The sequence below is a fragment of the Bactrocera tryoni genome, chromosome 1 (assembly GCF_016617805.1).
Source record: "Bactrocera tryoni isolate S06 chromosome 1, CSIRO_BtryS06_freeze2, whole genome shotgun sequence".
Lineage (NCBI taxonomy): Eukaryota > Metazoa > Arthropoda > Insecta > Diptera > Tephritidae > Bactrocera > Bactrocera tryoni.
Genome location: NC_052499.1, coordinates 32,170,428 through 32,235,744, shown reverse-complemented (window position 1 = coordinate 32,235,744; position 65,317 = coordinate 32,170,428). Strand labels below are relative to the sequence as shown.

At 35.9% G+C, this 65,317-nt stretch overlaps 4 protein-coding genes, 1 non-coding gene and 1 pseudogene across 13 annotated transcripts; 5 read left to right on the top strand and 1 right to left on the bottom strand.

Moving 5' to 3' along the window:
* Positions 1-16,830: 16,830 nt before the first annotated feature.
* Positions 16,831-23,220, top strand: LOC120766645 (SAFB-like transcription modulator). Its single transcript, XM_040092265.1, has 2 exons — positions 16,831-17,289; positions 22,360-23,220. Exons 1-2 carry the CDS (start codon positions 16,831-16,833, stop codon positions 23,218-23,220), a joined length of 1,320 nt encoding a protein of 439 aa, XP_039948199.1.
* Positions 23,221-30,290: 7,070 nt separating this feature from the next.
* On the top strand, positions 30,291-30,391 carry LOC120767112 (annotated as a pseudogene).
* Positions 30,392-31,425: 1,034 nt separating this feature from the next.
* Positions 31,426-31,633, top strand: LOC120767111. The gene has a single exon (XR_005704659.1). It is a non-coding gene; the product is annotated as a small nucleolar RNA U3 (small nucleolar RNA).
* Positions 31,634-34,214: 2,581 nt separating this feature from the next.
* LOC120774116 (actin-related protein 1) lies at positions 34,215-37,049 on the top strand. Its single transcript, XM_040103481.1, has 7 exons — positions 34,215-34,358; positions 35,194-35,258; positions 35,317-35,491; positions 35,582-35,733; positions 35,788-36,097; positions 36,157-36,393; positions 36,547-37,049. The coding sequence occupies exons 1-7, from the start codon at positions 34,317-34,319 to the stop codon at positions 36,688-36,690; spliced, it is 1,125 nt and encodes a 374-aa protein (XP_039959415.1). The 5' UTR covers positions 34,215-34,316; the 3' UTR covers positions 36,691-37,049.
* LOC120774160 lies at positions 34,370-35,200 on the bottom strand. Its single transcript, XM_040103577.1, has one exon. The coding sequence runs from the start codon at positions 35,071-35,073 to the stop codon at positions 34,663-34,665; it is 411 nt and encodes a 136-aa protein (XP_039959511.1). The 5' UTR covers positions 35,074-35,200; the 3' UTR covers positions 34,370-34,662.
* An 84-nt stretch (positions 37,050-37,133) lies between the features above and the next one.
* Positions 37,134-49,458, top strand: LOC120774122 (ninjurin-2). Of its 9 annotated transcripts, none has more exons than XR_005705223.1 (5): positions 37,134-37,657; positions 38,762-38,971; positions 42,921-43,097; positions 45,734-46,538; positions 46,609-47,107. XR_005705223.1 is itself a non-coding variant. In XM_040103527.1 (5 exons), the coding sequence occupies exons 2-4, from the start codon at positions 38,849-38,851 to the stop codon at positions 45,932-45,934; spliced, it is 501 nt and encodes a 166-aa protein (XP_039959461.1). In that variant the 5' UTR covers positions 37,134-37,657; positions 38,762-38,848; the 3' UTR covers positions 45,935-45,948; positions 49,277-49,458. The 9 variants fall into 9 exon arrangements, 8 of the variants coding, with proteins under 8 accessions (XP_039959461.1, XP_039959429.1, XP_039959471.1 ...); XM_040103527.1 differs by lacking the exon at positions 46,609-47,107 and adding an exon at positions 49,277-49,458 and having other exon boundaries at positions 45,734-45,948; XM_040103495.1 differs by lacking the exon at positions 46,609-47,107 and adding an exon at positions 43,912-44,152 and having other exon boundaries at positions 45,734-45,786.
* The last annotated feature ends 15,859 nt before the right edge of the window (positions 49,459-65,317 follow it).

Here is a 65,317-nt window from a genome sequence, read left to right as displayed (position 1 = left end):
ATTTGCACAGCTTTGGCTTTTAAAATATTGCTGTTAATATTTACGTGCTTTTCACGCTGGGAGACAAACCACTTATATAAAGCCTTTTCCATCCTATGATATTCGCCTTTCTTTAACGATTGTCGTCTCAATGTGCCAGCATGTGTACCTTTAACACTTCTTATCACTTTCCGAAAATTTTTTAAAATTGTGCAAACACTCGATTTTGGAATACAATATTTCAAAGAGATTTCCTTCAGGGTTTTCCCCTTTTTATTGTCGTCAATTATTTTTAATTTGTCACCCAAGCAAAGCCGTTTTCGAATTGAAGGCATTTTTAAATAATTTATGCGATGTCCTCACTTTACCACTTTGAACTCACAACTGATATTTCGGACAACAAAGCGTGCATAAAAAAATAAATAGAATTCTTTAAAAAATAGCTCAATAATAACAAGAACTAACGGGTATTTAACTGCCTGCATTGTTTTTTGTTGTAATACAACCAAAACCAAATACAAACGCCATACATTCGTAATATCGAGTTCATCCAATGTCCAGCTTTCGTTATATAGAGTCATCAATGTATTGAAAAACAGCGTTCGTTATATTGAACATACGTTATATCGGCGTTCGTTATACTGGAGCACTACTGTACCTCAACAATAATACAATTGCTAATTATTTGGAATAGAAGAAATGAACTGCAACCAAATACGCAGTGAAATAGATTATAACTGGCTCAGTAATCAGTCGTTGAGTATGTATTATACCACGTGCATTCCAAAAGACTGATGTCATAACTTTTCCAGCCGACTTTTTCGTTTTTCCACGCTTGAGAACCGGTTCATCATGTGCAGTTCACTAGAATGACTGTCGATGGGACACCGGTGGGAAATGATGGAGCTATGTCTCTATCACTGACGAAAAATTTCGGCTTTATTCCGATAAGAGAGCACCTAAACACTTCTCAGGATCAGTTATTCGTTGTTTTTGTTAGATTATGAACTTGCGAGGCACCTACTTTTCTTATTTCGCCTGTTTCCGGCTTAGCAAATATCTTTTCAGCGGTGGATTTCCCTGAGCCCAAATTCAACAGTATTTTCCCCAAAAAAGCAATGCTTTATTTACACACGAAATGCTTTATGATCCATTTTTTTTGTAAACTAACACAACATATACATGGATGGTAGTAGTAGTATTATCTATGTATCAGCCACAGTGAAGCGTGGACGGATCCTCTAGTCTTTAATAAAATCAACATTTAGTTAACTATTAAAGTACAGAGACAACGAATGACTAGTCAATAAATAATAGATACTTAATTATGCTAATTAAAAATACAAAACTTAATCATCTTGCGTCCATGGACTTTTGACCCATTCCTTTATATCATTTATTACTGGTAAGTCAGGCACTTCATTTTCGTTCTGAATTTGGATGTCAGGAACATCTTTCGTATCAACATCGTCTTCTTCCATCCATAAAGTCTTCTTCCATCCCTAAAGCATCGTCATCATTCATTAAACAGAGAATCTCTCGGGCACGTCTAGCCGCAATTCTTTGAGGACGAATTTTCGCGATAGGTAACAGCTCCTGTTTTTATGTGATTGTTTGTGTTGATTGGAGGCTTTATATGAAGAAAAATATAGGCCACATATGCTACACGATCTTTTGAATAAGTATGACTCGACACTAGGGCAATAACTGTCATATGGAACTTGGTTCAGATGGGATGATGCTTGCATTATTTCCCATTTAATAAATGCAGGATTTACTTACAACTAACTTTATGTTGTTGTTGCTACTGGTGCTGTTGTTACTGTTGCTGTTAGTTCTTACCTTTGCTGCTACCGCTGTTGCTTTTGTTGCCTTTGCTGCTGCTGTTGTTTTGGAAACTAGTTGCAAAGAACGTATGTATATTTATAGAGAAGGTTCACGATGTCGAGAATTTCGGGATATTTCAAATTTTGGGTTATTTATTGTTTTGGATGAGCGTGTTTCACCACTTAACATCAGGGGACACGATATATCGGGTGATTTTTAGAGCTTGATAACTTTTTTTTCGGTAAAAAAACGCATAAAATTTGCAAAATCTCATCGGTTCTTTATTTGAAACGTTAGATTGGTTCATGACATTTACTTTTTTGAAGATAATTTCATTTAAATGTTGACCGCGGCTGCGTCTTAGGTGGTCCATTCGGAAGAAGTCCAATTTTGAGCAGCTTTTTCGAGCATTTCGGCCGGAATAGCCCGAATTTCTTCGGAAATGTTGTCTTCCAAAGCTGGAATAGTTGCTGGCTTATTTCTGTAGACTTTAGACTTGACGTAGCCCCACAAAAATAGTCTAAAGGCGTTAAATCGCATGATCTTGGTGGCCAACTTACGGGTCCATTTCTTGAGATGAATTGTTCTCCGAAGTTTTCCCTCAAAATGGCCATAGAATCGCGAGCTGTGTGGCATGTAGCGCCATCTTGTTGAAACCACATGTCAACCAAGATGCTAACAAACTTTTGTTGCCAAAAATGGAAGAACTGAACTTGGTTGACATGTGGTTTCAACAAGATGGCGCTACATGCCACACAGCTCGCGATTCTACCTGGCCATTTTGAGGGAAAACTTCGGAAACAATTCATCTCGAAATGGACCCGTAAGTTGGCCACCAAGATCATGCGATTGCTGCATGTCTACAAGAATCTACGAAAACAAACTGCAACTTTCCGGCTTGTGGGGGCGTTAACGTTTCCGGCAGCTAAATTCGGCCTATTCCGGCCGAAATGCTCGAAAAAGTTCAGCCCAGAATTGGACTTTCGAAATGGACCACCTAAGTACGCAGCCGCGGTCAACATTTATGAAATTATCTTCAAAAAGTAACATTCATGAACAATCTAACGTTTCAAATAAAGTAACCGATGCGATTTTGCTAAGCTACTGCGTTTTTTTTAAAAAGATTATCAAACTCTTAAAATCACCCGATATAATAGAGTAATTTTTCTATTATTACCCAAATAATTAATATAAGTTTAAGGTAATTAGTTTTAAATTTAATTTAACATTAAAAGTTTTCATATCTTCCTAAAAGATCTAGCGGTCGCACATGTGCTCATATATAATTATGTGTGCATGTAAACAAATATGACAGAACGTACGCATAATGTTTGTCAATTTGCCTACATGGAACATATGTATATACATATGTAAATATGTACACTCAATGCTTCAGAAAATCCGAGCAGTGCCGGAAAAATAAGCGAACGATCGCCGATTCTCAGCGCTTCCCTTGCCGCTCTAACAGCTTCCCCAACAAGCCAGCGTAAATATGTACATATGTTTGTGTGTGAGCTTGCATACATATCGACGCAGATTTTTGCAAGCCACGGAAAAATATTTTTTACATTCCTTGACAAATACAGTCAATCCCGGTTATGTGCCACAATTAAATATACAGATTTTTGTGGTTTGTTAAAAATAAAAATATAATATGGCACATAGGCGAGTGCGGATACTGAAGCGAGTGGTACTTAAAACAATAATTTCGATGTATTTCAAAAAACCAACCGAGAGATGCAGCAAGATATAGGCAGTTAAGAGGGATGATTTTCATTTAAGCGGAGTACTACTTAACCGGGAATAACTGCACACATAAATCAGAGGAATATTGAATATTTTCTTTGATACATTTCTTGACTTGAAAATCGTCAAATAAACTATGTTGTCGATTTTATTCTAATATATTTGAATACTTATATTTGCGGCGTTGCCACTTTTTCCGTCTCATACAAATATCAGAAATTGATAAATATTATATATGATTTTTAGCTTTTGCCATCGTCGCGAAAAGACGCTTGTAGGCAAAGGCATGCTCGGGGAGATGTAATGGTGTTTGTTTTTATGAATGAAGCAAGTTTGCCTGTTGAAAGTGCGCTTGCGTTCATGAATGAAAATATTGTTAGGTTTTTTCTACAAATTTGAGCATCGATGTGACGCTGCTGATGCCATTTGAAACCATTGTTGTTTTTGTAGAACAATATTTGTAATTTTTGCGGGTGACAATGTGAACGCATATAAGTTGTATGTATGTTGTGTATGCATTATTTGTGTGGGAATGTCATACGCATATATTTACATGTGTACACATATGTATAAGTATGTATGATGCTATTTGAAACGATTGTTGTTTTTGTAAAACAATGTTTGTAGTTTTGTGTATACATTATTTGTTCGGCAATGTCGTAGCCATATGTATATGTATGTACATATAGAGCAGTGCGCGCACACTTTTTACTGATAAATGATAATATCACGATTGAATTTGAATTCTACTTACATATGTATGTATGTATGTAATTTGTGCTATAATATTGGGTTGGGTGTCAAAAAGTCTTGCGGTACTTTTATTGAATTTTTTTTTTTTATTGAAATTGAAATGAATTTTTGATGACTCATGCCCAGCTCTTGACCGATGCTACGGCTGCTACTATGCCGGTCTCTTTCGACCAATTTCGGAGCGTGGCGCATCTTCGACCACCTCTACACCAGAACGAAAACGTTGAAACCATCGTTGTGCGGTGCAAATGGAAACTGTATCGGGTTCATAAACTGCACAAATTTTATTGGCGGCTTGAGATGCATTTTTGCCTTTATCGTAGTAGTACTGTAAAATATGCCGTATTTTCTCTTTATTTTGCTCCATGTTTGCGACGCTATAACTCACGAACGACTTAAAAGAAATACGTGTTAGCTCGTGAAATGAGCTTTCCAAAAAGGTATAGCGTGACCCGATGCGACGAATAAAACTAGAACTACGCGCTTTCATCGCTAACTGAAGCGAAAATACAAAGACTTTTTTGACAACCTATTATGTGGAAGCGTATGAAAATTTAAATGAAGAAATATAATTTACATACAATATTATTGTAATATATTAAGTTTTTTAGGATATTATGATAGTATCTCATATACATATGTATGTATATAAAAACATATTCATATATGAAATTATATTATATTACCAAACATAAGAAATATATAAAAATTAACTGTTATTCACACATTAACTCTCCTTTGAAGTTGGTGTGGCGAATCCGAAGAAGACGAACTACTTGCCTCCAGCCAAGAGACGAGTAAGAGTACTACCGGGCATACCAATCAAAGTATACCGGTAGATACAGCAGTGAAAACCCCAGATACAAGGGAGGAAGCGTCCACCTCCAAGACTGCCATGAGCACCAACCAAAGTGTACTGGGCGGCTAAAGGAGAGAGCAAAAGAAGCGCAAGAAATCCCAGAATCAGCTGAGGAAAAACCGGTACCAGAGGGCAGTCTTTATACTAGGGAAGATAGCCAAAGACCAGGCAGCCGGTACCCAGTTGATGATTCTGAAACAAAGCGCCTCAAATCTATCGTAAGAGTTCTATATTCCTCTACCTGAAAAGGAAGCAATCACAACCTCAGGAAGAGAGCAAACGACAGAGCACTTCTCAGAAAAGAAATCAGCTCCATCACAGAAGTACACGGAACTCAGCCCAAAAACCGAGGCGGAGTGAAGGTGAACACAACAGCACAACAACGGCAAGGCATTTCGCTATGCAGCCAGGGATATGCAGGTGGCTAAATCGCAGATGGAAATTCCTCCTCTCCGAGCACAATACAGGAAAGATGGGTGGAGATCGACGTCCAGATTGTCGGAGTATGGTGATATGTACTCGAAATCTGCGGGTCACCCGGAGTTTGACTCCTCTGAGACAGCTTCGGGGCTGCAGGGTCATCAAGTGCGCGGACCAGGCCTCGCTAGATTTCCTGACGGGTAGTGTTGCTATAATTAGTAACGCCTTTGTAGGCCTCAATTGGAAACTTATACCCGCCAGGGACATTCCGAAGAGACCTAGTGCTCGTATTTGGTTACCCCCTCTAGAGGAGCCAGGCGAAAAACTCCTGAGGTGCATTAAGCTGCAGAACAAATCTATACCTGGTATAGATGAGTGGCAGCTAATCAGGAGGAAAACCTAGTAAAAAACAAGCAAATATGCAATACTAAGTGGCCATTTGTGATAAGTCCATTGAGGCTCTGAAGAAGACTGACTTCTGAAATCAGCTTCGGAATCCGCAAGGAGCCAGACTAAAAATCTTCCAAGGCGACAAAGCGGCTGACGAAGAGAACGCGACTCGGAAGAAGGTCGACGACGCCAGCCAGTTGCTAAGGAATGTGGGCATCGAAGAAACCCGAGGTGCCCAATAACAGAAGATGCGTACAGATAAACCTGCAGCACTCGAAGAGTGCTACAGCGAATCTGAGAACCCTCGTGAACGAGGGGGGCATCGACATCAGCCTAGTACAGGAGCCCTGGGTCAATGAAGATACCATTAAAGGGCTAAACAGCAGCAACCATAACCTGTTTTACACACGGAACTGAGGTAAACCTAGGGCATGCATTCTTATCAATAAAAGTATAAATGCATTTCCTTGTCCTTATTACAGCACAGCAGATATCACAGTGGCAAAGGTGGAACAGAAGGAAAAGCCCTTCTTCTTGGTCTCAACCTACTTGGCCCATGACGAAGATATACCACCGGCCCCGCTCACCAGACTAGTAAAGAAGGAGAACAGGAAGGATGATGTCCTAATAGGGTATGAGGCAAACGCAAGGCACACCGTATAGGGTAGCTCCAGTATAAACACCAGAGGTGAGTCACTCTTGCAGTATATTTTGAATAGTAATCTAAGTATTTGCAACAAGGGCGATAAGCCAACTTTCATTTTCCCAAGCTCGGATAGGTTTCCGGGATAGGAAGAAGTGCTTGACCTCACGCTATCAACAGACACCAGACAGTCTCGTTGTGGATAACTGGAGGGTATCCGATGGCCTTCCATGTCGGATCACTCCTGGATACTTTTCAGCATCCGCGAGAAGTACAGTGCGCCTCTCACATACCGGAACCTAGAAGAACGGCATGGGGAACATTTACCAGTATAGTAACAAAATGCCACTTTTCAATAAGAGTATCAGAAATCCTGAGGAATTAGATTCAGAAATAGAGAGTTGGAAAAAATCTTAACCACAACTTTTAATAAATCTACTCCTTCTAACAGTTTTGAAAAAGAGTAAGTCTCTTCCTTGGTGGAACAGTGAACTCAGAATTTGAGAACACAACTAAGGAAGCTTTCAATGAGAGTTTTAGAACCAAAATCCTGCAGCCATATAAAGATATTATGAAAAGAATACAAAAAAGCAGTCAGGAAAGCTAAAAAAGACTCATGGCGATCTTTCTGCACATCGATAGAAAGTTACAGAGAAGCCGCTAGACTGGATAAAAATGCTATCCAAAGACCATATTAATACTGCCTACCATTAGGGCGGAGGGAAGTGATTGGACCTCCTCGGCAAAAGAGTCTCTGGAGGTACTAATCACAACGCACTTCCCCGGGAGTCAGCAAACACCTTTGTTAACGCGTGCCACTAGTATACTTACGTGGTATAGTATACGTATGAGATCGAAAATAAAAAGCACTGATTTTCACACTCAATATAAAATTTATTCCACTATAATGTGTCAGGATATAATATTGTTTTATTGTGTACGATTATATAACTACGGTTGGTTGAACAAAGTCCACTGTTGGGCACTGTTGGCGAACTCGGTGCTTCCCGCCACTCCCGTCACTTGGCGGTTTGTTAAAAACAGAAATTGCGGTGATTGTTGCGGTTAAAATGGTGGTGAATAGTTGCTGATTACGAGTCGTCTCGTTGATAATCGTGTGGTTGTTGTGTTATAGTGTTGTAGTAATGATCGGTGTTAAGCACTGTGTTTGATGCGTGTGTGTGTATTGGTGTATGCTGTGAACTGTTGTGTGACGAGGTGTTGTGACGTGACGTGATGTGATGTGATGTGACGTAACGGGAGGTGATGCGATGGGAGATGTTGCAGTTCATAGCTCATGTGAACATCCCGGCCCCCCTAGGCGAATTAATCGGCTAGGAGCCTCTGCAGCTGTTGTAGTGTACTAAGTGCAGCGCTCAACCCTGTTGAACGTCGTTGTTGCTGGCGATGAGCGTGGCGTGGCGGAAATGGCCGTGTACGTGTGGTGGTTGGTTGGGTGCGTCGTCGTCGCCGGATAGGATCGCTGCGTGGTCTGGTACGGGAGTTGGTGCGATTGGATCGTGTGGGAAATCGGTGGAACAGAGTGTGGTGCGGCCTTTGACAATATTGACGGCACCGTCGGCCCAGCACTCTATCGGTGGCGTGGTCATCTGCCAGGCAGGTCATGCAATGCCCGTGGGCCCTTCAACCTGTTGTCGTTGAGCGGGCTTCATACTTTGAAAGATGGTGCATCGTTTCAGGACGTGTGGGCGATGGCGCAGACTGCATACATGGAGGCCCCTGCGGCTCCATTGGCTGCTCTTCTCTGTTCCCCTGATTGATGCGGCGGATGGCGGTGGGCGCATAACATTGGTCCTTGGGCGGCAACGGGTGCAGTCGACGCTTTGGGTGCAGCAATTTCGGAGCTTACGGTGTTGGAGGTGGTTTGGGTCTCCTCTACGTCCATTTCTATGGGAATATAAGATTGCATTAAATTGATTTTATTTATAATGTTATGATGTAGTTGTTGTAGCTACATAAGTATCTATACATATGTATGGATATGTGGAATATGTTGATCTTCAACGCGCTTGTTTGAGTTTATTTTTATCTACGGATTATAAAGCGGGTTAATTTCGAACTAGCGGAATTGACTTATTATTTTTCGATTAATTTTGCGAGTTATTTTACGGTTTTGGTTGAAGTTGTTCTTCGCTGTTTGGAAAGAATATACAGTTTAGTGACTGGTCGAGTTAATATGCCGGTTTCTGTTCGAACATCGACTACTCGTATGTGACCATCTGGTCCTCGATGAAACTTTTCAATGCGGCCTAGTCGCCATTCTGTTGGAGGAAGGCATTCGTCCTCTATGATGACGCATTCTCCTGCATAGGTTTCCTTCTGGGCCGTTTTCCATCGATATCTCTTATGGAGATCCTTGAGATAGTCTTCCTTCCATCTGTGGCTGAATTCGTGAAGGAGCTCCTTTGAGGAAATGACCTAGTGTAAGAGCTGTGAAATTGGAGGGATCTTGCGAGAGGGATGATATGGGTCTTGAATTTAACACGGCTTCGATACGAGTGAGTAATGTAGTAATCTCCTCATAATTAAATTTATGACTACCAGCCGCTTTCTTTAAATGAGACTTAAAGCTTTTTACTGCTGATTCAGTAGTCCGCCCATGTGTGGAGAACATGGAGGTATAAACTGCCAATCGATCCCTTGGGGTGCATATTTATTAACAATTTCAGGGGAGACTTCTTTCATGAAGTTTATAAACTCCTGCTCTGTTGCTCTTTGGGCTTCGATAAAGTTTTTCCTATTGTCGCTCATTATCTTTGAAGGAAATTTACGTCGTCTGCCAAAACGTACAAATGCTGCAAGAAAAGCCGCAATAGTCAGATCTGAACTAAGCTCGAGGTGTACTGCCTTTGTCGTAAAACATACAAAGACAGCCACATACCCTTTTCTAAATTAAGAAGACCTTAACATGGAGGCCTTTATCTGGAAAGGTCCAACAAAATCAACCCCAGTGATGGTAAAGAGTAGAGCATAGTTGCAGCGTTCAGGTGGTAAAGCTGCCATGATCTGCGTACGCATTTTGTGTTTGTACATGGTACATGGTTTACACATGAAAATCGTCCTATTGATTTGTGGCTTTAGTCGCGGTATATAAAATTCTTGACGGACCATTTGTTGCATTAAGCGATTCTCACCATGCAGTGTAAGCTGGTGCAGATATGCTAGAAATAGGTAAGTAAAACGGGATTTCTCTGGAATAATGATGGGATGTCGTTCGTTATAACTAAGGCTGGAGTTCCAAGCTAATCTTCCATTTGCCTTTTTTAAACCCCTTAGAGTCCATGAATGGATTTAAAACGAGAAGTGACCTTCCCTTTTCGAGAGGTCGCTTTTCAAGCAACTTTGATATCTCTTTGCTGAAATAGCGAGTTTGTGTATATAGTATTAGACTGACCTTGGCATGTTGCAAGTCGGAATGCGTTAGTTGTACCCAGAGATCATTTGGAGCTCCTTTCATTTTTTGTGTAAGTCTTTGAATGAATTGGTTAATATAAGCGGCCATTAGTGCTCTAGGAACAGTGAAAATCTGTGGAGAATATCATCCTCTTCTGGAGTGATAAGAAAATTTTCTATTTTCCGACTTTCCGGAGGTATGATATTCCGAGCAGGAGGCTTTGGGCTGCCAAGAATTCTTGTGATTCTGTTAATTAGCCATGTGGGACCGTTCCACCAGAGTGTAGTGCTGCTGAGGTGCAGTGGCTTGCAGCTTCTTGTCCCAAGATCCGCTTGGTTATCTGCTTGCAACATGTGCCATTTTGCTGGGCCAACTAAGTCTAAGATTTGAGATATTCGGTTAGATACATAGAGTCTTCCAGGTATAGGGTGGTTTTTCTAACCATGCTAAAACTATCTCTGAGTCTGACCAAAGATACATTTTATGATCGTTTAATTTGAGATGGGTTTGGACTATTGAAATTATATTTGCTAACAGAAGAGCATCATTCAGTTCAAGCCGTGGCAGACTGAGTGTCTTCAAAGGTACAACTTTGGCTTTGGCTACAAGAGGTGTGAGGATATTTTGTTATCGTACTGAGTGCGTACGTAAACTGTTGCGCAATAAGCCTTTTCAGAGGCATCACGCAGAAACCATATAATTCTGCGTTAATGTTAGGGATGAAATTTACCCATCGAGGATTCGAATTTCAGATATGGTATGTAAGTTGTTAGCAAATTGAACCTATTTCGCTAAACGTAAAGGTTTTACCTGTTCATCCCATTCAGTGCCATCTTGCCACAATTCTTGAATGAGGATTTTAGCTTGAATCATTATTGGCGAAAGCCATCCTGCGGGGTCGAAAAGTTTTGCCACCGAGGAAAGTATTTGACGTTTTGTAATGGCGGACATATCAGATATTGACTCAATTGTATATGAGAATTGATCCGTTATCGCATTCCATTGAATCCCTAGAGTTTTGGTTGTACTAGCCTTTTCAAATTTAAGGAAGTCTGTATCTAATAAGTCTTCTTTCTTAATGTCTTTTATAATTTCAGGGTGATTTGAAGTAATTTTCTTTAGGGGGAAACCTGCAGAATTTAATGCTTTGATCACTTGCGATAGTGATTCGCATGCTAATGCGATACTGTGGCTACCTGATAGTATGTCGTCCACGTACGTTTGGGTTTGCAACACAGAAGATGCTAAAGGCAAATTTGTTGCATTTGTTTGTGCCACTTCATGTAATGTTCTAATGGCCAAATAGGGTGCACAATTGATGCCAAAGGTGACGGTTTTAAGTTTGTAGTCGCTGATTGGACTATTACTTGATTAGGGGAAGACTATACTTACGTTGGAAATCTTGGTCATCTTCATGTACCAGAATTTGCCTGTACATTTTTTCTACATCCCCATTGAAAACGTATTTAAACATGCGCCAATTTAGAATTAGCAACATGAGATCGGGTTGTAATGTTGGCCCTGTGTATAGTACATCATTGAGTGATTTGCCTGAGCTCGTACACTTTAAGGCATTGAAAACCACTCGTACTTTTGTTGTAATTTTATCAGGTCTTATTACCCCATGATGTGGCAGCTAAAACGATAAATATCTACCTTTTTCATATGGTACAGCTTCTTCCATATGATTGAGGTCAAGATATTCGTCCATCACATTATCGTATGCCGATTTAAGCTCACTTTTCTTTATCAGGCTTTTTTCCAGGCCCAGAAATTGCTGGACTGCTGATATTCTAGAGTGGCCTAGAGCTATGGTTTCAGGAAAAGTTGGTTTGAATGGTAGTCGGACAACATAACGACCATGTTCGTTTCTTGTTGTTGTGGACTTTTAATAGGCTTCGCATGCCTGGTCTTCTTTCGAAATTTGGGTGATTTGGGGTAATTCTTCTATTTCCCAGAATTTTTAAGTTGATTATTTAAGAACTCGTTTGAGATATTTTCCACTTGTGTGGTGAAAGAATTGATTTTTTCAGGGACTTGTACACTATAATCCACCCAAAGATTGTATTTTGGGCTAACAATTTATTGGAATTTTCTCTATAACTTCCAAGAATCATTTGAGGTATTAAGTCACTGCCTAATAATATGTCGATTTGTGATGAAGTATGACAATTGGGATCTGCTAATTTGAGATGTGAGCGTTTTTCCCAGTGTATTTTATTTACTTCATAGCTTGGAAGCAAATTTGTAAGTTGCAGTAGAGCGATGGCTTGTGCATCTATTCTAATATCCGCATTTGGAGATACTATGGTAATTAGGCATATTTCCCATTCCCGAAATTTGGAAATTTGAATGTTTTATTGGCAATTGGAGCCGATTTTGAGCCTTTGATGATATAAAGGATCTTTGAGATCCTTGATCTATTAGTGCTCTTAGTTTGAACAAATCACACTTATGTTCTATGGTGATGACCGCAGTGGGTAAAAGAATTTTGCTTTCATTTTCTGAATGAAGCGCTTGAATTTTGCTGCTTTAGAGCAACATGGTTGTTCTTCCTTTTTCGGGATTTGAGGTTTCGGGACTACTTGATGTAGTTGTAGCGACCAACCCCGTGGTTTTATACTCTCATAACAAAGTTGCTAAGGAGAAGTATTATAGTTTTGTTCACATAAGTCCTAAAACTAAAAGAGTCAGATATAGGGTTATATATACCAAAGTGATTAGGGTGACGAGTAGAGTTGAAATCCGGATGTCTGTCTGTCCGACCGTCCGTCCGTCCGTGCAAGCTGTAACTTAAGTAAAAATTGAGATATCATGATGAAACTTGGTACACGTATTTCTTGGCTCCATAAGAAGGTTAAGTTCGAAGATGGGCAAAATCGGCCTACTGCCACGCCCACAAAATGGCGAAAACCGAAAACCTATAAAGTGTCATAACTAAGCCATAAATAAAGATATTAAAGTGAAATTTGGCACAAAGGATCGCATTAGGGAGGGGCATATTTGGAAGTAAGATTTTTGTACATATCTCGGAAACTACTATAGCTATGTCAACCAAACTCTATAGAGTCGTTTCCTTCAGGCATTTCCATATACAGTTCGAAAATGGAAGAAATCGGATAATAACCACGCCCACCTCCATACAAAGGTTATGTTGAAAATCACTAAAAGTGCCTTAACCGACTAACAAAAAACGTCAGAAACACTAAATTTTACGGAAGAAATGGCTGAAGGAAGCTGCACTCCGGCTTTTTTTTAAAATTGCAAATGGGCGTGGCGTCGCCCACTTATGGACAAAACCCTATCTCAGGAACTACTATACCGATTTTAATGAAATTCGGTATATAATATTTTCTTAACACCCTGATGACGTGTACGAAATATGGGTGAAATCGGTTCACAACCACGCCTTCTTCAATATATCGCTATTTTGAATTCCATTTGATGCCTTCTCTGTATAATACGAGTATAAACATTAGGAACCAATGATGATAGCGGAATAAAACTTTACACAAATACGGTATTTGAAAAATATGTACATAAATGACGGATAATGAAATCTCGATTATCTCTTTACCATGCGAGAGTATAAAATGTTCGGTGACACCCGAACTTAGCCCTTCCTTACTTGTTTGAAATTGATTTTGCTTCATATTTTGAAAGTTGGTAATATGAAGCAGTGAGTGATGTCTTCGTTGACAGTACACACAATTCAATTTGCTGTCACAGTCTTTTGTCGTATGAGCATTCGACAGACAGTTGATGCAAAGTTTATGTTGTCTGACAAGATTGTTCCTGTCAGAAACGGAAAGTTTTTTAAATTTCTCGCAAGATCTTATGTTGTGACCTCCTTTACAAATTTCACATAATGGTTGCCATTTATTAGTTTGGTTTGACACGAAAGTGTGACTTTTATTAACGTGTCTATTGAATTGCATATTATTGCTGGCTTGAGGTTTGAACAAGTTTTTACTTGAGTCATTTTGATGATTTTTTAGATTTATATTTTTGTTGTCAATTCGCTCAGCTATGTCGTATTGCGCAGTGAGGAATGCTTTCTTTTGTTCCCATGTGGGCATTTTTTTCTTTCTACAAGTGATTGTTCCCATCGTAGTAACGCAGCATCAGGGAGTGTTTCTGCACAAATAGTTACTATGATGGGGTCCCACGATTCTGTGGAGATATTTTGTGTTTTTAACACTGATATGCAATTAGTCACTGTCGAGTATAAATTTTGAAATTCCTGGCTGGTTTCTTTTTGAATTTTTTCCCTTTGTCAACTCATACTGATTCCGGCAGTTATCACATTTGGCTATCTCCGAAGCTTTTGCGTTTTCTGGCAACGCTGTCGCTAATCGCACATAAATGTATGTATATGTAGCGCGGAAAATATAGAAATAAATAATATATGTATGTTTATATATTTATGTAACTATGTATATAAATTGAATCATATACATAAATGTGTATGTAATAAATAATTAGCTCAAATGAAAAGAAAGAAATGTAATGTGCAAAAATAAAAAAATATTGTATGTACATATGTCACGCGGAAGCTGCACACATTGGTACATACATACCAGAGAACTGCAAAACTCACTTTTTCCTTGAATCAGCTCATACGCAATAGTTTCTATTCAATTCCAATCACTGAGCGAAACACAGCATTGAGTAAAAATCAGCTCATGTTACCGAACCGCTCATTCGCGTACAATGTCAGCCTTCGGTCCGAAATGCTTTGCTCACGTTTGCTCACTTCACGAAATGTTTAGCTCACTTTCGCTCAGTGATTGGAATTGAATAGAAACTTTTGCGAATGAGCTGATTCAAGGAAAAAATGAGTTTTGCAGTTCTCTGGTATGTATATTGTTTTTGTATGCTTTGTTCGCGATCAGCTTATGCGTCACATGCATTGCACTAAGAATTTGGTACACAACTTATATTTTAGTATGTATTTGTCATCCCGTCGATATGGAGCAAGAAAATATTTTAGAAAAAATACGTACAAACGCCTACACATTGTCAGCCCGACATAAGGGAAGGAGCCATGTTTGGAATATATTATCTGAAATTATTAAAGAGGATGGCTCTATTTTGAATGGATTTATATACTGCCAATCCTGTAACAATATTTTAAAATATTTTCCAAAAAATTCTTCGAAAAAAAGCTGCCTGGATTACTGAGGACTGCCAACCATTCTCAGCAATTAATGGAGTTGGCTTTAGAAAATTCGTAAAATTTTTGTTAAGTATTGGAGCAAAATATGGAGAAAATGCAGATATAGAAGACATGCTCCCTGATGCAACAACGATATCGCGAGCTACTCAAAGGAAAGCTTATGAGAAAAAGGCTGAAATTAAAGAGGAAATAGCCAACATTGCTAATAGTGGTAGAGCAACCGTCACATTAGATATGTGGGCCAACAACTATGTACATAGGAATTTTTTAGGAGTCACTATGCACTATGAAAAAAATTCACAGTTGTACGATCTACTTTTGGGTTTGAAATCTATGGACTTCCAGCGATCTACAGCTGCAAATATTTATGCAAAATTGAGCCCATTGTTATGTGAGTTCGGCATTAACAATATGGATCAAATTAAGTTTGTGACAGACAGAGGTGCTAATATTTTGAAAGCTTTAGAGAATAACACAAGATTAAATTGCAAAAAAAAGCAAGCAAATGGCTGCTGCTTGCTAATTTGCTTGCTGATTCCTTGGAGGCAACCGAGCTTGTTGAAAAGTGCAAAAAAAAATGTTAAGTTTTTTAAAAAATCAAATTTACAGAATCTATTACAAACTACATTAAAAAATTATTGCCCGACACGCTAGAACTCAAACTTCTCAATGTTTAAGTCTATAGTAGACAATTGGTTTGGCATCAACGAAATTTTGAAAGAGAAGCAAGAAAGCCAACGATTGATGCTGATAGATATGTCAACACTGCAACAAATTGTGGAACTATGCAGCAGTTTTGAAGTAATTTCCAAGAAACTACAACTTTGTAGTTCACCTTCCTTATGTTTCGTCGTGCCATCTATTAACAAAATACGCCATTTATGCGAGCTTCAAACGACAGATGTACCTGCTATAGCAGGGTTGAAGGCAAACATCATCAAAAACCTAAATGCAATATGGGTTCCAAATATCGGTCTGTGGCATAAGGCAGCTTTTTTTATATCCGCCTGCTTTACACATGCAACCAAATGATGAAAACGACCTTAAACCATTTTGTATTTCTCAAATGGACTGCTTGGACATCAATTTATCAAATAAAATAAAAGAAAAAATATGTAATAAGAATACAATACAGAAAAACAACCCTTATGGTGGTTATTGTATCCGTATTCTTCATCAAAAATCTTAAGATCTTGTATGACAGCAAACACACACACACATGTATTGCATTGTATAGTTGAAAACAACCCCATGTGGTGTGTCGTACATACACATATATTTAACTAGATAAGTAAGACTTAAAATAGTATATAAGGTGTACAATATTTACAATAAAATCACATACAAAAAATACAAAAAATCAGTCTTACAGCAGACAGCAACGTAAACGGTCACAGGTAGCGCAAACAAACCCAAACACACAAGCTTAGCAAGGCCGTATGCCTGCTTAGCTACAAACAACCTATTCAAAACAGTGCAGTGAACATCACAGTGCAGTGAATATTACAGTGCAGTGTTTAGTGTTTAGTGCAGTGCACAGTGAAAAATCAGTGAAAATTGACACTAAAACAAAAAACATAGTGAAAGGGAATAACATCGCGAGTTGTGACAACTCAGCGATGAATTTCCCAAACCCTGCGTCTCTTAGCGAGGTCGAGCTTGCCGCCCTCGTTAAGGACCTCCGCGAGTATCTGCTCAGAGTAGAGCATATACTCAACAACCATAACTCCTCCATCACCACCAACTCCAATCCCAACGACAACTCCAACAACAACGAAAATACCAACGACGCTACCATCTCTCCTTCTCCCGAAAACGCTCAAATGAGCATCGATCCACCCGATGACACCGTATTCATCGAAGTTCGCCGCCGGAAAAAACCCAAACGGGAAAATCCCAAACGGGAAGAACCCAAACGGGAAATCCCAAAGCGGCGCCGCACCACATCCCCCCCTGAAACCGTCGTAATTGACGATTTCCTTTCGTCATCCTCCTCCGATGAAAGTGAGGATCTAACCCCCCCTAAGGAGAAAAACCCTCCTCCCATTCGAATCCTTAAGAAGGAATCGTGGGAGAAGGTGAGCTCCGGTCTGCGCAAAGCAGACATAAAAATCAGATCGGCTAAAGTGGTATCTGGAAGCCATCATCGTCTACCCCGAAACCGTTGACGGATTTCGGGAGCTCACTTCTGCCCTGGAAAGGCACGAAATCCCATATACCACAAATCAGCTCCATCAAGACAAGGACCTGATTGTCGTGATCAGAGGCGTCCTCGAATGCCTCGATGACGAAACCATCCTCAATGAATTGAGGATGAAAAATGCTGCGGTGAAGAGCATTCACCGCATGCGAAGGGGCACAAAAATAGGGCCCCTGATTACGGTCAACCTTGACCCTTCGCACTCCTCGGCGAAGGCGATTTTTGACCTGAAAGCAATCGCTGGCCTCAGCGTCAGAGTAGAGGCAAAGCGGAAATCCAAAGTCATACCGCAATGACTCCGATGTCTGAATTTCGCCCACACGGCAAACTACTGCCACGCTCCATGGGCCTGCGCCTTCTGCGGTCGCTCCCATGCCACGGCATCCTGCGCTCTCAAAGAGCAGAAAAACGCGAAGCCCACCTGCATTCATTGCAAGGGCGCTCATCGCGCCACCTATCGGGGTTGCCCTAAAGCCCCCCAAAAACACCAACCCGGACCTCCAAAAAAGGCCCAAAAGACTACCAAGGCTCTCCCACAAAGAGCTACCCGCCCCGCGGCACAGACCACACCACCATCTCAACCCCAACCCCAACCACGAGCACAAGGGCCCACTCGCTCATACGCAGAGGTTGCCAAAAACGCAACCAAAAACACAACGCCCAATCCTGTCCCAAATATTGCTCACTTAGAGAAGCTTTTTCGGGACTTCTTGTCCACCGTCTTCAAGAACTAACCGTGACTTGATAATCCTAAACTGGAACGCCAACGGGCTTTGCACTTCCAAAAGGATCGAACTGATCCAGCTAATAGAAGACAAATCCATTGATGTCGTTTGCATCACCGAAACTCACTTAAACTCCAAAAAATCCCTTTATATTCCGAACTTCACAATCTACAGAAACGACCGACCAGATTCCAAAGGGGGCGGTGTCGCCATCTGTGTGAAGAACTCTATCCACCACCTAGCTGCCAACACTGGCCCCTCAACACTCGAGGTTGTAGGAATTGATGTATTTCTCAATTCACACAGGCACAGGATCATCACTCTCTATATCCCTCCTGACAAAAGCCCTCTCAACATTTCATCCCTCTTCAACTCCTCCACCCCTACCATTATCGCAGGCAATTTCAATTCTAAATATAGGATTTGGAATCGTTCTACGAATAATACTAATGGATTAACCCTTTGGAGAATGTCTCTCCAACACAACTTCTACATCGAAGCTCCCTCCGAACCGACCTACCACCCTACAAATCCCAGGTTCAAAGCAAGCACCCTGGACTTATTTCTCACAAAAAACGCGACCCACAACAGAGATCCCTGGACTCTCCCGGAGCTCAGGTCAGACCACTCCCCGGTCTACCTGGAGCTCGCGAATCGCCATCTACTTTTCCCTCTGTTAAAAACCAAAACCGATTTCCTCCACCTGAAATTCTTGTTGGAAACTTCCGCTTTCACTTGCACCCAAATCAACTCCATAGCTGATCTTGATAAGGCGGTCGCAAGTCTAACGGAGGAAATCCAAAGCTCAATAATCTCAGCCACCTCCTCAATAGAAGCTACCACAAACCGAAATAATCTTCCCCTACGTATCCGAGCACTCATCGCCAGGAAAAACAAAATTCGCAAACTCTGGCAAAAGCACAGACTCCCCCGGCTACGCCAAACTTTAAACTCCACTCAAAGGGAATTAAAGGTTCTCCTCCTCCAAAGAAGCTCTGAAGACTTCAACTCCTACATCGCTGAAGCCGAACAGCACCCTAAAAGTTGCTGGAAGGTTATCAGATCCTTAAGAAATCGTAAACTTCACCTCCCCACCCTAATTAAAGACGGGATCTCTTATCCACAAGACAAGGACAAAGCCAACGTCTTTGCTCAATCCCTAAAAAACCAATGCTCCCCCTTTCCAAGCCTCCAAAAATTCTCTTCCTTTCACGAAGAAGTGTCAGCAACTGTCCGGAGCACAACCTTCCAAACGGTCGAGTTTCAGCCCACCTCCCCCAAAGAAGTCTCCGAGGCTATCCGCTCCCTCAAAAACCGGAAAGCTCCAGGCCACGACAGTATCGGTAACGGCGTCTTGAAAATCTTACCGCGGAAACACCTTGTTGCCCTAAACAACATCATAAACGCGATGATGCGCTTCCAATATTTTCCTCCGGCCTGGAAAGCCGCCACAATCGTCTTTTTTCCCAAACAGGGAAAACCTCTAAGCGATCCGGCAAACCATCGCCCCATCAGCCTACTCTGCACCCTCAGCAAAGTAGCCGAAAGCATAATTCTTTCCCGACTGGAGAAATTTGTTTCGGAAAAGAAAATTCTTCCCGACTTCCAACATGGGTTTCGAAAGCAACACGGCACCGCACACCAACTTCTGCGGGTCTCCGAATTTGTCGCTAACAACCTCAACAAAGGAAGACACATCCCTATGCTCATGCTTGACTGTAAACAAGCATTCGATCGGGTCTGGCATGATGGGCTTATTTACAAGCTAATAAAACTAAATTTCCCACAATACCTCATTGGCTTAGTTAAATCCTTCCTGTCTGACCGGCAAATCACTGCTAGGGTGAATGGTGAGCTCTCCGAAGCTCACCCGATCACGGCGGGAGTTCCTCAGGGGTCCAAACTCTCCCCAGTGCTGTTCAACATTTATTGTTACGACATCCCAACCGAGGAGAAAATCCTTACAGCACAATATGCAGATGATGTCGCCTTCTTGTACGCCTCCCGTACAATTAACTTCAGCACATCCGCCCTCAATAAATTCATCCCCACCGTCCTCGACTGGTACTGGTTGTGGAGATTCGACATCAACACAACCAAATCAGAGGCAATATTCTTTTCACGGAGGAAACACATTCCACCAAAAATCTTGGTAAATAGGTTTCCCATCAAATGGAGCCCTTCCGCGAAATACCTCGGTGTTGTCTTCGACAGGCGGCTAACCTGGACGAAACAAATCACAGCAGTTCGAGGTAAAGCCAATGGAGCCTTCGGCGCATTAAAACCCTTTTCCACCAATAAAAAGGTTTCACAAAGCACCAAAAAGCGAGCTTTTAATGCCATCATTAGAAGCATCTGCTCCTACGCCATCCCTATTTGGGGCTCTGCCTCACCCAGACAACTGTCCAGGCTTCAATCCACATACATGCGTCTACTCAGATCAGCCCTTAGTTTCTCGTGGTATGTTAGAAACAAACAGATCCTAGTGGAAACAAATCTCCCTTCCATTCAATCGGCAGCTATTTCTTACGCTGGAAATCTCCGGGCGTCAGTTGCATCCCACGCAAACCCCAGCATCAACTGTCTTGCCACTCTCAGGTGCAAGAAAACCGACCGTTTTAGAAGGCCACGTATCCTGACAAATCCTTCCGCTCCCACCTAACCAAAACCTCGAGCTTCGCTTATTAGCGTCAGATTCTTTTGAGGGCCACCGCCGCTCGCAACTGAATCTTCCTCCTTCTCCCGCAATTTATTTTCTAGGTTCATAACCATATGGTTGGCAACCAGTGTGGGGGGGTTTTAGTCGGTAGGCGCATCAAGCGAATCCGACACTACCCGCCAGGGTGTCTTTAGAAGATTTCCCCCCCACATCTCTTCAAAAAAAAAAAAAAAAAAAAATAAAATCAGAATGAAATATTTCTCACTCAATGAAGGTCTTTTCATTTCCCCCCACCAGAGGTAAGGAATAAATAATCTTTTTTGAGTTTTTACATTTTTGGTCCTTCGAGCCGGATGAAGAGCTCGGCCAAAATCAAAAAGTCCTCTATTTAAAAAAACAGGCAACATACAAAAAAGCCCTGTTTAAAATACAGGCAACATAAAAAAATAATTGTAAGACGGGGGTATATTCCCGCATATTAGAACCTTTATTAACATTTTTGGTCCTTCGAACCGGATGAAGAGCTCGGCCAAAATTAAAAAGTCCTGTATTTAAAATACAGGCAACATAAAAAAATAATTGTAAGACGGGTGTATATTCCCGCATATTAGAACCTTTATTAACATTTTGGTCCTATCGAGCCTAAAACAAAAAAAAAGAGCTGAGCCAAATTTAAAAAAGCCCTGTTATTAATACAAATACAGGCAAAATTAAATTGTAAGACGGGTGTATATTCCCGCATATTGACAAAATAAAAATAATAATTGTAAGACGGGTGTATATTCCCGCATTAAAACCGATCGCATAAGCCGTTTTAGCAGAGACTAAACGCAGTGATCTAACTGCTATCCAAGAAATATTCAGCGGCTGTGAGTCGAGGCACAGCAAGGTCAACTAGGCGACCAAATCAAATACCTCCAACGATTTCTTTGGAGAAAAACAAGCAGCAACATGACAAATAAATACAAGTCACATACATTTGATTTGGATCTTGGAATCTTCATATTCAAGAGGAAAATTCATCTCCTCAGAGAAGTAATGGAAGATCTCCACCAAATCACTACAATAAAAAGTGATCATATTAAACATTTGAAAATTGTGTTTCTTCAAATGCACAATTTTCACACAAATTATTTTTCAAAAATTTTTCCTGAAGTTGAAAATTTATATTTGGAATAACGGCGGAGTATTTCCAAAATCTCAAACTTTGTATAGCGAGATTACAAAAAGGAGAGTCCGAAATTAGTTATATTTCTCTTCAGCGTGATGTCCTGTTTGAAGATTTTGCAATAAAATAAGAACCTGAAATTTTGTACCGTTTTGACTCGGATTTAAAATGTACAAAAGTTCCAATCTTTTATCTACCTTGTATATATCTGTCTTCAGCTAAGGAAGAAACAGCAGAAGTAATAAAGGAAGACAAAAACATACATGAAGTTGAAGTTGAAGAAGAATCACTTGAAGAACTTCAAAAACTGAGGAACAACCAACTAAATTGGTAACTTGTCATCTATCTCTTCCGGCAGGCTCACATTTTGGAAAAATGTGGGAAAGTTAAGTCCAGGTTAAATCGTTTGAAGACGAAACTGAAGTAGCTGATCATATTTTGCAAGATGATGCTAAAACACAGAAGGAAGATTTTACTACTTCACTAAAATACATAAAGGAAAAATGCACCGATGCAGAAGGTGCTAATACCGGCAGGAATTCAGCGCAAAAGAGTACAAAAACGGTTGCAGCTTTGAAGGACACAAGAACATCCAAGGGTGGATCCAGCAGCAGTAAGGACGAACGCCAATGCAGCAAGCGTGATGACGATAAATCAAAGAGAAAAGATGAGAAGTCCGGCGACAAAAAGGATAAAGACATTAGTGAACAAAAATCATCTTCAAACAAGACTTCGCAGAAGGATGACAAAGTGAATACATCTACAAAATTGTCGTCCACAGGAAAGCTGACAAAACCTTCACGTAATCTTTTAGTATCTGGGTTATCTTCATTAACGAGAGCCAGTGATCTGAAAACTATATTTTCTAAATATGGCAAAGTTATCGGAGCCAAGGTGGTCATCAACTCCCGAACTCCGGGTACAAGTTGTTATGGCTACGCAACAATGTCATCATCGTCGGATGCCAGTCGGAGTGTCGCCAAAAGACGTGTGGATACAACAAAAAAAGATGAAGACAAGAAGATACGAGACACAACTTCTAAGACGAGAGACGACAAACAAACTATTGATACAAAAAAGGACGATGTATCAAAGAAACCTGAAGTGGAGAAGGATAAGCAACGCGATAAAGAAAAGGAGAAGGACCATAATAAAAAAGACGTAAATAAAACTATTGAAATAGCCATAATAGATCCAGTTGGAAAAGCAGATGTAGTAACAACCATTTGGGAGTTACTAATACCATGGCAGCGTTAAAGCAAACGGACTAACTAAAAACCAAACGTCGATTAAAATCTGCGGCTGGAAGTCACTTTTGTTGTCTGGCAGAATGTTCAAAATTGAACATGTTTATTTTCTTAAATAAGATAAGTTAAGAAATTTGTAATACTTATGCCCGGTTTCACAGTCCATACTTAAGTTGTGCCTAAATAAAATCTTAGCTAAGTATTGTTGCAAACTGAGTGGTCGTTTGCGTTTCACAGTCAATGCTCAATTTCTATAAAATTTTATTATGATATATGGCAACGTTATGGGCAACATATGTTTTACAAATGTCATTCATAAAAATATGTTTGAAATATTTAAATTATAACAGACAATACATAAATTTGCGAGGAAAATTATATCAAAAATTGATGAAAACAACAAAAGAACCCCAAATTTTATCACTAGCGAGTCGGAGCACCTATGGGAACTGAAAGAAAAGTATAAGCTATTATTGAGTGCAAACGAACGGACACTTGCCCTATGCTACGAAAGATGTCGCTGAAAATTCAAAGCAAATTCAAAACAAAAATCAGCTGTTATTTAAGCACTGCTTAAGTCTCCCCTTTTCAGTACTTAAGCATTACATAAGTATGAACTGTAAAACAATATTTCCCTGTTTTATCTTAAGTACAACATAAGTATGGACTGTGAAACCGGGCATTAAGATCATAAAAACATATACAGTCCACTAATAATCATTTCTTTCCCTCGGCAATATGTTCAAATATCATTGAACATGCTTATTTATATGCAAAGCCGAAATTATACTAAATATAAATATCTATTTATATATTAATACATACATACATACATAATGCATTTACATGCAATGCAGCAAAATAAAAGAAAAAATATGTAATAAGAATACAATACAGAAAAACAACCCTTATTGTGGTTATTGTATCCGTATTCTTCATCAAAAATCTCAAGATCTTGTATGACAGCACACACACACACACACACACACATGTATTACATTGTATACCCTGCAAAAATTCCATAACCGATTCTCAAACACATTCAAGCATTTTTACCAATACATAAAAAAGCATGTTGAAAATTTGTAGTAATGATTGGCAAAAAGAAACAACATCAAACTTTCACATTATGCTTTATTCATTCGCGCATATTTGTGCATAGAAATGGAGCAATGTTTCATTTTACCGAAAAAGACCAAAACGAAGAAAATGGTGTTGCCCAATCGACAAAATCAATTAATTTGCAAAGCTTTTTTAAAAATTCGGGCAAATTAGAAGAAGAGAAAGCAATTCCACCTGTTGTGGCATTTATTTTCATGTCAGTGGCAGCACGACATATGTATCACAATTAATTGCATATTTACAAATGAACGCGAAAGCCGCAAAAAGACGCGCGAGTGAATTAACGAGAACAAAACAATTACATCAGGTGAGTAAAGTGATATTATTTATACAAAAAATGAAGAGGAAAACATTTTATAATGAAATGTGCAAAGTTAAAAAGGAGTGTGAAAGAAGTTCAGTGCGATACGAAAGTTTATCGGAATTTGCGCGTGCTGATGGGGAAGATGGTGAAGCTGCCGCGGCTGCGCTACATTCTACTCCTGAAGATTCTTAAAAATTTTCCGGCTCAGAATGCCAGTCGGAAAATGAAAATGAAGTTGTTTCAAGTGCAGAAAAGTACACATGTTTATGAATTAACAAAATCACAAATGTCTTTGCAGATAACATATCTTTTCAACTTAGAATTTCACTAATTAGTTAAATAAATAGTTATGTAGCGAGTTTTTGGCGACGAAGTCCTCAGTTTGTTCAATTGGGATGGGAGGTGCGGGAAGAAATCGCTTTCAGAATTAAAAATAGTTAGCGTGGCTCTATTTGGTAATTCATACTATTGTTAACTTTGTTTACCAAGTTTTCTGTTATTATGTTTTATTTGTTTCAGAAATTTTCAAACTGCATGGACGCATCGATTTCGAAAAGGAAGTCCGAAAGAGCGTTGAGCAAAGCCACAACAGGCAAAAGCAAAAACGCTATTTGCTGAACAAAAAAACTTATAACAAAATTGTAAATTTTTCTTAAAATACTAATATAAAAGAAAACATACAAAAAAATGGATTTTTATTTCTAAATATATTTTGCGGTATTCCATTATGGCAAGTAAAAAACCTTAGTATTTCACTTTGTATTTAACTGCAAAATGACGGTCAAAAAAATTGTCAAATCACTAGAAGTTTTACTCTCATTTCACCACACATTTTTTCAAAAAATGACCGTCAGTAAACTAGTAAATCTGCGGAAAAGCTACTAGTTAATTTACTGGTAAAACACCGGGCACATATAACGTGAATGAGCGGTGCAGCTATACATTTTGTTATGCTACTAAGCTTTGAGTAAGAACGGTATATACAATCACACAATTAGGTACGTAATGAAAAGAAACGGTCAAAAAAGTGCCCATGGCTCTTAAGAGTGTGACTGAAAGATTTACGGAAAGTCCCCGTCACGGCTCCAGGTCGTTTTACTAGTCATTTTACCAGTATGCTTCTCGCAGGGTAGTTGAAAACAACCCCATGTGGTGTGCCGTACATACACATATATTTAACTAGATAAGTAAGACTTAAAATAAGTATATATAAGGTGTACAATATTTACAATAAAATCAGAATGAAATATTTCTCACTCAATGAAGGTCTTTTCATTTCCCCCCACCAGTGGTAAGGTTTGATAAAATCTTCATTGAGTTTTAAACAAACGTCACACTTTTCATTTGAGAGCAGTGATTCGGATGACTTACTGGATGCAACAAACCTCGCAGCACATAAGCGAAAAGATGCTTTCTTTTTCTTTCCGGAATTATTAAAAAAAGTCAAAAAATACGATAAAAACGCCTACAGAAGAAATCGAAAGCTACTGCAAGGAAAATGTGGAAAGAAATAACAGACGAATTCAATGTATTGCAATGGTGGAAAAATCATGAAAAATTGTATGCAAAACTTTCCAAATTGGCACTAAAACTTCACTCAATTCCGGCTAGTAGTGCATCAGCAGAACGCGAATTTTCTTTGGCTGGAAACGTAATTACAGAAAAAAGAAATCGGCTTGGCCCAAAATCTGTAGATAGCTTACAGCTTTTTTAAAATCATTTTACAAAACTTTCCACAGTTAAATAAAATTAATATGCATATCTTATATAAGTATAATAAGTATGAATTGAAATGTGATTATGTTATTTTTTCCATTACCATTGCCATTATTATGAAAATAAATACACCTATGTATATGTTTGTTGTGAAATTATATATTTTGATTTATTTCTGTTTCATCTTCTTCACAGTCATTAGAGTTGCAGCAGCGCTGCTGGTTGCGCATTTATTCAAGCACATTGAGTTTATTCATATGCGTTGAGTTTGCTCATACCCATTGACTTTGCTCATACCCATTGAGTTTGCTCATAGGCGTTGAGTTTGCTCTTTTGTTTTCATTCAACACGATCATTGTTGAGACGAATGAGCGAACGCCTGAGTAGATCTGTTTCAACTCAAGCGTGAATAAACTCAGCAAACAAACTAATTTACCGCAATTGAGCTGAATTTAGCTCAGTAGCGAAAACATTCACGAATGCCATTTTGAGCGCTTGAGCCGAATGGGCTGATAGTTCGGGTATTGTTCGTGCATGAACATTTTTGCGCTCAACGGAAGCCGTTCTCTGATTCAGATGTCGATTCGTTGATTGAGCTGTCAACTGATACAGCACTCAAGGATACATTTAACATAAGACCATTGATTGATTTTTGGTTATCTTGTCGTCAAGAATACACAATACTAGCTCATCAAGCAATGATTTTTTAATGCCTTTTGTAACCACTTACAAAGCTGGGGTTTCAACACTAGTTTACCTTAAAAATAAATATTGAAACAGACTGGAAGTGGAACCCGATCTCAGAATAAAACTTTCAGCAATTTCAGCAAACTTGAACTCTATTATTAAAAATAACCAACAGCTACATACTTCGCACTACAAAGTGAGTAACAAAGATACCAAAGATACCAAAATATTATAATTTAATATTAATAAAACATTTCTCTTACTATTATTAAACGTGTATTATTTAATCTCATGTAACCGTCTTGAGTTTAATATTATTAAGTGGGTCACGAAAGGGCAGTGTGAAAATTACCGGGTCATGGCAAAACAAAGTTTGGGAAGCACTGGTCTAATTATATGTACAAATATATGTACATATATATGTATGTTTGCTCTGAGAGAAAAACACAAAAGCGAAGTGAGTTATGTGCAGGTATGTTCCCGAATGCACTTTGTATGTTGTTTGTTAATTTATAAGAAGTTAGTTTTATGTTTATTATGCACTTTGTTTTTGTTGTTGATATCAGGGATGCCCAACTTATTCCAGTGTGAGAGCGCCTCAAAATAAGCGTTTTTTATAACATTTTCCATTATGGCCAGATCGAACAAAATAAGAATTTTTGGGCATTTTAAATTAAAACACCCAAGATTTATTACGATTTCAAATTACTATATATTGAACTTTTGATATACGGCGGAACTATTTAAATCCTTTTTTATGATTTTATGGTATATTAAAACAACTAACTTTTGATCTTTCAATACTTAATAAGGTAAATTAAGCCTGTTAGTTCTCAATTAATACATGTTTTAATCATTTGTAATTGAAAATTAATTCTATTTTGCATCAAATTACAAAACATTTCAAGAAATATATTTATATTTCGCATTTTCTTTGATTCTTTATTAGCGATCTTCAACGGCGGCAACGAAGTCCTCCGTTCACATATATTTTTGGTATAATTTCAATCTGGCCATTCCAGACATTCCAATTGCAAAACGTCAAAACCTACCCAATCCAGTCAACTGTCAAAGTTCGGTAGGTGAGCGGTTTTCACATTTCCAGTGACAGGAGAGTTATGGATCTCTTTATCTCTGGTTGATATACATAACACACTTGTATATTAAAAATATGTATAGAGCAGTGGTCGGCATGCCGACCATAGATAACGGCTATGTTCGTAAATGCATCATGACGCGCATCATGACGATTGCATAACAAACAGAACGTTCAGAAATGCCAATATTGCAGCACTGCAATAATCAAGCGTTCAAAAATACAACACTTCTATCAGCTGTCACTCATAATTTCTATCAAAAAATTGTTTACTGCATTTAACTACGATGTCTGACGAAAAGTAAGTGCAAAACTGTTTTATTTTAATTTTTGTATTGAAATTTAGTTAAATTATGTTAATAATAATTGTATAAATTATTATTTTTAAATTTTTAGTGAAAATCTCAGTAATGCGGAGACACAGTTATTGCTGAAAGTACGGTTGAATATGGAGGACGAGTTTAAATCGGGTAGAAGGAAAAAAATATATTGTGGAAGAAAGTTGTGACCGAAGTTAAAAATGTAAATGAAAACAATAAAAATTAAAATGAAGTTCATCAGAAAAAGTAATAAAAAAATTATTCAAATAAAGGAAGGTGAGGTAAAGTAAATTTTTTTTGATGAAAACAGAGTGGTAAAATAGTTTCTTCTATCGATTCCATTGATATCATCTGAATCAACACGGCGAATGGGGGCATCTTGAATTCCTTCGATTTCATTGTTGGTTTCCATATCGGCATGTGTTATTGTATCGTTAATATGTTCAGAATAACCTCCCTTATTTATGATAAAATTGTGTAAGATAGCGCAAGCGAGTATTACATTAGATGTGGCTTTAATGCTCGAAGCTTTAATATAATTTAAAATTTTAAACTGTTTCTTAAAAATTCCGAAAGTTTGTTCTATAAATACTTTCTCTTTTAAAAGACAAACATTTGTACCTACAAATTTTTCTTTTTGACTTCAATACCCTTCTTTTTCTTAAATTTAAAGAAAATCTATCATTTCTTTGCTCACAAATTTCATCTAGTGTTAGATTCAGCAAAATTTCTATTTTAGTATTATACGCGTTCAAAAATGCAAACAAATGTATCTGCAAATTGTCAAAAATTGTATAAGAAGTATCAAACGTCAAACTTGCAGTGTTGCTACTGTTGCTTATGCTGAAAGTCATGATGCATTTACGAACATAGCCAACTTGATCAGAATCTCTTTTCTTGCTCTCTCGCTTGTCAGCTGGCAAGGCACCCTGATCTGATTTCTGAGCTGGCAACAAAACACAATCGAGGTGCCGTCAACCAGCAGTTAGTGAAAAAGGCGGGATGCCAGAAGAGCAGCGCTATAATTACTTGACGAAATTAGTGTGAAATGAAATTTCATTGAACTGTGCGAACATATTTTGGCAAAATAAATGTTTATGTCAATTACTTAATGATTTTGCATTTTAGCATTTATGTATATATGTATGCATTTTCAAAGTGTTTAATTTAGTGTTTTGTATAATTTATTAAATACCCATTTTAATATTTTTCAGCAGTGGCACCATTGGCAAATGTTATAAAAAATGCAAGTTTTGACAGCTCTCTCTCGAACCAAAGAGTCTCGTATCAAGTTATCTATGCCGCTCACCTACCGAACTTTGACAGTTGACTGGATTGGGTAGGTTTTGACGTTTTGCAATTGGAATGACTGGAAGGGCCAGATTGAAATTATACCAAAAATGTGAACGGAGGAATTTGTTGCCGCCGTTCAAGATAGCTAATAAAAATTTAAAACAATGAAAATCAAAGAAAATGCGAAATTTAAATATATTTCATGAAACGTTTTGCATAGTAGAATTATATTTCAAGTAAAAATGATTAAAAACATTTATTAATTGAGAACTAACAGGCTTAATTCACCTTGTTAAGTATTGAAAGATCAAAAGTTAATTGTTTTAATATACCATAAAATCTTAAAAAAAGATTTAAGTAGTTTCGCCATATATTAAAAGTCCGATATATAATAATTTGCAACCATAATAAATGTTGGGTGTTTTAATTTAAATGCCCAAAGATTCTTATTTTGCTCGATCTGGCCATAATGGATAATGTTATAAAAAAAAGCTTATTTTTAGGCGCTTTCACACAGGAATAAGTTGGGCATCCCATTATTCCTGACTATACTTCACAGGATCATTTCTGTAGTCAGTCTTCATTTACTTTCTTTGCAAATCGAAAGCAGGGATAAAGAGATGTCCAACTCCTCTCTCTCTGGAAATAAGAGAACAATTGCTAAACGTCAAAACCTCCTGAACTTTGATAGTTGATCGAGTTCAGGCGCTTTTGACGTTCAGCAATTGGAAACGAGCGATGGCCAGATTGAAATCTTACCAAAAAAATATGTAAACGGAGGTATTTGTTGCATCGTTCAAGACCACTTATAAAAAATGAAAACAATACAAATTAAATAAATTTGTGAAATTTAAAGGTGTTTGATGAAACGTTTTGTAACTTGAAGCATCATAGTATTATTTTCAATACTATGGTATGGTTGTTAATGGTTGAGAGCTAACAAGCTTAAATCCTTTTATAGGGTATTGAAAGGACAAAAGTCAGTTGTTCTAATATTCTTTAAAAAGATTTAAATAGTTTCTCCATATAATAAATAACCACTATTTAGTAATTTTTATTCGTACTAAATGTTGGGTATTGGGTTGATAAATGCCCAAAAATTGTAATTTTGTTCAATCTGGCCATAATGGAAAATGTTATAAAAACGCTAATTTTGAGGCGCTCTCACACTGGAATAAGTTTAACATCTCTTTATTCCTGGCAGGAATAATGGGATGCCCCCATAACAATTTTTGGGCATTTATTAACCCAATACCCAACATTTAGTACGAATATAAATTACTAAATAGTGGTTATTTATTATATGGAGAAACTATTTAAATATTTTTAAAGAATATTATAACAACTGACTTTTGTCCTTTCAATACCCAATAATAGGATTTAAGGTTGTTAGCTCTCAATCATTAAAAGTTTTTAATAATTTTCAACTGAAAATAATACTATGATGTTTCAAATTACAAAACATTTCATCAAATACCTTTAAATTTCACAAATTTATTTAATTTTCATTGTTTTGCATTTTTGATAAGAGGTCTTGAACGATGCAACAAATCCATCCATTTATATATTTTTTTGGTAAGATTTCAATCTGGCCATCGCTCGTTTCCAATTGCTAAACGTCAAAACCTCCTCAATCCAGTCAACTGTCAAAGTTTAGGTGGTTTTGACGTTTAGCAATTGTTCTCTCTTTTCCAGTGAGAGAGGAATTGGGCATCCCATTATTCCTGATTCCTGGTATTAGCACCCGCGATGAGGGGATGATATCGTTTTATCTGACAGCGTGAGGTTTATGAACTTCATTTTTAATATTGTCTTGTGGCATATTAGAAATGATGTTTCTTTGTTGATCGCTCGGTTACAACGGATAAAACGACTTCTGAGTGGTGATTTTAATGAATCAATTCCAAGGTTTTATACAAATAATCATAACCCAATTGTAAATATTATAGATATCAATCCGTCAGAACCCAGAAATGATAATTGATTTGGACTTTCTTTGTAATTTCTTTTTGTGTGTGTCACTTCTTCTCAATGTTTTCTATCAGATTTTTTTTTATCACCTCACTGTTATATGTATGTATATTCATAAGCATATAGGTTGTTATATACATATACATATATGCGTATTGTATCTAGTTTTTTTGTTTTTTGTTCTGGTTAGTCAGTGCACTGTTTTGTTTTTGCACTGCACACTTTTATGGAAGTTTGTTTGTATATATGTATATTTATTTTACCACTGCACAGCACTTTTATAATCAACACACAATTATTATTATTTTTTATAAACGTGCTTAGTTGCTTTTTTTTTTTAAATCCATAGTGCCTGTCACTATGCCTCGAAGGACCATGTTTAAGTTTGTAACCAGTATTTTATTTCTGCTTCTATTAAATGGTTATCACGCACAAATAAAATAAAAATCTCGCTGAAGTTTATAATTTATAAGTTTATTTAACACGAAAATATTTTACTTTGTACAAATATTGTTTACCTAGAATTAAGGGTTTTATTTATTTAAGTAATCGACTTAAATGGTAACGTATGTAGATAGCGCGCCAGATCGCTGTTGCCGAATAACTAACTATAACGCGCGGGACGGATGTTGTTGACGTAAAATTGAATGCGAATGTTTATAGCCGAACTGTATGTGGCGAATTGCGTAAACGAATGTGTCTGTTATGCCGTTGTCCTTCCTTTCTGTTTAGTGAGTTGGGGTACTGATGAGGTGAGTTCTGTTGTAGTGTCATCAGCTGTGGTGAATTGAGCTGTATTATTAGGATGCGCCACTTTTACCGAATAAAGGGGGTGGATGCTTAACTCATTTAAACACCAACATTTTTTTAAAATTGCTTGGCATCGTCTTTGCGTGCTCTCCACTAATATCTGACACCTCGTTTGTGGGATTGCGTACTATGCCCCCTTGCATTCAGTACAAAGTTCTTCCGAATTTTTGAAATTTTTGCTTGGCAATCTGTATCTTAAAGTCGTTCCATAAACTTTCCATCGAGTTTGCATCGGGACTTTAGGCTGACCACCTCGAGACGTTAATACTTTCTTCAGTGAGCCAGTTATTCATACTTTAAGCTGCATGCTTTGGATTATTGTCATGGAAAAAAATCCAATTCACTGGCATCGATTCCAAATCGAATGGTTCTATGGTATTTTTGAGAATGTTTAGGTATCCAAATTGGTTGGCAAGTGCAGTGTACGTATATCTGAAGTTATACGCCTGACACCTGTAACGATGGAGAAATGGTTTTCCATCCTATCCGATAGGGTTCACCTTAGTTTCATCGCTCCACAGAACCCTTTTCCAAAATTTGACGTCCTTTTCTAAATGTTCTTTAGCAAAGTCCAGCCGTGCTCTTATGTTTTTTTTTTGTGTCTTCTGGATACGTTAAGCCCAAATTCGTTGTTTATTTCCGCTAATCACTCGGAATGATTTAAAAGGATCACCCTTGCTTTTTCTAATGATGGCTGTATCGATAAGTTCCGTTGTTTTACGCCCAGGAGCTTCGTGGATTTATTTATTTTTGAGTAAATTTGGATCCCTTTTAACAAAATTGATGGCGTTGTATACCATTATACCATTTTCCTCGAACAACTCATAATTTCGGCAATCTGAGTTGGACTTTTGCCTTTTTGTAAGGACCAAATATTATTATCCTCTTTTCCAAAGTACAATGCATATTTCTGCCCATTTTGAAAATATGTTAATTTTTTTATAGTTATAATTAAAACAGCGTAGTTTTGGCACGATTGCTAATTAATAATGAGTATTTGTACGATAACTAAAAGTGTGTTATTTCATTGTTCAACCAAACTTCGTTAATCTCCGAGTGAAACGAGTAACAACAAAATAGTAGGCATGATAACGGTATCCGCTTACCGTTATAAGTTGTGGAAGTCATGCCATACATAAGCGTGGGAAATTGTTAAGATTCACTTTCTTGATAAAACTGAAAACTTATTTGAATAACTTATTTTGAAAGTGTGTTTTTTTGTAATAAAAACGATAAAAAAATATGATTTTGCACGATATAAACAGATGCGCAAGTCAATGAGGGAGAGCGAATAAGCTAATCACACCGACGTGTAGTGAAAAAGGAGAAATGGTTACTTTTTTCCCGAGGCTAGAACAAAAATAACCTAACGGATAACGAAGGCATTAATTACTTATAACCTATCGATGACCAGTTACTTAACTATTACCCGTTTTGTAGGGTATATATGTATTTTTTTTTTGTTCTCTTTATCAGAACAAGAAGACTCTTTAATTGCTGTGATCTACGCTTGGAAGACACTGCAAAGATCGATTATGTTATATCTGGGACGGGGAGATCAGATACACTTCATCGAAAAAAGCAAGTCTTTCTGACTCTAATAGAAAGCGATTGATAAATGACTGTCTCATTTGAATAAATTTATGTGGCAACACCAATACATGAACTTGGTTGCTTTTGCCGTGTCATCATACGGCCTAAAATCAGAAAACTTAAATATAAGTTAGAGTTGCGAAAAGTTATTGGTGTTAGCAAGTATAATTATCTTATAAAAATATTTGCATAATATGGAACCTTTAGTGGTCAACCAGCCTGTTGTCATTGACAATGTAAGTGTGCTATAACTTAATTCGCTTACTAACAAATTTGGCAGAAAGATTGGGTGTGTGGCATCAAGTGACATCACTCGTCGTTTTATGCAAAACTATGAAGCCGCAGTTCCCGTGCCTCTCTTTAAACATCAACTGCTTCATAAGGATGGTATACATATATAGGCAAAGTGATGACTAAACCCTCGCATATACATATTATCGATTATGCCTTTACATTTCTAAATATTAAATTCTGATTTAACTTATTTATGCTCTAAAATGAAGCATGTTTCATACCTGCTTTATTTATTATATTTATTTTTCAACGTTTGTATTTGATACAAGATATGCGGTCGTATTGCCCACCTAATATTATGCCTTCATTCAATCGTAACTTCCTGTCATATTTTAAGGGATATACTACAGGTTGTTTCTCATGGACCCAAGTTGGCGGCAAACTTAATGAAACCGTATTTTTATCAATTTCTCTTCGTCCACATTTTCCATAATGTTTCTTAAATGCTTCCGGTCTAGAAATTTTATTATATGGATCACGGTAGTAGTCTCTAAATTCTTGGCAATCAAGGTAGAAATTATCAATGTTATCTAATTTGGCATAATTAACCATAGTTAGCCCAATTTTAGGTGCAAAATTCATGATAGATTTTCTGGAATTTCTGGAACTGCGTGAAACAATCAGCATATCAACTTCTGGAGCAATAATAGTTTTCATTTTATATATGTATATGTTTTTGTTAATTGTTATTGAACAATTTGAATTTTTATAATTTAAATTTAAATCTATAGATACAATTTGTGTACCTATAATATATAATTGTCATTTTTCTCACAGGGTTCTGGCGTTATAAAAGCTGGTTTTGCTGGGGAGCACATTCCAAAGTGTCGGTTTCCAAACTAGTAAGTCAATCATTTATACTTATATTGAAAAAATGAATAGATTAGTTTACATACATAGTATTGGACGGCCCAAGCATGTTCGGGTCATGGCTGGAGCTCTTGAAGGAAAGATTTTCGTTGGGCCCAAAGCAGAAGAGCATCGAGGCTTACTAAGTATACGATACCCAATGGAACATGGTATAGTTACTGATTGGAACGACATGGAACGAATTTGGAATTACATTTATAGTAAGGTAAAATGATGCACATTTATATCAAACTAAGAACACTTACCTCAAACAAAAACATTTGCGCAATTTGTTCTGCTCTGCATTAAAATATAGGAACAATTAACCACATTTCCTGAAGATCACCCCGTTTTATTAACGGAAGCACCATTAAACCCCAGGAAAAATCGTGAAAAAGCAGCTGAATTTTTTTTTGAAGGAATAAACGTACCCGCGCTTTTTGTATCAATGCAAGCTGTCCTCAGTCTGTAAGTAGCTTTTTATAATAAGCTTGAATGTGTAATGATTCGGTTTGTATGAAGTTATGCTACAGGTCGTGTAACGGGAGTTGTGCTTGACTCTGGTGATGGTGTTACTCATGCGGTTCCTATTTATGAAGGATTTGCGATGCCTCATAGTATTATGCGTGTTGATATTGCTGGACGAGACGTTACACGTTATCTAAAGACACTTATTAGAAAAGAAGGTTTTAATTTCCGAACTACAGCAGAATTCGAAATTGTGCGATCAATTAAGGAAAAACTTTGTTATCTGGCGACTAATCCCCAAAAAGAGGAGAGTGGAGAAACTGAAAAAATTTCTTATATATTGCCTGATGGCAAGACTTTGGAAGTGGGTAACTTATCGAAATGGAAAATATATCATACAAATGTTTTTATCTTATAATTCAGGTTGGCCAAGCAAGGTTTAGGGCACCTGAAGTGCTCTTTCGACCAGACTTACTTGGTGAAGAATGTGAGGGCATTCACGACGTACTCATGTATGCTATTGAAAAGTCTGACATGGATCTTAGAAAAATGTTGTACCAAAATATTGTATTATCCGGAGGTTCAACACTATTTAAAGGCTTTGGTGATCGCCTGTTGTCTGAATTAAGAAAACACTCAGCAAAAGATCTAAAAATTAGAGTGAGCTAAATCGAAAATATTTTCTAGTATTAACTTTACGTTTAAGTTCTACAGTAGTATGTGACGTGTGATTCTCTGACCCGTATTTTACTTATTTGAAATTATGTCTTTCGTAAACGATTATAATTTGTTATCGTTATTCTTATTACGCAGATAGCGGCACCTCAAGAACGTCTGTATTCCACATGGATGGGGGGCTCCATTTTAGCATCGCTAGATACATTTAAGAAAATGTGGATATCGAAACGAGAGTATGAAGAAGAAGGACAGCGAGCCGTACATAGAAAGACATTTTAAATAAATAACTAAATATAGTGTGTGTACTTATAACTATAAGTCAGTGCTTTGAATTCAAAAACTGAATGCAAATCATTGTGTCGTGTGACTGCAGAGTTAAGAAGAAAAGGAAAACCATCTGAACACGTTCTGTGAAAATTAAATATTTAAAATAGTTTAAAAATAATACCTTGCAAATAATACATAATTTATTACCATCCGTTAATTTTATTACACGAAAGAGCTTACAAAAGGTATAAATCAAATATGATATCGGGTTTAAAAATTAATTCTATTGAATGCTATAGTAGGATTCCTTCCTAATAATACTCAACTATTTTGGGTTCAATAAACTGCTTTTTAATATATGAGGAATTATACATATTTACGTTTTATTCGTCAGTTTATAGATTATATCAAAAATATTTTTAGATTAATTTGTGAAGTTGAAACGATTTAATGAATATTAATCGTTATTTTCTAATGTCTAAATTTGGCCAGCATAGTTGATTATATATCACTTATTGTAGGCGGATCAGGTCGTTGAGTCTCAGACTACCACTCGATATGCCGATGCTTCCAACACCATCTTCAACACAACTTAAATTGTTATAAGAAATATTTTAGATAATAAAACTTTTACAGAAATTTCTGGCACGATAGAGAATCCGTAATTCACAGGGTACTAAGGATGTAAGTGTCAGTTAATATTTGTAATGTAATGTATAATGTAATTAATGGGTACAAACAAGGTGATTCACGCTTCAATAATTTGGTATTAAACTACGCTATTCTCTGTATATTATGCTACGTATTGTGCATTGTACGCAAGGTCATGACAAAACGGTGTTGTCTCTCACAATTTAAATTATTGCGCTATCCAGTCGAATATAAGTTGTATAATCGTTAAGTTGTGTAGGTAAAAAGCGCTACAGTGTTTACCACTTGGTGTTACTATAGCAGCAAAAGTTAATTCGCGTATCCATCCGTAAGTACATATTGTATCACTTAATAGAATAAAATGATCAGTTTAATAAATTAAATTTAAAATGCATTCATTGCAATAATTGCTACTAGCATTTGTGTGCATAAACAGGTATACATACATACTATATTATTTATAGACGCGGTATAAATTTTTTATATACATATGTATACAACGTCGTTAAAACGTTTTTATGCGACATACATACATACAATATGTACACGTATGGGCAAAATAATAAGTACATTCCTTTAGGCTGCACTCATGATTGAATTTTGAATGTTTGGTGAAGTACACGAATGCAACTACGGGTTAATTTTATTAAATTCGATATTGTAGTACCTTTTATAATGAAAAGAAAATGTAAAATCCCCCAATTGTAGTGGGCGTGTCAATTAATTGTTGATGTTCGTGTATCTAAGTGGTCAAAATAATAAGTACATTGATAATTATCCTAAGCATACTTCGAGGTTGGTAAAAGATTGGTTCCAGGACAGGTGTGACTTTTCTTAAAAGGCCATGTCAATCTCCCGAGTTGAATCCAATTGAAATACTTAGGGGAAGCTAAAGCAACGGATTGGGAAGCAATCGTCCCAAAATAAGGATCAGTTAGGGAGATTTGTTGAAAAAACCTGGTATGAGATTCCAATTGATACGTGCCGCAAACTTATCTCCAGTTTTCCAAAACGACTTTCAAAAGGAATTGAAAATAATGGTGAATATACTAGATACTGATGAAAGAAGTAAATAAAAATCAAATATGAGATAAAAAACTCAAACTAGTACGTTTTTTAATTCACAGATACCTGATGTACTTATTATTTTGTCCAGCCATTTTTTTAGTCTTTTTATTATTTTCTAGAAATTTAATAACTTATTTCAACTATTATTACAAATATCTTTATTTTTGTTATTTAAGTCATATATTAAATGAAATATGATATTACTTCTCTTTAAACATGAATAAAAAAGAATTTATTAGTCATTGAATGTTACACGGGCGTATGTATGTATGTACTTTTTATTTTGACCATGTGTGTATATGTACATTCATATTCGCTGAATATTTACTACTTTCATTTTGTGAATTTTTGTAATACTGAACAGGTGTTGGTGTCTCCAACATCCAAAAAAAAATAAGTACTGTTGCAACAAAAGACCGCTAATTTTTAACTTCGACATACATACATATGTATGTATGTATACGGCGTATTATTAAATACACAGTTACATATAAATACGATATCTCTAAAATCATCATTCGAAATGGCGCAGATTGCAACAAGTATGGCTAATGCCTTTAGTAATGAATCGGAGGTAAGTATAAGAATAAAAATTTAATGTATTTAGGTGTTTATAAATACACATGCATATATTATTTACAGTATGAGAAAAACTAGTAGTTCCTTTTAACTTCTTCCTCTTCTTTACTGGTGTAGAAACCGCTTACGCGGTTATAGACGAGTTAACAACAGCGCGTCAGTCGTTTCTTTTTTTCGCCAAGTGGCGCCAATTGGAGATTCCAATCGAAGCCAGGTTCTTCTCGAAATCAGATTTCATTATTATTTTTCCTATGTTATCTTCCATTTTATATATTTTAATTAAGAAAAGAAAATTAATTGACGCTGAAGACTAGTTTGACATTATGAGTATATTATATACTTACTATGTACTTGAATTCAAAAAAAATCTTTATTTTAATCGGTCTGTTTGTATGACAGCTACATATATGCTATAGTGGTCCGATCAGAAATTTTTTTTTGGAGATTGTAATGCTGATTTGGACAATAATATTTAACAAATTTCGTGAAAATAGTTTGTCAAATAAAAAGTTTCAGCCAAATTGTTTGACAACTAAATGCTAACATGGTTAAATCGACACTGCTTTTCACGCTAATAAATATATGTTTATAGAATATATGTATGTATGTACATATAGGTATATACTGATTTTTCCGGTGCTTCCTTCTGGGCGTTCCAAGCTTCGTAGCAAACAATCGTTCGGAGAATAGAGACATTTACATATTTACAACAATTCTATGCTAAGATTGTAGTGGTATAAATTATTCCCAAACTTTTTCTGCAATACACATCATTTACACTCATTGGAAAAATAAAAATCAAAGAACCGACTGTCTCTCCACCTGTAAGGCTGGAGGATAATGTAGTACATACAAAACTTCGGGTTTTATTGCAATAAACATAGTAATTCACATAAGCCATGATATATTTTATATAAGTGTAGTTAAAGCGAACTCTCATCCGAGGCTGCTTAAACTTTTTCATTGCGGACGTTTTTTTACGTGGCGGGTCCCAAACCTAGCGCACAACCCTGAAGAGGAGATGTTTCGCCTTCAAACGGATGTTCTTTGGCTACCCAGAGGATACATGGTCAAAGACCGGAAATCGTGAGCTGCTTCGCGTCATATGTAAAATAATCGTTTCTGGCCCTTCCTAAGTGAATTTCGATCAGAGAACTTTCCACACTTGCGTTAACGTCTACACATGACTCCATCTTCGTCGATTTCAAAGCTGCTTTTGACAGCACGAAAAGGAGCTGCCTTTATGCCGCGATGTCTGAATTTGGTATCCCCGCAAAACTAATACGTCTTTGTAAACTGACGTTGAGCAATACCAAAAGCTCCGTTAGGTTCGGGAACGACCTCACCGAGCCGTTCGATACCAAACAAGGTTTCAGACAAGGCGACTCCCTTTCGTGTGACCTACTTTTGGAGAAAATAATTTGAGCTGCAGAACTAAAAAAAGAAGGTATAATCTTCTATAAGAGCGTACAGCTACTGGCGAACGCCAATGATATTGATATCATTGGCCTCAACAAACGCGCCGTTAGTTCTGCTTTCTCCAGAATGGAAAAGGTAGCGATGCAAATGGATCTGGTTGTGAACGAGGGCAAGACGAAATACCTTCTGTCATCAATCCAAACAAGTAAGCAATTGAGAAGTAAAGTCCTCTTTCGACGAACAAAAACAAAATTCTATAAGTCACTCATTATTCCTGTCCTGCTATATGGTGCAGACGCATGGACGATAACAACATCTGATGAGTCGACGTTACGAGTTTTTGAGAGAAAATTTCTGCGAAAGATGTATGGTTCTTTGCACATGCCACGGCGAATACCGCATTCAATGGAAAAATGACCTGTATGCGATATACGATGACATTGACAAAGTTCAGCGAATTAAGACTGCAGCTACGCTGGCTAGGTCATGTCGTCCGAATGGACGAAGTGGGCCGGGGGAAGCAGAGGAAGAGGACGACCTTCACTACGTTGAAAAGACCAGGTGGAGAAGGACCTGGCTTCGCTTGAAATGTTTAAGGGTTAAAAACGATTTTCGGCAAAATAACGAGTGCTCTAGAAACAAGTTAATTCCGTATTAACACGTTTTTCACACATCAGTGAAAATTTATGTGTGAAATTTAAGTAACCAAGTTTATAAATTTTAAGTTTTATCTTTTATAAAAATTTTAGCTTTCACGAATTTTGTGGTAAACTAGTACACTGGTTTTGATTTAAAATGTATTATTTTTCCTTACTTTGACTCAATATCAGAACATAACCCTGATTTTCAATCGAAAAATCTCACGGCTTTCTCTTCGTTGAAATCTCTACATTCTGATAATATAAAAAATATAAAAAACTATTGTGAATTTTCACAAAAAATACCAATAAATAAATGACTCTAAACGATTCAGACCTGATTTTTTAGAGCTGCTACTACGAAATAACAGGTATATGAAATAAAAAAACAGGTTTGAATTACTACAATGGATTGGAGCATATTTTAATTTAAAAAGATTTTAACTATTTTCAAACACCCAGCATAGGCCTAATTACGTATAGTAGAATTTTAAATTTATTCTCTGTATACTGTTGCAACGTTGGTCATTTCAGTGTTGACTGCCCAATAATATTCTTAATAAACAACTTAAAATAAATGAAGCTTTTATCACAGAAGCGACGTTGATACGTAAACATGAAATTTATTTGCTACTGGCTCATCCGAAAAGTTTGTCGAATACACTTAATTTGTATTTTGTTGCATGCGTATAGACATGTAACACACAGATACATATCATTTGTGCGTATATAAGTAATACAATGTAATTGTAAAATAACTTTTTATGCTAATTATTACTTTACGGAATTTATTGATTTATGAGATTAATACATTGAATTATTAGTGTAAATATATTTCATATTAATTAATATTGTAAACGCCTTATTGCCCATATTGAGGTTTGGTTGCCATGGTCCTTTAGAGCCTTATCACACACGGCAACTTTTGTTGCGGCAACTCTTAGTTTATAGGCGAGGGGGCGACGAGGAGAGGAGAATCGCGCCGAGTTTCCAGTGTTCAGCAACTCGCTTTGTGTTCTTATTCGTAGCAGTTCGCTGCGACGTTTTTCGGCATTCGTGTTCTTTCTTTCGTAGTACATAGTTGCATTTGCGTATATTTTTTTGAAATTAATACTTTGAATATATTTAAAAAATTTAATTTAATCTTTTGGTAAGTAATTTGCAAATATGTATTCAAATATACATAATATAATATAAATATTTTAGAAAATGGAGTATGACGAAAAAATCGAATTAATTAAAGATATTGTGAAATGTGTGGAGGAAGCCATACAAATTGATTCAGACGATAGTAAAAAGGGTGATATATCTTTGTTTTAATAAATAAAATGTATTTCTTAAATGACAGAGCTGATTAATATATGTGATAGAGTGGCCCAAATACCTATAAGGAAAAAGAAGCGACAATGGGTTAAAGTAAAGAGTAGACAATGGGTTAAAGTAAAGTGAAAGAGAATGAGAAAAAAACTTGAGCAGAGTTGCGCAACACAAGTTGCTCGTGTGAAGGTAATGGGCGACAGTAAAAGAGAATCGCCCGAGAATTAGCAACTAAAGTTGCCCCATGTAATCGCAAACTTACTGTACATATACTAGTACATACTACATAGATTAATACATAGATAGAAACTGATTTCTGTATGGTCAAACTAAAGGATGATTGATCGTACAATGAACAGATGCTCGGTTGTACTGACGACTTTAATTTTATTGATTGCCATGAACATAGCTCGGTCTAGCTAAGTTTGAACTGAAAGGCGACCAGTTACTGTTACTCAGGTAGATTCCGATTCAAATGTAAATGGAATTATGATACAGCCGAAATGAAATCACATTACTGAAAATTTACCTATATTTTTAATAATTTTTATAAGATTGATTTTTCTACAGATGAAAGCCATGGATGCTAACCGGTATGCGACTAAGAAAACAATTGCTCAAGGTATGCTGGATATCGCCCTTCTCACCGCCAATGCCTCCCAATTGAAATATATACTTCAAGTTGGGGACCAACATCAGTTTTATAAACTAATGCTGATAATGATAAGCCTTTCGATAATCTTACAGGTAAATAAATATCTACTTATATTAAATTCGTTCTTACTAATTATCTTTCTTGGACAAACTACTCATTTAATAACATTGGAAGTACAGGTTTTATCCGGAGTCTTAAGCCTTAGCTTGAGTCTAATGCGAGATTGTAGAATGCATAAGCCTGAATATTATCAGTCAGCAAATGTTATAAATCATATTCGCACAGGATTCGCCTTTTTTACTGCTACCATAAATTTGTTCATTTCGGCTTTTGACACGCGTCTGCCACTTCTCATCGGAGGCCAAGTAGAAGAACAAAAATAATAAGAATAATGATTTAGTATGTTCGAAAACTTATGAATAAAATATTGATAAGTGTGCTAGTGAGCGGACTCTATGAATGTAATGGTTTGCAAAACATAATACTGAAGAGCATTTGTTTCTTGCTTTAAAAAGTTATATTTAATAAATTATAGCATCAGATCAAATACCATAACGTTGTATGAAAATGTTAACTATTAGAAAATTTACGATTGATAGTTAATTCAAAACTAAGAATTTATCAATAGTAGGAATAGAATATTATAATGCTGGCTATTCTATTATTCGAGAATTCTTAAAAGTATGGGATTAATGTTAGATATTTATTTTTCGGTCAATACTCTTGTTTTCCCCTTTGTTTCATGGTTATTTAGTACATAATATATTCATATATTGTACATATATTCATAATTATATGCCTATGTATAATGTATACGATATGTACATTTGTATACGGAAGTATTTAAATTATATTGAACCCTGACTGCAATTTGAATTATTAAGTTTCAAATTATATTTTTCACAGCTCTTGGTTGGAATACTTTTTGTTGTTATTGGTAGTCTAAATATCAATCGCCGAAAGGATCAAGCGGCCGCTGTGATCATAAATGATATTATTCTCGTTATTATATTTGTCATTTCTGTAATAAATGTTATAATATCAGGATTTGGCATCGAATACTCTTCCCAACCTCTCATACTCTTAGAGCAGCAGGCTAATAATTTACCATAAAATCAATCAGCATATTCAATAGAGACCTGCCCGTGTAAGTAAAAATTAATTTAGTTTTGAACGCAAATATGTTATATAAAAGCTCTGCTTTGAATCAAGTTTAATTTGAATAATAAATAAATATACGGGTACAAAACAGAGATTCTGTCAAAATCCAATAATGAAGTAAATGAAAGTATAACTTTAAGGGGTTGGGTGAGGCGTTAAATTTTAAAAATATCGAAAATAGGCATAATTTGACATTTCTTAAAAAAAGACTGGGATGGTAAGCGATCGGGTTATAAAGAACATATCGTCACCTAAAATGCAAAATAACGTATCATCAAAAAATTCAAAATTAATTTTTTTTATTGGGATTCACCACATCATATTACACATACATATGTATGTATGTGCCACAAACTTTAAGCTTCTGAGATCAGAAATACCCAAGTTATATTGAAAACTCAAAGAGAAAAGAAGTATGTATCATCAAGTGCTTGATTTCGTTAAACGTAATACGTTTAATAACGTGTCATCACTCATGTAGAAATAATAGAGTATTTTTTTATCACGAAGTTAGCCTTGATTTATTGTTTATGTTTATTTTTATTGGTTAATCAATGTGCTTTGGTTAGGTTAGGTTAAATGGCTGATCAAAGACCGCACATGGTAATCCTTTGTGAGGCCATAGAAGAGAAGAACTCCTGTGTTCGAGCTATAAATTAGCAAAACGCTTAGTAGTCAATACAAATTTGCAAAAGCGTTTAATTTCCTTTTCCGCCAGTCCAGTGGGATGTCTGAAAAAATGCGCTCCCAATGTTTAAGTTTTGACCTACTAATGGAGATTTGAAAAATTTGTTTCAATATCTCAGATGGTTTTCTTTTTATACGATTTTTTGCTTCTGTAAACCTCCGAAAAGTGATGTTACGTTATTTTTTATTTGAGGTGACGAAATAAATAACGGCTTTGCATTTCTCTAATTAAATACTTTTATAGATAAACATTGTAAAGTGAAATTACACAATTAGTATACCCTGAATGAGATTTTAAAATTAAATTATACTTCCTTTAATCGGTATCCATCCTGGAATTGTGCAAATTTCTTGCCGCCGACGTAAGTCTCTAATATGTAAATACACAACAAAATATTTTTTTTTATGATTGTTTTCAGAATACCAGTAAGAAAACTTGAAATTATTGAACCCCATATATGTATATTATAATGTAACCATTGCAAAGAATAAGTAATTAATTTGTACACACATACATATGTAAAATATATAAACATAATATTTACCCAAAAAATTAAAAAAGAATTGGAAATAAAGAGGTAAAAAGTGTAAACAGGCTTCAAATAATTGAAATCAAGCTTTAGGATTTTAATTGCTTCTAAAGAATCAGTACTTTTTTGATTTGATTTCGAGGTTGTAGGATTTATAAAAAAATATATTTCTCACCATCTAGATAAAGCAAATAACAAGATATTTAAGGCATATACATACTTATGTACATATATACATTTTTACATTAATATTCCTTATATGCATATACATATGTATGTATGTATGTATATCAATAAATGCCATTGAGAACATTGGTTTAACTTTGTTTTTCTTCTATTTCTTGGTACAGGTAATTGCTGGGAGTTTACTGGTTGTTTTGTCAGTTATCGGGATACACAAAAATAAATATCAACGCTCGCTTGCAGAGACACTAAATCATATTGTGAATGGAGTAATTTTCGTATCGGTTTTTTGCGATATCATAAAAATGAGTTTTGGTCTTGATCCCGCGATTCCCATGGTCGGAAAAGTTGACAAATTAAAACAATAGTTCATTGTGCATTGGTAAATTTAATTGGTAGTTTATTTATGTATTATTAGTTTTACTCAAATCTATAAAGTTATAATTCTAATACGAAAATTTTGTTCGTAAGAATTCATAAATAGTTACATTTTTTTACCTGATTTTTATTCGTTTTTGGATCCATATAGTCAAAATCAGCTGTTTTATTTGGTTTTCATGATTCAAATTAAATTTTTCAAAGATTTCAACCAATGGACGTGTGATTGTAAATAACACCAAATTATAAGAATAAAAATAAATCATAAGAAAAAAAACAACAAATTCAATTGCACTGCAGGGTAATCAAACTGCTGCAGTCAATAACATTTCGACTGAGCTAATCATATGTGATGCCAAAAAGAAAGAAATAGTAATATGTATGTATATTATATGTATGCACATACATACATATGTAGCTATTATATGAAATGTAGTGGGATGGAATCTTGTCACAATTGAAATATTGTAATTATGCTTCTTATCCAAACAGGAAATATATGCATATGTATGTACATACATACATATTTACATATACATTTCTATCGCATAGATATTTGTGTTGAAGGACGAGTTTCCGACTATCATTTTGTTGGTAATGGTTACATATCCCAATAAATATCGGTCGCTAATATTCATAAATCCAATAATTTGAATTTCACCAGAAAACTCTATGAATGCTCTACTGGAAACTCACAAGCACCACAGTAACAGATATTGTCAATATAAAGAAGAAGAACTGATATTTAATGCTTCAGTTAAGAGGGCAGTCGTCATGCAATTAGAAAAAATTACATCATGAAATTTTACTTACATCCAAAGATAAAATAGCATCGGACATCGAACCCTTTTATTACTCTCATAAGGAGAAAGGATAAAGAAGTACTAATTTAAATGTGGAGTGTTTTGATTCAGTTCGACAACCGATTTTTTAATTCTTAACTTGTGCTCAAAAAATGTTTTCCCATATTTAATCAAACATGTTTATTACAAACAGAAACCTTATTTTTATTTTTATATGAAACATAATAAAGAGTACCAAAGAATATTCATATTGTCCTTGGGAAAAGCATGCAAATTATGACCCTTTAATTAATATCAAATAAATATATTAGTATCCTTGAATGTTCTTTAACATTTTTCTGTAAAACAACATAAATTAAAAAGCATTTTTAAAAATAAAATATTTTTGTATTGACTCTTTTTTATTGACCACAAGGATAAAGAATTCCTCGTAAATTGAAGTAATTATTTTTCGTTACTTAATCATATATATTTTAAGCAACAAAGAAAACAAACATATTTGCTTTTGCAGTTTTGAAGTTGTACATATGGTAACACTAAATACTGTTGCAACACTGTATCATAATGAATTGCAATGAACTGTCTTAACCTCACAAATCACGATAGAAGTAAAGAAAAGAGAAGAAAGTGGGTGCAAGAATCGAAAAATCGCGTTGGTGCATATCAGACAATTTAGTGAAAATAGCAAAAAAGTTATTGGAATTTAAAATTTCAGTTTCCGATCCCTTTGAAGTAATCAGTCCAACATCATATCAATTAAAACGTCCAAAATTTACATAGTTTAGATTAACAGCAAGGGGAACTCTAAAGCAAATGAACAACAGACCCTGCTGAAGGAAATTCCATGAAACTTAAGAATACAGAATAAATAAATTAACAATTTTGAACTTGTTACCGAAAAATTACTTAATTGAATCATAGTGTTATGTTTGTTAACTAAATGGTCATATAATGTTTCCAAGGAACCGAATGCGCTGCATGTTATTAATAACTTTTTTTGATGAACGGGGAGCAAGGGTGGATTCGGAAATGTGTTATTTTACAAAACATTGCTGATTACAGTTGATATCACTGTTTGGAATTTTGCAGTTTGTTAAACAGCAGTCGCTTAAGACTTTCCAAACCAATGTTTTCATAGATTTTAAATTGTCCAAAATTGACAAGGTTATTTGTGCGGCTTGCTAATTTGTGCCTAATAATATTATGGTAGTTTTAATCTTTTGTTAAAAATAACTCTGTTATACTCTTCGCTTGTTCATATCCTGTTTTTTGTTATATGAGCGCAATATCAAAAATTGTACGTTAATTAATATGATACAAAACTAGAAGCCAACAAATAAGTAAATATTTACACCCTCCGCACCTACCTATCCCTCTTGCTACTGGATTTTTCAAAAAAACATTTAAAAATACGTAAAAGTAAGTTACACATTTCAATACATCAAATTAATACATATGCATTTATATACATTATGATCAACCGTCTGTCCGTCTGTATATATGCCAAAGGACTATTTGATATTGATCTTTTTAAGATATTGATCTGAAAGGATACATTTTATAATAACATCGGCCGATTTTGGTGGTGCCATTTAGAATAGCATACCCCGATTTCGAGGTTAAGATGGATACATATGTACGAATAGAGGAGGTTCTCCAGATTAAAAAATATGTACATATTCATATAGTTGCCTCCGACTTATGGATTTTTGCATTTAAATTTAAAAAATTCAACTATTTAAAGTGCTTGTTCCTTTGATTTGTAAAGAATTATCTTAATAATTCCGTTGTTAGCCCGACCGGGGCTATTTTTTTGAACTACGAAAGAACTGAGTACGCCCAGTTGTTGGTCCGACCAGGGTTATTTTTTTTTAAGCGCAGCCGAAGGCCGCCAACTGAAAAGAGATTTCCAAACGGATTTCCGCCTATGCAAAAAGGAATTATATGCGAAAAACTAATAATGTGCTATTTATTTCCAGTCATTGGGGTATTATTTGTTTTCATTATTTCTTTTGGTTATTTTGTAAAATATGTAGACAAGGTAACACTGATTATTTGTTACTTACAATTAAATACAAAATTAATTTATTTAAAAAATTCTCTCTACTATACTTTCCAAACCCAAAAAATATATCCGCACATGGACACTAAATAACATTAGGTCGAAGTAGTTACAAATAAACGGCTATTGATAACTGAACATACTTACATATTTTATATAAAATGAATATGCGAGGAGTACTACCGTATTTGCACATAGTTTGACTGAGTATATTTAGTTTTTTTGTGTAGGTAGAGTTTTTTTAGATTGCTGTTAATTTTTTGTAAGAACAATATTTAATAATTTATAAATGATTTTAAATTTTTTTTACTGAAATATGGAGTAAAATGTATGAGAAAAAGGTGTAGGCTATATGTTACATTGAAAAAAACTGATCATAATCAAATATATCTATATAAAATACAATGCCGATTGCATAGTAGTGCTACTCAGAAAGTCGTATTTTCATTATTCTATTCCTTTTTCAGATATAATTGTCACGGATTCAATGTAATATCTGCAACAACTCATTATGGAAAAATGCTGGATTATCGCACACTGCTACGAAACCCTCCCTCGATATCGAGCTATACTACGATTTGCACATACATCATAAAGTAAAATTGAGTTTACTTTTGAATATAACGATACATGCAACTAGTCTTTGTAATTTCTCTTTTTGTGGTAAGTGATTTTATAATAATTGAACAGGGTATTTTAAGTTTGTAACACCAGGGAGAAAACGCCAGAGATCCTCTAAAATGTAAAAAGTGATTCATTTCGAGGTTCTCTACATTTTTTTTTAAAGAAAAATGTTATAAACTCTAAATTTAATGAAGAATGTTTATTATCATTTGAAAGAACATTCTTTGGCATTTATTTTTAAGATTATCTCTTCCAAATATTGTACCCGGCTACCTCTCAGATTGTCGTTCGCATTTCAACTGGTAACTGGCGAATGACATGTGTGATGTTTTGCTCCAAGGTCTGAATTGTAGCGGGATTTGTTCGCATAGACTTTAGATTTTACATGTCCCCACAGGAAAAAGCTTAACGGTGTGATATCATAGGGTCTTGGTGGCCAATCGACCGACCCAAAACTTGAAATTGTCTGCTCACCGAAGTATTTTCTCAATGAATCCATTGATTGATGCAATGTGTGGGAAGTGGCGCCGTATTGTTGAAACCAAATGTTGCCGAGATCACAAACTCCAATTTCAGGCATTAAATAGTATCATGTTAACATGGCGCGATAACGGTCGCCATTGACGGTTACGTTCTCATCAGCATTATTTTTGAAGAAATATAGATTAATGATTCCTCCGACCCACAAACCACACCCAATCGTTTTTTCTAGCTGAAATGACAGTTCTTCAATCTCTTCAGGTTGCGCTTCGTCCCAAATGCGAAAATTTTTGGCAATTTTTTAGTTTACATACCTATTGGGCCAAAACTGGGCCTTTCGTTGAAAAAAATTTGGCTCGAAAACATAAGATCTTCTTGGAACATTTCAAGAGCTCATAGAGCGAATCAAAAGTCGAGCGGCTTCAGCTCTTGCACAAGCTGTATTTCGTACGCTTTCAACTCAAGATCTCAACGTAAAATGCGACAAGCCGTTCCATTTGTCAGTCCAGAGTTACTGCGAACGGATCGACTCTCCACGGTCTTCGTGTACACTCTCAGCTACGGCTGCTACATTTTGTTCACTGCGTGCTGGTCGTGATCATTCGGTCGTCTATTATCCAATAATGAATGCTGGGTCTCAGGATTGTTAATGGTGTTCTGAATAGTACGCTTAGTACGCCGATTGTTTTGATCATAAGTTGAGTGAAGCTAGGGAAACACATTCTTTATAGAACGTGAATTTTCGTCATACTAACTGATAGATCAAAATCCTGTTCTTTTGTATATGATGATATATCTTCACGAAATTGGATTATAGTCCAAGGGAACAGTGCAATCTTCGAAAATGAAGGATATAATAGATTCGATGCAACCGAAGTTAACGCATATTATTTTATTATAGTATAATATAGTTTTTAAGGATTAATAGAGTTTTTAAGGGGGTAGTAAGGTTAATTCGGGCGAAAAAAAGCATATTTTTAATAATTTTTTTTTAAAGATACAATCAATATTTATTTATTTGTGTAATTATATGAAATTTAAAGAATATTCTGTGAAAGTTTCATAGAAAAATATTAAAAAATGAGCCGGTGATAGAGAATCTTCGCAGACGTTCCAAAAAAAAAAAATTTATTCGCGGTGAACCGCATAACTCATGACTGGATCATTTGAAATTAAAAAACCAAATTGATTTGATTAGTAGATAAGTTTCCTCAGGTAACGCTATCGATTTTTTTTTTTATTTTTTACAACGCTCGGAACTCAAAATACTGATTTTTCACCAAACAAATCAGAAATTTTGTTGTTTAAAATTAAGTCAAAATTAAAAAAAAAAAACTCGGCAGCGTTACCTCACAATTTATGTAAAGAATGACTGTGCAAAATTTTAAAAGGATCGGTTCAGTAGATTTTGAGCTTCAGAGTTCACCGGCTTCGAAAAAGTGAAGTGTGAGAAAAACACGTTTAAAATTTCACAGCCGCTCACAATCAAATCGGAGGGCGGAGACTTGCAAGTGTATATCTCCGTCAATTTTTCTTTAATTGCTCTCAAATTTTCACAGAATAATCTTATGATATCGTAAAAAAATACGTTACTATCCCCTTAAATCCATTTATAAGATAGCCCATACATTACTTTAGGAATAAAAGGTAATTAACACATGAACATAAATCCATTATTTTTTATGTGTTATACCAAGTTTTACCCCATACGAAATTATTTCAATTTCGCTGAATCTGAAATTTCATGTTATAGACGAATTAAAAATGGTTGAGAGATACTAGTTAACACAATAAAACTCATATTTACCAACAAATCAAATAGTTTATTCACATTCTATTCTTATTGCTATATTCTCTTTCAAAGTTATAAAGTGAATATGATTCAATTATATGTGCAATGATGTGAGCAATTTTGTCTCGAATGTGTCTACCGTCTGCTCAAATATATAAATTTTTTGTATTAATATCTATGTACATATAGGATTCTTTCATATATTTGTGGTATGGAAAAATAACTTAGATAAGCTTTAAGTTATATTGTGCATAAGAATTTTTCACTACAGCGCATTTATTCGTTCTACGATGCGTACAAAATATGGCTACTTAAGGGGGTATTCTGGTCTAGAAGCATGAATTTCAGGTAATTTTTAAAGTGTCGTTAAAAAAAGGCAATTAATATTTTTACTATCCATTTTTTATTAGTTATTTGTTAATTTTAGAAGAGTACAGAAAAAAATTAAAAACTAAAAAAGTAAAAAATTTCAAAAATTATGAGCTGACGAAGTGGGGGGGTCTCTAAAAATTTCCACGTGACCATACCCATGATTTCAACCCTCCTAGTTATCTGAAACCAAAAAAAAACAAGATTATTAATCTAGAATAATGTCGCAATGGCCGGAACTACGGAAAAGTGGGAAAAATTTTTTTCACAAAATAGCGACTGCCTGAAAAAAAAAAGTTTTTTGGATCACTTTTTCTGACTATTTCGAATTTTTTAAAAATAATAAAAATATAAATTTGGGGATGGGGCTAGTTCCAACCATAGACAAGCCTATAAAGAAGACTATAAAAATTTCAAGTAAATCGGTCCAGTAGAACCTGAGAAATCGTGGGTATATAAAAGCCACGAAATATTGATTGTTGTATTATTCTGAAAACATCTACGGTTAAATACGTTCCAAATCGTATACAAAGACTAAAACTAGGTCGAGCGAATGCTTAAGTTAATATCAGGTTTAGATTCAAGACCGGAAAAGGTCGTAAAAACAAAAAAACTTAAAACTTCAAGGAGCTTCTATAACCATTAAGCTGTCAAATCTAAACTCTATCAAAACTGTCATCATAAAAGGTGTTTTATGTTAATAACAAAATATTGTAAATACCATTGTTTGAATCACAGACTGTCAATACGGACACATTTCGCAAACTTTTTTAGCCTCTACTACAGCAATAACACTTCGCTGTGCTTCAAATTCTTTTGAAACAAGAAAATTACATGAAATTTTTCCAAAGAATGTTAATAACTAGTATAGCTAGGAAATATGGGCAAATATATCTTCAGAACTTACACAAAATATGGTGCATTCTATGTATAAAGCACTGCAAACAAAGATAGAAATAAAAAATGTACATACAAAGTATTAATTTTTCTTATATAGTATTAAATTATCAATTTATTATATATGTATGTATACAAACCCAACTGTAATAACCACATACATTCGTATACATATATACAAAAGCTTACTTTTCCTTGCTTCACACAAAAAATGTTTCAAGCTCTACACTATTGCTTTTATGCGAAAACAGTTAGAATGAAGAAACTGGAACCGTCTCAGGCAAGACTGGTAAGGAAGGGGAGAATGACGATGAGACCAAAGATGCCTTCTATGAGCGCTTGGAGTACTCCTATGAGAGCTACCCCCGCCACGATGTAAAAATCGTGCTTGGTGACTTTAACGCAGAGTTTCCACCAGAAAACATCCCCAAATGGGTTGAGGTTGATCGACTTCGCCTAGGCCTGAAATATGGTTATCTCTAGTACTCTATTCTAGCATATAAAAATTCACCAAGCTACCTGGCTGTCTTCGTATCGAAAAGCCGCCAACCAGATCGATCATATTGTGTTAGACGGAAGATACGTCTCCAGTGTTTTAGACGTGCGCACACTTCGATGTCCTAACATCGGACCACTATCTTTTTGCAGCTAAGATACGCAAACGTCTCTGTGCAGTAAAAAATGCACGTCAACAAACACAAGGAAGGTTCGACGTCGAGCTGCAATCACAATAGACAGCCGAACGATTTTCTACTCGACTTGTACTCCTGCTCTCTAAGAGCACTCATCAGCAACTGGGTATAAGGGAACTGTGGGACAGCACTTCAAGCTTCTTACGTACAGCTGCAATCGAAACCATTGGTTTCCGGAAAAGACAAACATCCTGCTGGTAAACTTTTGTCCTAGTTTAAACTTCACACAAGTGAAGAGGTTAAATGTCGCTACAGGCCTCTGAAGGAGCCGCTTGCATCTGTTGAGACTAATTTACTTCAGTTGCGGCTTTAATAAGGCGTCTTAATAAACGAAAGCTAATTTTAAACTGCAAAAAAATTATAATAAAATATATCGCAATTTGTTTTGAGACTTTGTCATCGCTGTATGTGAATAATTGGTTGCTGATAATTGCTTTAGTTTGAATCTTCAGACATAATTAGTAGAAGTCACGAACTACTTTTTGGTGAAAGTGATTTAAATGCTGCTTCATCTGTTTTCTCTGGAAAATCGGGATATACTTCGATTTTAGTTTTTCTTTAAAATCCATTCAGTTTCTGTCTTTTTCCGTTAAAATTCAACAGTATTTTTTTAGTTACTCAGTATTACTTTTATATCTACTAACACTTCACTAATTCATTTGTACACATTTATTTTATATAATATAGTGCAAAAATAGCCGAAAGAGGACTTTACTTCTCAATGGCCTACTTAGTCCGAAGTAGTACCTGTTGGTTGAAGAAGTCACAAGAGAGTCGCCTTGTCTGAAACCTCTAATCGAACGGGTCGTAGAGGTCATTCCCGATCCTGACGCAGCTTTTTATATTGCTCAACGTCAGCTTCCACAGCCGTATTAGTTTTGCGGTGATATCAAATTCAGATATAGCGGCATAAAGGCAGCTCCTTCTCGTGCTGTCAAAATCAGCTTTAAAATCGACGTAGAGGTGGTGTGTGATTCTCTTTTCACGGGTCTTTTCCAAGATTTGACGCATGGCGAATATCTGGTCAGTTGTTGATTTTCCAAGTCTAAAGTCACACTGATAATGTCCAACCAGTTTGTTGACGGTGGGTTTTAATCTTTTACACAATACGATCGATAGAACGTATGCGATGTTGAGGACGCTTATCCCATGGAAGTCGGCGTAGATTGTGGGTCTCCATATTTGTGGATTTGGCAGAGCACACCTAAATTAAAATCATCGGCCATGCTTTCGTCCGACCATATGGTACAAAGAAGCTGATTCATGTTCCTTATCAGTTCTTCGCCGCCGTGTTTGAATAGCTCGGCCGACAATCCATCGCCCCCCGCCGCTTTGTTGTTCTTAATACGGGTAATTGCTATTCGAACTTCTTCATGGTGGGGCAATGGAACGACTGCTCCATCGTCATCGATTGGGGAATCGGGTTCGCCTTCTCTTGGCTCTATGCTTACACTGTCATTCAGCAAGCTGGAGAAGTGTACCCTCCATAATTTTAGTATGCCCTGAGCATCGGTTACTAGATCACATTCTTGGGTTCTACAAGAGTATGCTCCGATCTTGAAACCTTATGTAAGTCGCCGCATTTTTTCATAAAATTTTCGAGCATTACCCCTGTCGGCCAGCTTGTCAAGCTCTTCATACTCACGGATTTCGGCCTATCTCTTTTTCTGTGTGCAAATGTGCCTCGCTTCCCTCTTCAACTCTTGGTATCTATCCCATCCAGTACGAGTTGTAGTCGATTGTAATGTTGCGAGGTAAGCAGTTTGTTTTCTCTCCGCTGCGACACGGCACTTCTCGTCGTACCAGCTGTTCTTTTATCTTTTCCGAAAACCAATGGTTTTGGTTGGAGCTGTTACGTACAGCTTGAAATGCCGTCCCAAAGTTCCCTTATACCGAGTTTTTGACGAGTGCTCTCAGAGAAAGTGCAAGCCGAGTAGAAAATCGTTCGGCTATCTGTTGTGATTGCAGCTTCTCGACGTCGAACCTTCCTTGTGTTTGTTGACGTGCGTTTTTTTGCTGCACAGAGGCGGGTGCAATTCTTGGCAGCAACAAGATAGTGGCCTCAAACACTAGAGACGTGTCTTCCGCCTATCAGAACATAATCGATCTAATAAGTGGCTTTTCGATCCGGAGACAGTCAGGTAGCTTGATGTATTTTCTTATGCTGGAATCTAGTACTACAGATTATGATATTTCGGGCCCCTGCGAGCCATTTGGGGATATTTCCTCGTGGAGGCTGAATTTACCGACAGTTGCGCCAAAGATACCCAAGCACGATTTATCGTGGCGGGGGCAGCTCTCATAGGAGCACTCCAAGCGCTTATAGAAGGCATCTTGGGTCACTTCGTCCTTCTCTTCCGTCGGGGAGTGGGCGCAAATCAGTGATATGTTGAAGAACCAGGCTTTGATGCGGATTGTGGCTATAGGTTCATACACCGGGGTGAATGATATTACTCCACGACGGAGTCTCTCTCCCACCACGAATCCCACACCAAACTTGCGCTCCTTTATACGGTCACGGTGGTAAATGCCACAAGGACCTACTCGCCTCAGTCCTTGTCCCGTCCATCGCATTTCTTGAATGGCGGTGAAGTCAGCCTTTATTTTCACGTGGACATCAATCAGCTGGACAGAGGCACCTTCCCAAATTAAGGGACCGGACATTCTAAGTGCATGCCCTCAAATCGTAATCCGTCATTCGTTTGCCATTGTCGTCAACAAAAGGCAGTTGGCAATTTTTCATTGAGGGCGTTTATTACGTGTCGGGTCTCAAACCCAGCGCATAACCCTCTGGAGGAGATGTTTCGCCTTCTCACTTTAGTTCAGAGGATACTTGGTCTAGGACCGGAGCTGTTTGAGCAATATTTAAAAGAATTGTTTCTGGCTACTCCTAAGTGAATGGCGATCAGAAAACTTTCCTCACTTGCGTGAACTTCTATACATGACTCCATCAGCTATTACATTTCATTAGTTAGAGATGTATTGACACTTGAATGTATGTCGATAACAAATATTAAATTTTAGTTAAGTAAGTAAGTTTTAGACAAAAAGCATAACTGCTAGTAAAATTAAAAATATATGTTCACTTTGTTTCAAAATATTTACGAAATTTATGTGAAATTTATTTATTTTGAACTTTTTCGTGCTAGAGTTGCTTACAAAATACATATAAAAAACGACAATCGATTAATATATACAGTATACTCTCGAAAAGTAAATCGATTGGTATTTTGGGTAATTTACTTTTTCGAATAATTTACTTTTCCAAATATATACATAAATTATCTGTTTTTATAATATTAAATGCATTTTTAAACTTCATTAACTTCTTAAATTCATTCATTTATTTGCTTCAATAAAACATATGGACTTACATGAAAAACAATTTACATTTACATACATACATATGCATTTACTATGAGGAGAAAAAACTTAAAGTCTTGCAAACTCCGTCTTAGCAATTGATTTTAACATTGCGCCATTAACATTACAATTGCGTTGTCTTTGCATCAAAAGCCAATCATAAATTTTTTGTTCCAGCTCAATAAATTCTGGTTTATGCAGTGTTTTCCTGTGTAAATCACCATATGAATTTGAAACTGCTTCTAAAATTTCAAATCTCTTCTTCTTAATTTTTGTTATTGTTGCTTCACAAACACCATAATCAAATGCCAACCGTTTACCACTTACACCTTTGTCAATTTTCGCAATGATCTTTGTTTTTTAACTAAGTTCAATCTTGTTTGTTTTATATTTTGCTTTTTTGACATTTTTTAAGACTTAAAATTTGCGTAATAACTTTTCTTGTCAAGTGATGCATTAATAATAACTACAGCATGTAAAACAAGCGACGCGATACTCAATAAAAAGTGCAAATACAATATTATTTACCGTTACCTACATTCTCAGTAAAAAATGCAAAAAAAGGAATTTTAACGAAGCATCGTTACATATTGAAATATGTAGGTATGTACACATGTAAGGCAATAGCAAAACAAAAAAATTGTAGCACAAACAAATGAGGAACTAAAATGGTAAGTACATATGTACATATCTCAAAGTAGGAGATTTTATTTACTAAAAATACGCGATAAACAAGAGAGTGTTTTTGCAACATCGTAAAAAACGCTGCTTGCTTCGTTTCGAATTTTTTATCACACTCTCTGAAAAGTAATTTAAAAAATTTACTTTTTCGAGGTGCATGTGTAATCTTAAAGGTGATTAACTTTTCCGCGATTATTTACTTTCTGAGAATTTACTTTTCGAGAGTATACTGTATGATGATCTCTATTCAGTATATTCAAAATGTCAAACAAGAGTTCTCTTTAGTTTTGTGACCTGCTAATTATCAGGTCACAAGTTTGAGACAATATTTTGTGCCTAAAGACTTCAGACTGTGTTATGAATAGTAAGTAGTCACAAATTGAGGCTTTACCTCAAATAGTGACTGCTTACAGATATAATAAAAAAACATACTTGTCAACCCTATAACTCAGTAACCTTGTAATTAATTATTGGTATTAATTATTAGTATACTTTTAGGCTTTTAGTGGCTGTTAATAACTCAAGCGATGCTATAAAATTTCAAGGCGAAAGCAGCAAAGCCAGGCGAACAGATCATTGCCTGTTGATATTTCAGTGTCAGCGATATATAACAGTCGTCTTCATGGAAATAGTAGTGCCGGTGGTTGACAAGAGAAATATATCTAGGGGTTTCACATAGTCTCATAAAGTTAAGTTATAACGATCCGAAAACATAGCGTTCAGAGTTGTATTTGCGTAAACTTATTTTAGTATGCAATCCAACAAATTTTTTAAACTAGTAATTAAATTTATGATTTTATGATGATGACACGTTGTGAGTACCCGAATCGTTTTCTTGATTTCTTAAGTAAGTAAAAGTAATTTTTTTGATAAAATATCTAGTTAAAACATATAAAATTCAGCAAACAGAGTACATTGATAATGTCAAAGTTCAAGAATATTAAAAATTGTATGTGTCAAGAAAGTATTTAATAAAAGAAAAAGTGGAACAAAAATTGCTATCTAATATTTTGTGTGGCTTCCCTTTGCAGCATGCACAGCCTGTATTCGGGTCGATGGACTCCGTTGAGATACTTTTTTTTAAATACACCCACAAATTTTCGATGGGGTCATTATCTTGGTAAAATATAAATTTCGGCTTGTTGTCTTCAATAAAACCAAACTTTTGAGTATTGCCTATCAAGTAAGTTCTTAAACTAGAGTAAATGTTGTTCTGCATCAATGGTATCCTCAATGAAGGTCAAATCTCCAAAACCTTTATTTGAAATGCATTCCTACACCTTGACGGATAGTTTACCAAACTTAACAGTTGAAATAATATATTAGAGGTATTCAGACCAGCCTTGTTAATTCGTTAGTCGTTATTCGGTAGTTTTTTTACATATATTTTGTTCTTGTAAAATTAACAGACTATCGTTCTACCGAGTAACGAACTATCCATCTGGCAAGCTTGATAATTGTTTCGTTACTCGGTAATATCACATCAGCTGTTCTCCTGCTCCTCTGTACATCAATTTAAAGTACTTACCAGTAATAAATTTGATCTGCTCCACATAATTTTCAATTAAATGACTGACAATTTTTGATTTTGCACTTTGTTGAGGCATTTTTACTCTTTAATAAAATTGAATCAGCTGTTTCGGAATAAGATTTATCATACTACAGAGGTAGAACAAAAAGTATGTTCACAGTTAAGCCTTTTAACGAAGTATCAACTAACGAATTACCAAATTAACAGGCTTCGGTCTGAATACCTCTATTGATTTTCCAACGCTTTTAACGGGTTTCTCCATACACTTCTTTTTTCCTTAATTATAGTAAAGCATCACTTTATTCTCGTCACAGAATATTATATCATCCTAAAAGGTAGTTGGCTTTTATAATGCAACGTAGGGAACGATAATCGGTTTTCAATATTATTAACGGATAGCAGTTGCTTCTTCCTTGCAATTCGTAATTTAACTCATTCCGGTTAAGAAGTTGTCTTACAGTTTCATGGGAAACAGTGACAACACTCTAATTCTGGAGCTCAGTAGCAAGGGCACTGGTCGAAATTCCCTAATCGTTGTGTATTTTTCTTATAATATTTCGTTCTTCTCGGTCAGCTATTTTACTCAGCCGGCGACTCGAAGGCTTTGCTTCAAACCTACCTTCCTTGTTTGCACGTTTTAAAATATTATACATTGCTTGTCTACTAAAGCAGAACATTACTGACAACTGTTCTACACTTTTACCGATGTGGTGATTATAGTATACAAACTGAGCCACATCAAACGAGATTCTAATGACAAGCATTTTAATTTTTCACACAACCGACCGTAGCACATTTCTTTCACTAAAAGATGGCAAACTCAAAAAAAAATTAAAACATTTAAGTCGAATGATTCCTGGAATTGGACCCTGTTCCTCTAAAAAGAAACAATTTTGTTTTAACTTTTTTCTTGCAGCAACATGTTTCTTTGTTAAAAGAGTTACTTTCGGGAAACTTCTTATTTTCCAATTGTTTTGAAATAATCTCCTACGATTTGTAAGAGTAGTAAACGACAATTTAATTTTTTTTTAATAATTTTTGAGGATGGTTAGAAATATATTTTATATTTTTTAAACTAATTGCAAACAGTGAAATTTTCTTACGAAATCTTAAACTTAGTTAAATAATGCATTTAATTGATTAAAACTAAATTCATATCTTAACCGAGAAGCCACTAATCATTTTGGTTGTTAATTTAAAAATTATGTTGTTAGATAATAAAAAATATATTTGTAATTATTATTATTATATTAGAAATAAATATTTTTCGACAAATTCTGAAAATTTCACGAATTTATTTTTAACGATTGATTTAAAAACATTTTTTTAAGTAAAAGCACTCGAAATTTTGAATTAGAAAGAAATTATAGTTAGAATTACAATTTTCAATTCGTTTTCTGCCAACTTTATCAAAAAGATGAAAACAACAAATACTAATAAAAGCAGAAAAGGTTCATCGATGTGGGCAGCAGCAGCGAAATTTTTGAGCATCTATGGATGTTGATTTTATTTCTATTTTTAGAAGGCAGATCTAAAAAGAATGCCAACCTCCAATTCGAGAAAATTTTTTTTACGAAAGCGTGGCAGAAGATCATTACTGACAACGTTGATGAGAGCTGCAGATAAAAAGCGCATTAAGGCCTTCTCTGTCGCCACTGCCACTGCAACACAGATGTTGCTGGAATACACAAGTATTTAGGCACACAATCTTTTATTGCATTAAATTCATCGCCTGCAAACTGAAAGTATAATTGCTCAGATCGTAGAATGTTTACCTTCCTAATTATAATTATATCTTCCAAAAAAGAAGTGGATTTGCTCTGGTCTTAATGTTGGCTCTTTCCTAATATTGCTTCAGCATTTTTATCCCATCTGAACGAGAGGTTTTTACCTTTCCCGTCACGCCCATGTCTATGAAATCAAGCAAAGATGAACTGGAACTATCATTCATAGTGCAGTCCGCACTGTGAATTGCTTTCTCACGTAAGGATGCCACTTCCTGCTCTAAACAGATAACAGATTGTTATGTATTAGTCTCAGATTCTGAACCTTCTTTTTTGAAACGACGAGTAATGTATCCATTCGCGATGGTGTTCTCGGTTCAAATGTAGATAACCTCTTGTTACTCCACAACGCTAATCTGCGCACAAAATTGTGGCTTCAGATGATCATAATGAAGCAATAATATTGTTCAACTTTTGCTTTAACCCATAGTCAAAGGAATCATCACCGATATTGTCACGTACTTATTTCCAGAAACTTGTATTATAAATTATATTAATTAGTTTGTAAAACTTATATGTACTATGTTCGGACCGACAGCGAAAACATGCTTTCGTGGTTTTCGAACGAAAACTTGTGCTTTCGTCCATGTAAAATCTGTCAAACGAAAACACAGTTTTCGCTGAAAACTACTTGAAAACTACTTGAAAACTTACATTCCACTCATTATAATCGCCTGCTCTAGTTTAATCGATGTTTTTGGAAAACATATTTTGCCGGCCCTAAATTGTCACATGATATTTGTTTACATTCCATATACAAAAACAGCTGTCGCTTGATATTCTCATATTAGGGGGATTCTCTTGCTCTTGCAAAACCTTGCACGGTGCAAAAATTGCAGAATTTTCCTCTTGGTGCAACGGCACAACAACAAACGCAGAAAATTATTTGCAATGGCTATAAATATGTCAGACCAAACCCCACGTTTATTTTCGTGCCGTCATATATCACTAGATTTTGCAATGGGTGCTCTCTTGGCCTTGCATATCTCGGTATAGGATTTTTGCATTTTGTGTCATCTTGCAATCTGGCAAGAGCATTTGATAGTTGTCAGTGAAAACCCATCGAAAACACACATTGTCGGTCCAAACGACTTAGATTCCACAACATACAAATGTGTTTTCAAAATGTTTCTATGTCGGTCCGAACATAGTATTAAACACTTATTATATTTTTCATCTTTTCCGTTGCTTCCTGAAATATTTCTAACAAACTTAGTATCTTAGACAAAACGGATATTTCATCTGCTGCAAGTGGTGCGGGAGCTTTCTTAGTTTCCAAAAGCACATGCGCCATGGAATCTTTAGTAGCTATTATACGTTTAATCATAAAATAAGTACTATTCCATCGAGTTGGAGATTCTTGCAAAAAAATATACGGCTTCTCAGTATTTTGCGCCACTTTAAATTTCTTATACGCCAACGTCCTATTAAAATATGTCATTATTCCTTTGCATTTTCTTAAAATTATTTGAAGTTCTCGATTTCCTTTTAAACTGTCTTGAATAATCAAATTGATTGTACATATGTGCATAACATGGCAAATGTTTTTTCGCAATAATTCGCACGCTTTTATCATAACAGTCGCATTATCTGTAAGAATACAATACACTTTATTTGTTATGTCCCACCCTAACAGAACATTTCTTATAGAATTCGCGACATTGCTTTATGAGAGGTTACATCTTCCATGGTTGTTAATGAAAGACACGTTATAGTTAAGTACCCCTCATTTGCCGCTGATGTCCAACCATCCGTCGTCAAGGCGACATGAGAAATATCGTGCAGCATATTCTCTAATTTTTTCTTTAAATACATGTAATGATTTTTAAAATGCTAAAACACAGTATTTGTGACGATGTTGAATGGTTGAAAATCGGGGGCAACCAATGTGGAATCAATGTCCGCTTTTCTTTTCGAATGTTCCTCATATTGTATGGCACGTTTGAAATAAGAATCCGCCAACCTAAATAAATAACAATTAAATTAACTGCTCACTTTCTTTCTTTAATTTAAAGTTACCTTAGGCTAGATTGGCGAGTATTTTGCGAAGTACTTCCAAACTTTAGAAATGTCATTATTTCGCTTTGTATATTTTTTCCATCAATCTCTTCGTTGGACGCCAAAGAGTAACACGTCTCTTCGGACGATTCCACAAAAGTTTCAGTTATAACTTGATCTACTTCAACAAAAAATTCAAATTAAATTAAATAGTAAAACAAATTGAACCATTTATGATTACCTTTTGTTATTTTTGTTAAAAATTTGTTCATGGTTGGAGTTGCTGCTAAAGAAGGCACGATTCCGATTACTTTGGCGGTCATAGTTTGACAACGAATTCCGGTATAAATGGGGTATGGACAGAAAGAGGAGGCTCTCCAGATAGGGAATATAATGTAGCTGAGACTTATAGTTTTTAAAATATTTATATTTAAAAGTCCAATATTTTGTTACACTTGGTATGTCAATGTGTTAACACAATTTTCTCATATTCTTCATTTCACATACATATGTATTGAAAATTACACTGTCTACATTGAAATAAATTCAAATTTTATATTTACAGGGTGTGTCCGAAAAGTAATAGGACTGAGTAGATTTAAGAAAATTTATTGAACCAATCGTTACAATTCTTTAAAACCTTTCAAAATAGGCTCCTTCTGCAGCGCTGCCAGCACAATTTCCAAGCATTCAAGGCGGTAAGGAAGGCATTCTCTAGAATAGCCTTGAGAACCGAGGCGCCTGCTGCTTGGCGAGGAGACGCCGGCGTGTGCCACTCGGAAGATTGCCTCTTTGTCTCGGGATCATACTCAAAGATCCATGACTCATCACCTGTGATTACGTTATTCAAAAATTATGGTTCAAATATTATTGGCACACTTCCACTCGCCGCAATTTCTGGTCGTCAGTGAGCACACCTTGCGCATGTTCAAGTGCTCCGTCACAATGTCATGAACCACAGATTTTGATAAATTTAACATCTGGGCAATTAAACGAATACTTATAGCTTTGAATTCAACCAATTATCTTCGCGTTTTGTCCGCCTAAAAGAAGATAAAATTCCCGGCGCTGTATTTTTTACAACAGGTCAAATACGCACTTTATTTTCAAGTGGCCGCCATTTTGTTTCTATAACGAATTTGCTCAAGTTTTTTAGGTTGGAGCGCCTCTACGGAATGTTATAATTAGGATTCGTTTGATTTTCTGCTTGCAGATAACGAATTGCGACTTGTATCGTGTCCGCAGATGAGGTCGGTTTTCAAAACACCTTTTGACGGAGCCGCAATTTTTGACACCCGACACTCAAAAATTCTGATTTTATAGATGAAGCCTGAATAAACATATTGCAGAATAGCGCACATGTCTAAGTCAGTTTACTTCTTCAAAAAAAATATCAAATATTAGGTACTTTTTGCAAAATTATATAAGAAGACCCTATTAATATATTTAAAGTCCTACATTTAAGGAAGCAAGTTATAGTAATTGTCAAAAAATATGCATATGAAATCGATGATTTTTAAACATTCTAGTTTTTATAATAAGAATTTAGGAACAGCAAACTGTCAAGTGGCAAGCGGCCAAAAATGCTTTTGCCAAAGCTTTTTAAAATCTACCTCTTCTGTTTCCCACCCCCGATGGTAACGAATTTTAATTAATTATATTAAATTAAAAAAGTTTATAAAAGACATACCTGAAACTGAAAATGTATTAATTGCTACATATGCTGACGACACTGCTCTATTGTCATCAAGCCAGTCTCCTGTTGAAGCAACTAATTTGGTGCAAGAATAATTGAATAAGATACAAACTTGGTCATATTGCTGAAAAATGAAAGTAAACGTGAATAAATCAATGCATATTTTATTTACATTAAGGCGAAGCGATAGCCCTTCCTTGCTTTTAAATGGCAATGCTATACCTAAAAGTCATTGCGTTAAATACCTCGGCATGCACTTGGACAAACGGTTAACATGGAAACAGCACATACAAGGTAAAAATAAGCAATTTAAAATAAAAACCTAACAACTGTATTGACTACTCGGATATAAATCGCCATTGCATCTTGAAAATAAATTGCTATTATATAAAGGCATACTAAAACCTATCTGGACCTACGGTATGCAGCTTTGGGGCACTGCTAGTAATTCAAATATTGAAATTTTACAAAGATTTCAGTCAAAAACCCTGAGACTAATTACAAACGCCCCTTGGTTTATAACAAATAAAGCCATTCATACAGATCTTAATATGCCTTTTGTTAAAGCTGAGATTAAAAGATTTAGTACAGCATATTTACA

Excerpts from the sequence above, each read along its gene's own strand:
- LOC120774116 (XM_040103481.1), top strand. The coding sequence starts at position 34,317 with ATGGAACCTTTAGTGGTCAACCAGCCTGTTGTCATTGACAAT. Across the intron at positions 35,259-35,316 it reads AAGTGTCGGTTTCCAAACTA|TATTGGACGGCCCAAGCATG; the intron begins GTAAGTCAATCA and ends TTACATACATAG. Across the intron at positions 35,492-35,581 it reads GGAATTACATTTATAGTAAG|GAACAATTAACCACATTTCC; the intron begins GTAAAATGATGC and ends ATTAAAATATAG.
- LOC120774160 (XM_040103577.1), bottom strand. The coding sequence starts at position 35,073 with ATGAAAACTATTATTGCTCCAGAAGTTGATATGCTGATTGTTTCACGC.
- LOC120774122 (XM_040103495.1), top strand. The coding sequence starts at position 38,849 with ATGTATGTATACGGCGTATTATTAAATACACAGTTACATATAAATACG. Across the intron at positions 38,972-42,920 it reads CCTTTAGTAATGAATCGGAG|ATGAAAGCCATGGATGCTAA; the intron begins GTAAGTATAAGA and ends ATTTTTCTACAG. Across the intron at positions 43,098-43,911 it reads GCCTTTCGATAATCTTACAG|CTCTTGGTTGGAATACTTTT; the intron begins GTAAATAAATAT and ends TATTTTTCACAG.
- LOC120766645 (XM_040092265.1), top strand. The coding sequence starts at position 16,831 with ATGAATTTCCCAAACCCTGCGTCTCTTAGCGAGGTCGAGCTTGCCGCC. Across the intron at positions 17,290-22,359 it reads AGAAGGAATCGTGGGAGAAG|GTTAAATCGTTTGAAGACGA; the intron begins GTGAGCTCCGGT and ends AGTTAAGTCCAG.